Genomic DNA, 72,089 nt, shown 5'->3' on the forward strand with positions numbered 1-72,089 from the left:
TTCCGGAGTTTAGTGTTGGAAATCAAAGACAAGATTTGTTGTTTTAAAAATGGAAATGAAGAGAATGGGAAAATAATAATAATAATAATAATAATAATAATAATAATAATAATAAAGGAGAATAGGAAGGAAATAAAATAAAATATATTTTATTTTATTCCTTTTCTTTTTCTTTCATTTTTCATTTTTCCTCTTTTTCTTCCCCCCTTCCATCTTCTTCCTCACGCAAACCCAACATCTCCCGCCGCCGACCTCGACCAGCATCTCCTTGCCGCTGACCTTGACCGCCAGCCTAGATTCGAGCCGCGAGCAGCCCAGCTTCGACTTCGGCTTCTTCGCGCCTCAACCGTTCACACCGCCCAGATCTGATTCCGGTCTCCCATTGAAGCCGCTGCCCAGATCTGCTCCCGCCAACTGAAGCCGTGCCGTCAACGCCCAGCCACCCAGGTCCGGCCGCCTAGACATACGCACTCCCAACCAGCCGTGCCCTCCCCTCGCCATTAGCTCGACCTTGTCGTCGAACCAGCTTCCACTGCAAATCTTCTTCGCCACTTGGTTCTGATCGAATCTTGGTTAGAGTATGATTTTTTTGCGTAAGTTTTTGGGTGTTATTGTTGTTCTTGGTTGTTTTCTGGATCACTTGTTATGTCTTGGGTTTATAATAGTGTTCCTCCTTGCATTTAAAGGTTAATTGGGGGTTTTGGAGGAAAATTTGTGTGTTGTCCAACAGGTGTTAAAGTTCATTCTTCGTGGCGTTTTGGTAAGTTTCAAGGCTTGGTAACCCCCATTGTGGTTTGGTTTGAGGATTGTTAGATTAAATTTTATATGTTTGGTTTTGGGTTAAAATTGTTAATATCTCTTGGGTTTGGATTTTAGATTCAAGACTTGAAATGTTTAGGGTGTTGCTCATCAAAGTAAAGGCCAATTATCTTTTGAAGTTTGGTAAGTTTGGATTAAGTTATTGGGTGGTTATTTTGAATTAAGATTAATTGTGGAGAATTAAGTTATTAATTTTGAACTTTGTGTATGTTCAGTTAGCCAACAGAATTGGGTTTTGGAATTAAGTTTAGACCGAGCTATAGTTTAGGTAAAGTAAAATTGGAGCTCTTTGAATAATTTAGTTAATTGGAGTTAGACCCAAAATATTGATTTAAATATTGGATTTATCTTAGGTGTTGCTTGTCTTGAAAAGGATAAGCTTGCTTGGGATTCTTTATATTTAACTTGAGGTAAGTAATCTTACTACTGAAACTGTCCACGGGCCAGACATTAGATGTATGCTAGCATGATAAATAAATATTATGGCAGAATGACAGCATGATAGACTGATAGTATAATATGATCAAAGTATGTTCTGGTACGAGATCTGAATTATTTATTTATGTACTTGAATGCTAGTATGAGATGGTATGTGCTTCCATATGGTTGTATTTGATCTGATGATGTTGAGGTATACATGTATGTTGTAGAACCATGATGTTGAGGTATATGTGTATGTTGTATAGCCATGATGTTGAGGTTTATATATATGTCATAGATTTGTACAGTGATGATTATGATGTTGAGACTGTGCAAATGTACTTACTGATTAGTTAGATGCCCATTAGATTTTGTGTTTCCTTCGGGATTCACCAGTTTGTGTTTCCTTCAGGATTCACCAGTTTGTGTCTCCTTCGGGATTTGAGGTAGTGGGCATACTTAACTATAGTAGGATAGGACTCAGTCTCCTTCTTGTTTCATGTGTATATGTGTCCCATGAGTACTAGAGCAGTTTATATGTTTCACCAGAGGTGGGTATCTAGAGGACATAGATGCCTAGTCTGACCCCAGTAGTGAGGTTACTTACTGAGTATTTTATACTCATTCTTTCTTATGTTGTTTCGGTAAGGGTAGAGATGCACCAGCGATGGACAAATGGAATTCGTGATCGAGCCACTGGGACTAGTTTTTACGCTTCTGCTCGTGAGACTTAGAGTTCTTTTCATGTTTCTCTTAACTTTTAGTTTTGATATTTAAAACTTACTTTTAAGAATCGTTTTTTATGGGTACCCTACTATTGTTTTAGTATTTGAATTTAATGAAAGTCTTTTGAACTTAGCTTATTTAATTAGCATTTATTTTGCCATAACCAAGTATCGTTTTGAGTTCCATGCACGCATGTATTTAGTAACGGCCTAACTTAAGTCTTAGGGGGTCGGGTCGTTACACCTATAGATTATAAGCTCTAATAATACGAGATTAATTAATTAAACTCTTTAATTAAATTAATTAACATTCATTAACTACTAGTCACTCCACTAAAGACCGACGTTGCACTCTTTGCACTGTAGATATATTTCTTTATCCATGGACATAACCAATCAACATTAATTTAATCCTTCATAAATTGCTTGTAACTACAACTGAGTTAAATTATCGTTTTACCCAGTAGTTACATCTAACTTCTTAAGTACCATTGATTCCTCTAATGAATAGTTAGTTATAGTCCAACTATAAACTAAATCCCTCTCTGGCCAGTGTGAGGGTGAACGCCTCATTGTTCAAGACTTGGAATCAGTCCTTAAGGTCATCTACTTTACTCTCGAGAGGGGAAGGAGTGAATTTCATCTTGTGTAGTTGTGTCCTTAGCTACCTACTCAGATGTATCCCCAAAATAGTAGACATATCGAGTTGGTGAATTTGGTCATTCTCATTCATACAGATCAAAGGATCGCTTTCATAGACAGATGTTCACAACTCACTCAGAATTAAGGTCAAGTCACATATGGTCATCTTAGAGAAATGTAAGTCTCTACTAGTAATGGTGTTATAAAGAGAGACTAATTATTTCGGTGTCCGGTCTTATACAAACTCTTTTTATAGGATACTCTCATTCACATGCCTCCATATGAACGATCAGGATAAGATCGTTTGTAACATTTTACGACTATTGTAACAATTACAAAGTAGGTCGTATCTGTAGAGTCATAGGATAAAGTATCTAACCTTATCCATATACTCGGACTATTTAGGTTATTACTTAAATATGATCCACTTGTATGTCAACCACATACATGTTTAAGTTATATTAAATAACTTTGATCTTAGTTTATTTGATTGAGTTAATGCAAACTAAATGTCTAATAAAACAACACTTTATTTTGTTAAATAAATAATTCGTACCCAAGTAATTTACAAACTACAAAACCCACAAGATTTATGACATTAACTCCAACACACAAAAATTTGAAAACTTGGTTTAAGGTTATTATAAAAGTAAAGCATTTGATAAGGATAATTAATAAACTAATTAAGACTTTTATGATAGGGTAATTTTTTTAAAAATAATTGGCCTATTAAAAAATACACATCTTAGATGTTTCTACCATTATAAAAAATTTCATATAATTATTCATGGATAAACCAAAATACTGTAGATATTTGCAAATTTCAAAATTTTAATATATTTATATTAATAATAATGATGATTTTTAATATTATATTTTTATATGTACATTATATATCAATAATGTTTTATCGATTTTATAAGATATAGTGATTTATATTTAATGACAATATAGTTTCTTATTATAAAATAAAATAAAATAAAAATATATCAAGTGTAATAAAGTAGTTTAAACAAAAAGGTATATCATTATAAAGGCTAAACTATAATAAATACTCCAACTCATTGGTTTTTTACCCTTGAATTTTAAAAAAATTCAAAATTATTCTTGATCTTTCAAATTTGATTTAAAAGTACCCTTATTATTAATGGAGAAAATGGAATGATGAAGTAGATGTTGAAAATTGACATGTGGCACGTGAGACGATTGAAGTTTGAAATTATTTTAAAAATACCTCTACTAAAAGGTTTTGGTTTAAAAAATACCCTGCATATCAAAACCCACATTTCAACATTTGGGTTCGAGATAAAATCAAACTTCATCACTTTTTTTTTTCCTAAGGAAGAGCAATACTTTCAATGGCGTCTTTGAATCATGAGTCAATCTTATCCAATGTTGCTAAAGTCTTCTTTTTCGTTGTGTTGTGAAGAGTATCCCCAATTTGTAAACCCTAATGTTGTCTCTTTAAAAAAAAAAAGTAACAAAATTTGTTTTTATCTCTAACCCAAATGTTGAACGTGAGAGTATTTTTTAAACAACTTCAAATTCTAACCAGATTAACAATTAAATAGTATTATATTATAAGAACGTATAAAATGAATCCTAACTACCTTTAAAATAAATCTATTAAAAATGTTTTATCCAAACTATTAGAAAATATCTATTTAAAATTTTTAAAATTAAAACAATTTACACATAATAAAACATTAGTTTTCTTTAAAAGTCATTTAATTACTATGAGTTTGTTTGATTGTACAATATCAAAATTATTATAAAAATGTTAAATTAGGTGTAATATAGATATCCATTATTAGTATAAACTGGTCTATTAGGTTGATGTCTCAAAATTACACATTATTAGTGTCCATATAATCCACTGTAATTAGTGACATTTAGTGGATTTTGGAAGACTCATATTAGTCATCAATTCAAAAAGATTGGAAAAAGTGGAAAAATCCACTATTTGTTATTTTATTTATTTTTATATTATATTATATTTATTTTAATATTTACTTATTTTATTATATATAATTATTATATTATATTTTTCTATATCCTTGTTTTCATTGTGCACCGTTGTGCTCCTCAAATTCACAAAAAAAAAAATGATTTTATAAATCTAAATTGATCATAAAAGGATTCTAATGTGATATCCGGTCTAGAGAATCAATTTGGAAGTGATATTTCAAAGAAAATAGGATAATTACCCTTTTAGCCCCCAAAGTTCAAGAATATGTGCATTTGGTTACCGAATTTTAAAAGTGTACATTTTTAGTCCTCAAGTGTATAAAAAGAAATCTTTTGGGTCTTTGAGGTTTCAAAATATACATTTTTAATCCCAAGTTTATAAAAATATATTTAAAAAGTCCTCAAAGTATTTTTTTTGTTTGATTTTTTATTAAAAAAATTATATGATATTTAAAATTAAAAAAAAAAGTTTTAGAGAGGATGCGATTTTTAAAAGTTATTATTCTAATTTAACATGTAATATAATTATTCAAAATAATAGTATAAAGTTATTTGAGGGACTTTTTAAACCTACCTTTAAAAATTCATGGATTAAAAAGGTACATTTTAAAAACTCATACACCAAATAGATTTACTCTTATAAACTTGATGACTAAAAAGATAAATTTTTAAAACTCGAGGACCAAACATATATATTTTTCAAAACTTGAAGATCAAAAAGATAATTTTTCCAAGAAAATATTTAAACCAATTTAAAAGTAATTTTTATTTGTTATAAACCACTTCAATATCTTAAAAAAAAATAAAAAAGAAGATGAAGCAAAAAAAAACTTTCAAACTCACGTAAAATAACAAAACACCTGTTACTTTATTTGCTTTATAAGTTTTTTTCTTTTAAAAAAAAAATTCAAACATAATTCAATTGATTAAGATATATTTGATCGATCTAAAAATTCAATATTCAAATCTCTATTCTACATGTAGTTTGATTTAAGGAAAAAAAAGGTTCAAAATATTAAAATCGCTAAAAGAGAATATAATATCGACATCCAATTCTTATAATTCAGAAAACGAAATTGATGTGTCTCAAATCAATAGCCAAACCCCATAAAAAAAATTGAGAAAACTTCTTTCAAAATCACTTTTAGGAACTAAAAACCATTCAATAATCCTAAATTTGTGTACTCTGACAATTCCATACCATTTTTCATATAACTTAAAATTGGATTTATGGTTTAAATATTGAGTTATATTTCCAATAAATAACTTGAGAATAAAACCATTATTTTTTTTGGGGGGGGCATGACATGAAACAACAATTTGAGCTGTGTGACCACTGCATAATTGAGGTTGATTACCCTTTCTCTTTTTCCTTTACTCATTTCTTTTAAAGAATTGGATCCTCACAAAAGGAAGTCAAATTTGGCCCCATTGCTTAATTAATTGCCCATCCATCATTTTCACAAAAGCCCCTTAATTAAGTACATTTTTTTTTAATATTTCTAAACTCACCTACTATTAATAATAATAATAAAATACAATATGATTCTCTAATATCATTCATTCATTGCATTCATATATGTCATGTAAGTGACAACAAATTTTGATTATTTAATTTCATATCTCGATTACAAAGTTTTAGAATCTCTTTGTTTTAAATTGAATTATCGATCACATAATTACCCTACTAACATTTGTTGTACTAAAGAAAGAAAGAAAATGAATTATCACATTTCAGATGTATATTTTAGTTCAATCACACTTCATTTATATATTATAAATTATTCAATCAATGGAAAAGAAATAATAATATCTCAAAGTACGTAAAATATAAGGCGTTAATTTGTTTACTATCTTGCTTGTTTAAAATAAATTATGTACTTTTCATGTATACTTTGACTTTTTCAAGGGATAATCTATAATTTCATGATTGATATTAATATAAAAAATTACAATTTATTTAATATTAAAGATAATTGCAAGAGTGAAGAATCAAACTATTGATTTGAAGATAATAATTTATTTTTTATCCATCGAAACATGCTGTAAATCTCTTTTTTACTGTTCAATCATGTCAATATCTTTATATTCATTTAAAAAGAAAGAAAGAAACAAAGAAAGTGAACTTGTTTCTATGGTACAAAATAAAAGTAAAAAAAATGAGGTTTTTTTTCAATTATTTGATCATAAATTTGATTTATCTTTCGAAGAAAGTAGAGTTTAATTCCTATAATTTTGAAAATTAAAATTTAGTCAGGTGGCTCGATAAATCTCATAAATAATTCTTATATTTTGATAAAAAATTTACATAAATAGTTTCTTCCGACGACAAAGATCTTATAAATTATAGAAGCTAAATTCTAAAGTCCTTCAAAATTATAGGGACAAAATTTGTAAATTAAACCATTTTTCCCCTTCTAAATTTAATGCAACAAAACGGGAGAAATAAGAATTACTTTCCTTCTTTCTTGTTTTCGGTGCTTCTTTTTATAATTTAAAACAAAACCCAAATCATTAATTTTGGAAAAAAAGATAATTACATCCGACCAAACATGACTTCGTAGGACTAAAAAAAAATAAAAAATAAAAATCCAACCACGAACTTTAAATTCAATTACACAAGAAGGGTTGTCCGAAAATGATCCATAAATAACGGAAACAAGTTCTTGGCTAAAAAGTTGGTGAATGATTGATTTAAAGAAAGCTTTTGGATTAAATTTCTTTGAACAATAAAGGTTAACATTTTGATTTCAACTTTCAAATATTCAATTTTAGTCGATATATTTTTAATAAATCTTAAATTTAACTCATTAAAATATTTGATTCATCAATTTTATAAGTCGGTGTTACTATCGAAGTGCATATAGAAACTCATCTTTCTCAAAATATTCCATTTTATAACCTACACAACAAATATATACCCCTAACATATTAGATTTCATAACTCAATTCAATATCCTATACATCTTAAAGTTAACTTTTTTTAATCAAAATTAGTTAAATAATAATAATATAACAATTTTTGTCCAATAAAATATAATACGTGAATATGTTTTCAAAATTTATAATAAAAGTATTAATAAAAAAAATTGAAAAATCAACATTAAACAGGCACTAGGACTAGATTTAAGATTTCTCAAAAGTATAAAAATTAAGATTGAATATTTGAAAGTAATGGGACAAAAAAAATATTTTAAATAGAACAAATCTTATCTGTCACATACTGAAATCCCCCCAAAAAAAAAAAAATTAATTTGAATTAATTGATTATTAAATTTAACATTACAGTTCATTTCTGCTTTGTGTGGGTTCGTTCTTCTGTTGCAGTTAGTGATTAGCACGCCTTGCCCTTCATCATTCTCCCTTTCTTTCTTCTTCTCTCTTATTCAGATTCAGTACAAAATACATATACTTTTTTGGGTTTTCTTTCTCTCTCTAGATTTCTACTTGTTTTTTCCTTTCTTTTCTCTCTTCTTCAGCTCAAAAACTTTACTTTCTCTCTCCTCCTTCCCCTTTTTTCCTTCTCTCTCTCTCTTATGCGCTGTGAAAAGTGGAAAACAGTATTGTTTGCATGATTCTAATCCTGGGACTGGATCTGGGTGTTCTTCTGCTTCGATTTTCCGTTCCTGATTGTCTTAATCGGCCTCAGGTACTCGTAATTCAATCTCTGATTCTTTGGATTTTTGCTCTTTAATCGTTTTTCTTCTTTTGGTTTCAGGTTTGGGGTTTGAATTCTACTTGCTTAGCTAGTTTCTGGAACATGGTTGTTCTTTGTTTTCTGGGGATTTTTGTTTGGGGGTGGTGTTGTGAAGTTGCAGATTTCTGTGCTTTGTTTTGGTCGAATCGTTTTTTTTTTTGTTTGAGCGTTGAGTATTTGATCTAATCGAGTAATGGGTTTTCTGGGATTGGTTTTATTTATCGATTGGTGATGTTGAACATGTTCTATGGCTTGGTTTAGCTGAATTCTATAGAAACTTGATTTGATTTGATTCATTCTTAGGAGTATGGATTGCTGTAGTGAGTTAGAGAGCTGGCTGATTAGTTTAAGCTCCATTTTTTTTTTTCAAATAATTTTTATCGATTGGTGATGTTGAACATGTTCTGTGGCTTGGTTTAGCTGAATTCTATAGCTACTAGATTTGATTTAATTCATTCTGAGAAGTATGAATTATTTTAGGGAGTTAGAGAGTTTGTTAATTAGTTTAAGCTCCCTTTGATATTTGTTTTGTTTTTGGTTTTTGAAAATTAAATCTCGTTCGTCTCGTTTTCTTACTATGATTTGCATTTTTCTAGTACAAGAGTTGGGTTCTTAGCCAAATTCCAAAAACAAAAACAAGTTTTTAAAAATTATTTTTTTTAGTTTTCAAATTTTGGCATGGTTTTTTTTAATATTGGTAAAAAGTAGATAACAAATAAAACAATTAGGAGATGGAATGTGTGTTTATAGACTTAAACTAAAACAAAAAAACCAAATGGTTATCAAAGGGGACCTTAGTTTTTTGTTTTTGGTTTTGAAAAATTGTGCTTGTTTTATCATAATTTCTTGACAAAAATTTTTAAATTCATAAGTAAACATTTGAAGTATTAGTCAAATTCTTAAAAAAACAAGTTTTAAAAATTTACTTTTTAAAATACCCTTGAAACGTAGACAACAAAACAAAGAAACACACAACTGAAAGTAGAATTTATATGCTTTATTTTAGAAAATCAATAACCAAATGGTAATCAAATGGCCTTAGTGTGATACGTTTATTTTGGTGGAATTGTTTTAGTTACTATAGTTATTTGTTAATTTCTCTTATGAAATGGAGGCTTTAAGCTGTTGTACTGAAGATGCAACTTTGATTAAATCAAAGATTGGCATTGTTGAATTCTAGGAGAGTGCACAGGTTATATTATATATACTACATACATTTATGTTTGTATATTGGGGGTGAATCCAACTGCATTTCCTTCATCTCTAAGCCTTGTCTTCTGGTTGTTTAATTCACCAAGCGTTTCGCTAAACTTTGCTTGAAGACTATTCTGAGGTTCTTTAGTTAGTAAATGTTGCCTACCACATTCAGGTTTAGATTGAGTTTGAGAGTTCTCTTGGAGAAGTGTTTTTCTAATGCTATGACAGTAATTTTCAAATGTTGATAGTCAGGGGTGGATCCATGAATTTTAAAAGGAAGTGAATTTTGAGGAGGGACAAAATTTTAGGTTTTAATTTTTGTATAACCTTTCAGTTCTAAGAATTGCTTTTGGGACAAATTAGAGGTAACTTTTGAAATTTTATTACTATTATTTTTCTAATTTAAGATAAATTAGGTGGCAATTCTTCTTCGCTCCCTCCTGGACTGATAGAGGGTTCTTCCCATAACACTAGTTGGATGTTTTATATCTTTTGTAATATTTATTGTGTATTTTGTATTTGTTTATTATTTAGATTGATAATATATTTTTTTTATTGGTGGGTAGTCTTTCTCCTTTATAAGAAGACCTTGCAGTTGTTTTATATAAGTAAGAAGAAATACAATAATATTATTCTTCTTTCATAAATTTAAGTTAGCATAAGGGTGGGAGGTCTAGTAGGTTATGTGTCCAAACCCCTCCAATGTAATTTCATCTTCAATTAATATCGATTTGCACCGGTTGGATCTTCTACAAATTTTCAAACCCACAAGTGAATGAGGGTGTTAAAGTGTTGATATAATATTAAATTTACCTTCATCCATCAGCTTAAGCTTTTGGGTCAATGGGTGATTTAACACTCTAAGAGGCCAATTTCTCATCTACGTTATTTGTTGATTTGTTCCTATTTTTGGGTTACTTGTACCATGTCTTAATTTAAGCACTTAGAAAGTCATTCCAAACAGGCTCAAAATCAATTCGGCTCATTTCATAGTTATTTGTTTTGTTATTCAGGGTGGAATAGCTGTATTTCTGACAGAGTAGTGGGAAACAGTATAAAACTAGAGTTGCAAGAACAATATGGCCGTCTCCATGAGAGATTTGGACCCAGCGTTCCAGGGGGCAGGACAAAAGGCGTATCCTTTGTGTATGAGATTTTGAATTTTTCTGTGTTGGATATCCACTTTAGGTACTAAATTTTTATTCATTCCTCTATGACTTCACATTTTGTTCCTTGACATTTTAAAGTGGGCTTGAAATATGGCGCATTGAAAATTTTAATCCTGTTCCTGTTTCAAAGTCTTCTTATGGAAGGTTCTTTACTGGTGACTCCTATATCGTTCTTAAGGTAAAGGATGCATTCTAATTCCCTAAATTGAAACACAAACATACATATATTTCCATGATATGTGAAAGATTACTTCTAATGCATACTTTTTTGCCTAAGAAGGCATTATATGTATCTAGTCTCCAGTATGTGTTTGGGAATTAAGACAGATTATATTCAGCTTGTTGAATGCCATTAAACTCGTTATAAGTGTTAAATACCACATGTAGCTATATTTTGCTACAAAAGGATTAGACATGATAGGACAGATGGATTTGGGTTACGTGTGAAATGGGAAGCACTTTAAGGTGTCTGACTGTAATTTATTTATTACAGGAGTTGTGTTGTATTAGTTGAATTCCAATTTTGCACTACTAAAAATATCTAAGGCTGTAATGCTATAATTTTTTTAGGGTTGAAGGTTTAGGAGTGAGTTATTTAATTTATCGTTTAGTTAGATGCTTTAGGGTTTATTTATTTGTTGTTACTGTTTTTATTTATTTATTTTTTTTTGAGTTCAACAAGTGAAGGTGGGAAAATTTGAACCTCTAACCTCTTGATCAAGAGCATATGCCTTAGTTATGTTCAAGTTAGCTTTAAGGAATGTGTGACATAAGGTGAGAAACTGACCTTTACATTTGATGTATGGGATTTGCTTGTCCCAAGTGTTCAATTTGCTAATTCCATAGATTGAAATTGTTCGCTATATCTCATACTACATTCTAACATTTATGAATCTCAAATTTATAAAACAAAGCATTCGCTACACAAACTCATAGTCCACTTTTTCTAGAAAACAGATCATCAAACAAACTAAAAAATTGAGAGAAAACAACTTCAGGAACTTAGTAGACCAGACGTTTTCCCTGACTTCGAGTTCTCAGAAACTGAAAACGATTTTAGTCCCTGTATTTCTATTGTACTTTTTTGGCATGAAAGCGATATGAATGTTTTCATGTTTTAAACCTTTTTGTGCAGACAACCTCCTTAAAAAGTGGAACCTTGCGACATGACATTCATTACTGGCTTGGTAGGGATACCACTCAGGTAAATGCTTCCAACATCATTTAAGTTCTTCTCAACATCCAATTTTTGCACAACGTTTTGATTTGGCGACTTATTTGTACACAGGATGAAGCCGGTACTGCTGCCATCAAGACAATTGAACTAGATGCAGCTCTTGGTGGACGTGCTGTACAATATCGTGAGGTTCAAGGTCATGAGACTGAAAAATTCCTGTCCTGTTTTAAACCATGTATTATACCACAAGAAGGTGGATTTGCATCTGGGTTCAAACATGCTGAGGCTGAGGAACATAAAACTCGGTTGTTCGTGTGTAAAGGGAAACGTGTTGTCCATGTTAAAGAGGCAAGTTCTGGTTTTTGTATGGGTATCAGTTGATAACATTTGCCTTTTATGAATGCTGAGTTTTCTGGAATTGTGGTGATAGGTTCCTTTCAGTCGATCTTCACTCAATCACGATGACATTTTTATCCTAGATACCAAGTCCAAAATTTTCCAATTTAATGGTTCGAACTCGTCTATTCAAGAGAGAGCAAAAGCATTGGAAGTTGTTCAATATGTTAAAGATACATATCACAATGGAAAATGTGAGATTGCTGCCATTGGTAAGTTAACGATTGATCTGTGAGTTGGAAGTGAAAGATGAACGTTGAGGAATATCAGTTTGAGTTAACTTTTTGTAGAGGATGGAAAGTTGATGGCTGATCCTGAAACTGGAGAATTTTGGAGCTTTTTTGGTGGCTTTGCTCCACTTCCAAGGAAAACGACTAGTGATGAGGATAGGCCTGATGATTCTCATCCATCTAAGCTATTTCGGTAATATATTATCTCCTTTTTTAGGTTCTCCTTCTGTGATATTTCTGATAATGTATGCCTCAGCCAGATAAGGAAGTCGAGATGTTATGTAACCAAGTATCTTAATATACACGCATACACATACATTTCTCTGCTCTTTTTAAAACGTTTCAAGGTTATTGAATAGAATCATTGATTGTTCTATCATTAGCTAGAACTATCTTCAGCTAATAGTGTAATAACCAATGATCACCAACAAGTCCTAAAACTAAATACATTGGACTTCCATGATGAGATGGTTAATTGGTAACTGTTATTCTGTAGTTCTAAACTCTGTTCTGTGGTTCTCAAAGTTATATGTTTGCTTTTAAAGAATTGAGAAGGGGCAGCTGGAGCCTCTTGGTGATGGATCATTGACAAGGGATCTGCTAGAAACACAGAAATGCTATATTCTAGATTCTGGATTTGAAGTATTTGCATGGATGGGAAGGAATACCTCTCTTGATGACCGCAAAAAGGCGACTGCTGCTGCCGAGGTCAGCTCACCCTTTACCTGCAAATCTGTTTAACTTGTGTAACATGACATTGTATAATTTCTTATTACTTTGTGTTGTTAAGTGAACAGCAACTGGTGCATGGACCTGATAGACCAAAATCACAATTAACTTGTGTGATTGAAGGTTTTGAGACCGCTACATTCCGGTCTAAATTTGATTCATGGCCTCAAGTTACCAATGTAGTTGTGTCAGAGGATGGTAGAGGAAAGGTTGCAGGTTAGAAAATAAAAACTTTAGAATCTTTTTCCGTTGGTATTGTCCACATATCAATTTTATGATCTTAGCTATATTACTTCACTGATTTCATTTCTTGTGTGTTGATTTTTGGCGTTTCTTTTAGCTCTTTTGAAGCGTCAAGGAGTTAATGTCAAGGGTCTTCTAAAAGCTGATCCTGTAAAAGAAGAACCCCAACCATACATTGATTGCACTGGGAACTTGCAGGTGTGGCTTCTGTAGCTCTTGCAATTGTTTGTAGGAAATGAGTCCGTTTAAGGAATTTTCTTCTCTCTTTGCCTCTGAGGATTCAATCTTCTTCTTCTTTCTTTCTTTCTTTCTTTCTTCCTTTCTTTCTTTCTTTTTCTATTGTTTTTTATTTTTTTCCTCTAAATAGCTTTCAAGCCCATTTCTTATTTTCAAAACTGTAACTCAATACTATTATTTTTAATGACCTCTTCTTCTTGTTCTTTTAGTCCATCTATGAAAGCCAATTTCAGATAATTGACATGGACTATGTAGAGAAACCAGTTTTTGGTTGGCCCGTATTTAGGATGCCCAGAAGTAACAATTTTGATGAGAATTTAACATAGATTTGAAAAGATAAGGACCTGATGGAAATCTCTTTTGATAATATTTACTTCCTCTTTTGGTATAAGTGACTCAAATATCATTGAAGGGGATGGTTTACACATAGAGGACGAGTAGATATAATGCAGGCATCTATTTTGCTTTGAGACATATTATGGAATATCTGATATCTGTCAACTATATTAATCAGCAATTGCTAATGTACCTAAGATCAGTCATTTACCTTTTGGACATTCTGGATCTTCATTTCTTATGAGTTCTCATTTTTTGCTCTTCTATATAGAAGCAAAATGTAGTACTGAACCATCCAGCATCTGAGTTCATTTGTAAATTTAGCTGAGTGCTTTTCCTTCTGGTCAACGATTCCTGTTCCTTCATGACAGGTTTGGCGAGTCAGTGGCAATGAAAAGATTCTCATTCCTGCCTCTGATCAGTCAAAATTTTACAGTGGAGATTGCTATATCTTTCAGTATTCGTATCCTGGAGACGATAAAGATGAATATCTTATAGGAACATGGTTTGGGAAGCAAAGCGTTGAGGTAATAAATGCTCTGAAAGCTTCTGGGTTCCCTCAACCAGAAGCTTTCTGTAATGGGTGTGGAGTTGTTTTGTTCTTGGGATTGTTTTCTCTCTCTCTCTGTACGCCTTTGTATATCATGTCATCTTTCTCAATTAAAGTTTGGTTTCTTATTAATATATGTATAGTGAAATTTAATGTTCCTCATCATTCATTTAAGCATTCGATGCCTACACTTTAACATGTTGACCACGGGAGACGTTAGAGTGAGGAATTATTGTTATGTCAAAATATCTTTTGGAAACTATAATTTGGGAAGTAATGCTTTAAGTGTAATTTGTTGTGTTAGGATAAATCTATGCCAATGCCATCAATTTAAATATTCCTTTGTCCTTTTTGTTAGGTTTATAGATTACCTTGGTCAAGAGTTTGGGACATGGATTATCATTTATTAATTTGACTGTAGGACTTCCAACATGTTCTATTCTTCATTAATAGATCTTGCATCTTAAATTTCCATTATCCCTTGTATGCTTTTTTTTTTTTTGTGAGAGATCCAAATTTTGTTTAATTGGACGTTGATGAGCTTGTAGTTTTTAATACAATTGTGGCTAATCGTTTTGAAATTAGAATAGGAAATCAAAAGTAGAGCTTTTTCATGTGATGGGCACTCTGACGAAAACAAGATTTTGTCCCTTTTTTTTAATGTACAATTGAGGTCGGAGGATTTGAATCACAAATCTCGTGCATACTCTTATACCAATTGAGCTATGTTCGGTTTGACAATATGTGTACCTGATGTTTTGTCCACCATATTTTCTACTGTCTAATATACTTTAGGATATTATGACATTTTGTCATATACATACATAATGATTTTTGTACTACATGAATATATCCTGATCTGAGGCCTTTTTCTTTTTGGGCTTTTTTTTTTATCATCTTCTCCAGGAAGAAAGAGCTTCAGCATTATCAGTGGTAAACAAGATGGTCGAGTCATTAAAGTTTCTTCCAGTCCAGGTAGATTCATCACTTGGGTTGTGATTGTCCATTGATGCACATTCATTTCTTACGTATCTTCTTGTTTCTAATTCAAATTGTTGTACTTTAGGCACGAATTTATGAAGGGAATGAACCGATACAATTTTATTCAATTTTCCAGAGCTTTGTTGTCTTCAAGGTTTGTTAGATCTAATCTGCAGCTAAAGAAAGTTGTAGGAGAAATTTTCTTTTCCTTATTCTATATCTGCATTTTGATTGGCTATAAGATAATGTGATGAAATACACTTCAGGGAGGCCTAAGTAAGGGATACAAAAATTATATTGCTGAGAAGGAAATTCAAGATGAGACTTACCGAGAGGATGGGGTTGCATTATTTAGAGTCCAGGGCTCTGGACCCGAAAATATGCAAGCAATACAAGTAGACCCGGTATTCACTTTTCCTGAAGTGGTTTTACTTTCTGTGCTATAGCATTCTTTAATCATGCACACATATGACAAACATGTCTTTAGTGAAATGATTGCAAAAGGTAAAGTGAACAGATTAAAGTTAATTGAATATTTTCTACATATTATCTTCACTCTCCTCCACATGTGAGTTCAGATACTAATTTGATTTAAGAAACACAATGTGTGAACTAGATATCAATGACAGAGAAAATTCTCCTGATTTGTTATCATGTTAAGTCACAACTAAATGTAACTCAAAAGCTACACTCGTATTATGTTAATCACAACTGAAACTGAAAGGATGTTTGTCTTTATATATATATTCTTACCTTTCCCAATTCTTTTTTCTCCCTCGCCAGGTTGCATCGTCTTTGAATTCCTCCTACTGCTACATATTGAATAGTAGCTCCAATGTTTTTACATGGTCTGGAAGCCTTACAAACTCAGATAATCAAGAACTTGTTGAGCGGTTATTGGATTTGATAAAGGTTGTGTAATTCTCTCACCTTGGACACAGAGTTTGGCTTCTTAACAGAGCTTCTTGACAAATGTGTTCTGTATGAAATACCTAATTACATAAATTTGTTGCTTCTCTCACTTCACATCCACACACCATTCTTTGGTTAGCTTTAACAAATCTCTCACTTTGGCAAAGAAGTCATGCTTATGTGAGTTCGAGTTTTGATTAACCAGACGGGCGTAGGCCGGAATCCATTTTAAACTGGCTCTTTAACCAAATAGTTCACATTTTGCATATTGTTTTATATCGTTACATTTTCTAATTGATTTCTTACTTGTTTCCATTGTCAGCAGCCCAATGTACAATCTAGATCACAAAAAGAAGGTACAGAATCTGAACAATTTTGGAATTTGCTGGGAGGCAAATCTGAGTATCCTAGCCAAAAAATCAGTCGAGATGCTGAGAGTGATCCTCACCTATTTTCCTGTACCTTCTCAAGAGGTCTGTATAATTCTTGCTGCTGGTGAAAATTTTATGCTTTATCTTGTACTTCTTGCTATACTTATAATTCTACATCTGACCTCCTTTCCTGTGAACTTGTGATGGCCATGATGAACTTGCAGGAAATTTGAAGGTACATTCTTTCTCGTTCTGGCCCACAAATTGTATACAATTTGTTTCATTCTATATTTACTAAGTTTTGTTGGGAAAATAGATGTGTTTTTATGATTTCCTATTCTTAAATCACCAATTGGCCAAAAAACTTAAGTTGATAGGTGAAGGCAAATTTAATGTCATATCATTTAATATTCTCCCTCACTTGTGAGCTTGAAATATGAAGAAGACCTAACAAATAAAAATCAAATTAATTGGAAAGGAAATAACACTGCAGGAGTTTGAACAGAAGACCTCCTGAACTAACCTGCTCTAATATCATCTTAAATCACTGATTGACCTAAAAGATTAAGCTGATGGGTGAAGACAAATTTAATGTCATATCATCTAACATCTATTTTCACTTCAGTTTAATTCCCATTTTCTATAGCCAGAGTAAGCAATGAAAGCATCATGCCTGATTTTATGACCATGGCTCACTCTTAATAATAGCCAAAACCTTGGAGTACTTCAATATTTGAAGTCTTCTTGAAATTATCTTTTAAGTCTTACTTTGCTTAATTGAAGATGAGATTCCTTTAGTGGGATTGATAATCTTTTTTTTTTTTTCCCCCACTCAAGGGAAGTTTACTTTTCTCAAAAAATAATAGAAATGACTGTCTTTCCCGAGAAGGTTAGTTGATGTGAAGTTTTGCAGGTGGTGGAGGTATATAACTTTGATCAAGATGATCTGATGACTGAAGACATATACATTCTGGATAATCACTCAGAGATATATGTATGGGTTGGCCAACAAATCGACTCCAAGAGTAGATTGCATGCTTTAACTATTGGGGAGGTACGAAAGATGTATTTCCAGGATAGTTTTGTTAATCTTGTACACTCGAGGCAGCCAACTCCACATATTACTTTTCAATTCCTTGTCATATCATCAGTTATTTGATTGGGAAGGAATTTTATGGCATTCTGTCTGTCCCTTTCTTTTCCCCACCAATGTGATATCTAAGTTGATTATATATCAATGTCATCAGTTCTGTGTCCTTTGCATATCTCGGGAGTCTAATACTAAAAGTTTCCAGTTTGTTCATTCATCATTGCCTTTGAGAGTTTTTGGTCAAACTTTTTGACGAAGTGTTATTTTCATTATTGGTATTTTTTTTTTATTGCAACAGAAATTTCTAGAACATGATTTTCTACTGGAAAATCTATCTTCTAAAGCTCCAGTATACATTATCACGGAAGGAAGTGAACCCCCTTTCTTCACACGCTTCTTTAAATGGGACTCTGCAAAATCTTCGGTAAACATTCAACATTTATCTTAGAACACATGCCTATAAAATATCTGCAAGCGATTTATATTTTCAATCTTAAACAGATGCATGGAAACTCGTTCCAAAGGAAACTTACAATAGTCAAAAGTGGGGGCACTCCTACTGTGGATGTAAGGCTTCTTCTATAGTTTCACTTCTTAACCACCACCCACAACACACACAAACACGGTCCATTGATTTTCTTAATCTGCGTTATGTTCTTTTCAATTATCACTTCTTTGGAAGACTCTTAATGGCCGCCATTGTAGTTTGCTAAGCTATTGCTGCATATCGTGAAATTTAATCGAAGTCTAATATACTTCATGCATTCACATGATCATCAACTACCCTCTTCCGCTCTTCACACGCGTTTCCTAGTTTCTGGTGTTTCTTTTATGCCCCACTATGAAGTGACTTCACTATTACTCAGAAACCGAAGCGAAGAACACCAGTATCATATGGTGGGAGGTCTGCGGTGCCAGACAAATCACAGCGCTCTAGGAGCATGTCTTTCAGTCCTGAAAGGGTCCGTGTAAGGGGGAGGTCTCCTGCTTTCAATGCATTGGCTGCTAACTTCGAGAACCCCAATTCAAGAAACCTTTCTACTCCACCCCCAATTGTTAGAAAGATCTACCCGAAATCAATGAGCCCAGATTCAGCAAAATTAGTTGCTGCAAAATCTACATCAATAGCAGCCCTTAGTGCTAGTTTTGAACAGCCACCACCTGCTCGAGAAGCTATTATACCGCGTTCAATTAAAGGTAGGCTTCAATTTCTGGATCTATGGAGACTATTTTCATGGTATTCTTAACTGACATAGTTACCTTACATTGGGTGAAGTGACTCCAGAGCCTCCCAAGCCTAAACCAGAGACTAATAACAATGATAAACCAGAGACTAATAATAATGATAAGGAGGTAAAGGATAAGGAGAAGGAGAACACAAAGACGGTCAGAATTGAAACTCTCACCATACAAGAAGACATGAAAGAAGGCGAGACTGAAGATGATGAAGGCCTCACAATATATCCATATGAGCGCCTAAAAACTACATCAACTGACCCCGTTTCAGACATTGATGTGACAAAACGAGAGGTATATTAAAACAGTTGTTATGCTTCAACTAGAATCCGTAGATTCTTAATATGATTTTTTCTGAGATGTTTAAATTTGCAACCCTGCAGACGTACCTCTCATCAGAAGAGTTCAGGGAGAAGTTTGGAATGACTAAAGACGCATTTTATAAGTTGCCAAAATGGAAACAGAATAAGCATAAAATGGCCCTTCAACTGTTTTAATATGGTTTCCTTTGATCATATCATTCAGTTTCCTGCAGTTATATATTACCAGTGGAAGAAGCTTGTGTTTCAAATCTATATGTTGTTAGATCTAAGGAGCCTTCTGAAGTGGTCGGACGGAACTGGTAAGGAGTGGAAGGGACAGCTTCAGTGCATTTTTAGCTGCTTCTGTTTCCCAGAGACTTGTGTTCATGATTGATGGACAAGTCCGAGTTTTGTTTTTGCTTGGAGTCCATTGCAAACATCTTTAATTCTTTTTCTTTCTTCATTAAGCATTTGGTGTCCATTTTAATGTTGAAGCTATGTTGTGAGCTTGCATTTTTTCCCCTCTTTTGAACATATGTTTAGTTTTAAGTTTTATTTTTTCATTCAATTATTTTCAGGAGAGAAATTAGATGGTCTGCAATTTAGTTTTCTTTCTCTGATTTGCATTTCTTGAGGAAGTACAACCGTGTGTACAGCTGAGTGTAATATTTTAGACGACAATAAACTTTATAAAAAACAAAGTGTGATTTTTATTATCTCCTTCCCTCTACATCCTCCTGCACTCTGATCTTTCGTTTTCGAAAATTCCATTTGACACGTGATGGATATAAAGATGGATTTCACTCTTTTTTTTGTCACCTTCTGTATACATTGCTCATTTAGTGTAAATTCACCCCTTTCTTTTTTGATTATGATCTTACATCCCTTATTTCACAGTGAAATAGCATTTTGTAATCCATCTCGGTATTCTCGTCTTTTGTAATTTCATACTATCAATGAAATTACGAATGATGTTTCTAAAAAATACTTCTTATGGTGGATGTTTGATATTTCATGGTTGTCATCTTCAACAACAATGGATTAGAATGATTTTGCGTAAGGATCGAATCCAACACAAAACTTCCAAAATTTTATTGCTAAAACTATATTATAACCTAATTTAACCAGAACACTAAACGGGTGTATTTTCTTCAAATGATTTTAAATTCAGATTCGTTCATACGAAGAACTCGTCAGAAAAAGAAGATTCAAATTTATAAAACTCAAACCGTTGTTTTACAGCCGTAATTGAAGTCGATTCCAGATTTAGAACAAGACATTCAACAAAATTCTAAAGTGAACATAGAACATTCCAGTGGGCGCTATGGAAATACGACTTAACTGAAGGAGCAGCGGTGGGGAAGACGTTGCTTTAGCGTCGAAATGAAGACATGGTTGAAATTCCTCGTGATCGTGAAGGAAGATTCCTGCAAATGGATGTTGATCCTACAGAGAAAAAGGAAGAATTTAAAGATGAGAAGAAATCTCCGCCATGAATTCTGAGGTTATCGGAAGCGTGAGATCATATTAATCATTTCTGATCTGGATGGAATTTGAATTGAAGACAGATTCCACGCCTTTATTTATTTATTTATTATTTTTATTTGAAACGTATTTATTATTTATTTTGACAGCGAAAGAAAATGGAAGCTTCTGGACCCTAATTTCGTCTTCTTCTGTTGTAATATGGAAGCGATCCTAAAATAGATGTGACGAATCGAATATTAACTAATTAACCAAAAGGAAAAAATACCAAGATTTTTTTTTTTTTTTTTTAAAAAAAGGGAAGAAAATATCTTTTAATCTATATATTTTGGGTCTAATTTTTATTTTATCCATAAATTTTAAAAATATTACACATCTAGTCGCTAAAGGCCATTTGGCCTAACTTTTTAAGTTTGGTATAAATAAATCGACTTTAATTATAAACATTATAGAAGTTTGTACATTTATGGAGTACATTCATCTTCGACTATTTTTCTATTTTTCCACATTTATAGAAGAACTTCATCTTTCAATTTTTTTCCCCATTTTTCACATCATAGAGGAATTTCATATTCTCCTTCATTTTTGCTTTTCACATTGAGTAACTTCACCTTCTCATTTTTCTTTACTTTTCGTATTTATCGAGGAACTCTATTTTACAATTCTACAACATAAATATACTAACTTCAACATATTAACTCCATTCAGTGGGCCAGATGACTAATAAGTTTTGAGTTTGGTTTTATTTTAGGATTTAAGTTTTAAAATGTTATAATTTTACTCTTGAGATTTGAGTTTTATTTCAATTTGATTATTAAGTTTCAAGAATTACAACTTTAATATCAAATTTTCACTAAATTCCCACTTTCCATCTTTAGTGTTAATGCAAACCATTTTGTTTTTTGTTTTTGGTTTTTTAAAATTAAGTTTATTTCCCTCTCAATTCCTACAATGATTTGCATCTTTACAATGGTTGAATTCTTACCCAAATTTCAAATTAAAAAACAAGCCACTTTTTTTAATTTTCATAATTTGAAACTAGATAACAAAGGAAGAAATTTGAGGGTAGACGTAGTATTTATAGGCTTAATTTTCAAAAATAAAAAACAAAAAACAAAAAAGCCAAACGTTTACAAAAATGGGACCCAAATATGTAATATTTTGAAATTTAAGGACCAAATAGAAACTAATCCCAAAACATAGGGACCCAAAAGATATTTTTCTCTAAAAAAGTACTTTTAGTGGATTGAATTAAAATTGGTCACAAATGATAATTAATGTATTTTCTACCTCAAGCTAACAATCGAATTGATAATATATAGAATTACATGTTTCACGTTTTTTTTCCCTATTAATTTCTACTTTGAATTTGTTTAATATCTTAAATTTATGAAAGCATTACAATTAGCTCATACATAACTAAGTGGGTATAATTCATCCACGATGGGTATTTGCTCCATTATATGAAGTTGAAGGTTTAAAATCTCATACATCGCTGGTTGAACTATAATAATAATAATAATAATAATAATAATAATAATAATAATAATAATAATAATTTTTTAATATATTAATATAGTCAAAATAAACATAGCTTAGTGATAACCCAATTCTTACATATTTCAACATATCTATATATTTTAGTGTATGATAATGGGCCAAGTTGATGATAACTTAATCGGTTAAAATATTCGACTATCGGTAAAAGATCATATGTTTGATACTTTAATGTTTATGAATTTAATAAAGCAACTCTTAATTCTTATCTTACTATAAATATAATATAAAAAGGGGACTAAAAGAGGATTCCTTACAAATCCGATTTACATTTGACTTTTTTTAATATATCCTTATTTGACATACAACTTTAATAATTTGTTATTAATAGTTCAATTTATATTATAATTCATGTGCAAATTATCCTATATCAATCGAGCTATACTTATGTCAACATCTCTTTTAACCTATAAAATTAGTACAATTACCTTTTGATCATTAACGTATACAATATGATAGCAAATTTATGCTCGTCTTTACAACTTGAATATAGTTAAGTCAGAGAAGACACTATACCTCATCCAAAGGATCACATGTTTGGATTTCTATCCCGGAACTGAGAAGGAAAAGAAAACTAAACTTTTTAATATTTCTTGGGGGTAAATATAAATATTCTTCAACCATATCAATGCTATTTTAACCATTTTTATTTTCTTAAATTAAGATGGAAAATTTGAAAACCAAAATTTTCTTAATAATTAATAAGATAAAAAATTCGAAAACCCAAATTTTTTTTGTGTGGGTTGAAGACCATTCTTTATGTTAGATTATGCTATTCGTCTATTTTTATTGGATTTGAGTTTCTGTTTCTATTCGATTCTTATACTATAAAAAACATTATATCTTTAAAATTTTATAGGGAAGAAAAAAAGATTTCAAGCCTTAGGCCTCAAGCACGGATCTAGTCGGGCTTGGATTAGCCCAACCTCTTAAACATCCATAACTTAATCCATGGACCTTACTCGATGTACCAAAATTGGATTGGGGTAACAAGAAAACTAGCATAATTTAACTTTCCATTTGAAAAATTAGCAAACATACTTTCCATTTGTAAAAATAGGTAGTCGGAATAAAAAATAAATAAATCAAGATATTAAAAGTCGAAACTATCCCTACCACATAGTTACAATGCTTAATAAGAAAAAAGACTAGATACAATATAATTATTCTCACCCAAAAGTACCATTATGCTTTTAAAATCACTGCAAATTTATCTTCTAAAAATCTAACCCTACACTGTTTAAATCATCATTTTCTCTTCCCACGTAACTTTTCCTCTTCCCCATTCTAACATTTCCTCTTCCCAACCCTTCCATCTTCGAACTTCTGCTCCATAGGAGGTCGACGACCGTTCTTCAAGCAATCAAAACCGTGCTGCCGTCCACGCTCCACCCGTCGATAGGAGGTGCTCCGGCCGGATACTCTTTATTCTTGAAATCTTCCATACTAAAACAAAGGTTCACATACATGCTCTTCTGTACCCATGCGAGATTTTTATATTCAAAATATCTAATATTTGTTTTTTTTTTTTTTTAGAAAACTAAGATTCATACCAATTTTTAAGGGATCACCAACCGAAAATATGTACCCATTTTAAGAACAATATCTTGTTTTTTTTTATTATTAAAAGGGATAGTAAAAGAGAAGATAAGTAGTGACCGATTGCGTGCTGTCGGGATAATTGGAAGAAAGCCAAAGAAAATTGGATCAGTCCACTCTTTAAGTAGTGACGAGGAGGTACATTTGTATTTTCAATAAGAAGGTTGTTTTATGAATATTGCATGCGATAGATTATAGAAGCAATTTTATATAATCAAAGTGTAATTATTTAGTTGTAAGTTGTATAAATAGAACTATTAATTGATTGTTTGCATTGATACAGATACCAAATAACACAATGGAAAGTCTTCCAGTTGAAAGAAATAGTCAGAAACGACAATCTAAGAAAAGAGAATAGAGTGGAACGATCCTTGATGTAAGTGAAACACCTAAAAGGACAAAAATAAATTTAAAGGTAACTGACGTTTCATACTTCTTCATATAACAATTATTAAATAGATGCCTTGAAATCATGTGTTTGTTGTTTTTTTACAGAATGTAAAAGTGCCAATAAAGGGTAAAAGAAAGACAAGATTAAGTGACATCGACAAACATGAAGAAGATATTGAAGAGAAAAAGGTATGAAATAATAGAATTAGGCCGAATTATGTTCAAATTGAATCATTCTAATATGAAACTAACACTGGATGAGACAATGGAGGAAACAGAAAATCAAAAACACACATAAGAATACGTTGAAAATGATAGCAATGAGGAGGTTAAAGGACCACCAAATAGCAACGAAGAAGTAACATCACAGCCAGAAGACTCCACCATTGAAGAAAACAAATAAAAAAAGGTAATGTTTCTCAAGTTAATCCATAAAATAGTTTGATGTATATAAAATTCTAATGTTAATCCTTAAAGGCAATCATTAAGAAGGGGAATGAAAAAGGAAATAAGAAAAAATAGGAAGCTCGAAAAGTTATTATAGATGAAGAAAGTAGTGAGGTTTGTACTATATACAATATTTTTTTATTATAACTAACATAGTACCGTTGTATGTTTTATGATGAAAACAATATAATTATACCTTAATGATGTAATGTGACTGGCTAGATGAATATAAATTTAAGTCGTGTTTTGATACGTTAGTTATGATAAAATATAAGGAAGGATAATATAATACTGTTGTATGTTTTATGATGAAAACAATATAATTACACCTCAATTAATCTATCAGATTAGCACATTCCTGTAATAAAACCAATGTTCTGTTGAATGATATATTTATCAAACCTCTAATATAATATAATAACGTTATAATTTTATAACAAGTGTTTATTACGGGTTTTTTTAGGATGCATTGTATTAAATGCCAAAATCAAAGTGGGATGAACCCGTATAGAGAAACCTACTAGAAAAATTAGAGGTAATTGAGGTACTCAAGGAGAGACTTGTAGGACCTACCCCTTCTAGAAAAGTTTAAGGAAACTCCATTTGGTCACTTCCTTGACTTCTCTATAACAAACCAGTCTTCCCAAATGTTGGTGTACTTGATTAAGAGACAATGCAAGCCTAGATCTTCCTCACAATTAAACTTCTTCATAGGAGGTAGGGTGTTAAAATTTGACCTTAGAGAATTTGCTCTAATTACAGGCCTAAATTGTGGACCTTTGCCTAACATAGATAGGGAGAAGATTAAAGGGGATGGTCATATTAGAGATTTATATTTTGAGGGAGAAAAGACAGTTGTGAGAAGGTTTGTCAATCTAAGCTTTAAGGTTAGCAAGGGTGGTTCTGATAGTGACCAACTAAAAATGGCCTAGTTATATATCTTAAAGAGTTTCCTTCTGCCGAAATAGGATATTGTATATGTAGACACCAAACATATCTTGATGGTGGTCTTCTTCCAAGAAGATAGCATTCGTTGACACAAACATCTTATTCTCACTCGGATCATAGAAGTATCCACCCCTCGTTTCCTTGGGGTAGCCTACAAAGAGACAAACTTTCAAACGTGGTTCCAACTTTTTAGGGTTAGCCACTAGCATGTGGGCCATATATCTCCAAATCCTGAAGTGACGTAAACTACCTTTATGGCCTCTCCATAGCTCAAAAGGTGTTTCAGAAATACTCTTTGAAGGAATGTTATTCAAAATATAACATGCAGCCTCCACTGCAAGTCCCCAAAACGAGTCTGAAAGATGAGTATAACTCATCATAGACCGAACCATGTCCAACAAGGTTTTGTTTCTCCTTTCTGATACACCATTCTGTTGAGGTGTACCTGGGGCCGAGAGTTAGGACCTAATTCCATGTTCTATCATATAGTTCTAGAATTCGAGGTCCATATACTCTCCACCACGATCAGATCATAGTGTTTTTATCTTCTTATCTAACAAGATTTTAACTTCCCTTATACTTCTTGAACTTTTCAAGGGCGTCAGACTTATATTGCATTAGGTATAGATACCCATATCTTGAATAATCATCTATGAAATAGATGAAATATTCATACCCATCTCGAGCTTTTACACTCATCAGACCACAAAGGTCTGAATGTATAAGCTCTAATGTTTCCTTGGCTCTATAACCTTTTCCAGTAAGAGGTCGTTTGGTTATTTTACCTTCAAGGCATGATTCACATACCGGTAATGAGTTTTCTTCTAAACCTTTTAGAAGTCCACATTTCACCAACTTCTCAATTCTATTGAGGTTGATGTGACCTAACCTTAGATGCCAAAGATGGACCTTTTTTTTAGGAGAAACCTTTGGTCTTTTTACAGTTGTTGCTATTCTGAACATTTCAGTATTAAGCAAGACTTTTATGACTAACGGCCTTAGTACATATAAGTTATTTTCCATTGAACAAAAACTAATGTCCATACCATTCATGAAGATAAATACTTTATTCTCAGAAAAGGAGACAGTATAAACTTGTTCAATCAGACAAGAAATCGAGATTAAATTCCTCTTGATATGAGGAAGTACATAAACATTATCCAGTAATAGATAACGTTTCTTGTCCAACTTCAGCCTACCTACAGCAATAGCTGAAACAACCTCATCAGTACTGACTCGAAGAGTCAACTCTCCATCTTCCAACGGTTTCTAGGAACTAAATCCTTGGTAGGAAAAACTTACATGATTAGTAGCAAATAAATCAAGTATCCTGGCAGAATCATCATTCTCTACCAAACACGTCTCCAAGACAAATAAATCACATTTACTGTCTTTAGACTTCTTTCTCTTCTGGAGAGTAGTGGGATCATTACCAGAACCTAAATAAACTCCAAGTTCCATTTCAGAGAACACTTCTCGTCGATGAACTTTTATAGAGTTAGCAACAATTGCTTTCTTTTTTAGTCTTTTGACATTCAAGAAAGACTGAAGATTATCTTGAGAATTGACACTACTGGTTTCTTTGTCATCCATCCCTTTTTGCTCAAAAAGTGAGAACTAACGTTCAAACAATTCTTGCAATGAGTCCATGATCTTACGTGCAATGACCATGTTCTCAACCCTTTTGGCCAAGCATCAGGTATGCTAGCCAAAATGTGAAGTCAGGCCAACGAATTAGCCTTCATCCACACTTCATATGCATTATGAACATTTCACGGTGCATCAAGGGTCGAGACTCGAGGACACTCCTCAACCATGACAAACTTGAGGTCGTTTACCACAAAATATGTTTTAAGAGACTCTTTCAAATGTATGTAATCGGTCAAATTAAAAGAGACAATTAACGAAAAATCATACATGTTGCTGAAAAACAAACACATTGATCTACATTAGACTTTAGCAAATACTCTTGAAAACAAAATCCAATTTGGTTTAGCAAAAACTAAATGAATCCCGTATGACATCTAGTTTGCAATGACGTTTCAATGGTTTAGGACAAAGCCACCGAAGGGTAGTCAATTTATCCCTCCTCTGTATTAAGACACTCTCAACCAGTCATTAATACCAAAACAACTTTTGTTCCTATAACAACTAACCATCATTGATTTGATCAAGAAATCATTAACTTGCTTAATAATTTCCCGTAAGTGTGACCTTTTATTTTAGATCCTAGAGTTCTGCCCCAAGCAGCCAACCCGAAGAGAAAAAATCCGATTGGGGCAAAAACTAAATCGACCATATCCATTTCTGGATTTCATCTTGATATTGACCAACTGCACAAACCATCCAAAGGAGGACGCTTCCAGGGCACCATGAGGTCGTGCAAGAAGATCTCACAGTGCAAACCAATGAAGGAGACCGTAGGACATGTTGACACACATCCTTCACCCACTTACTATAAATACTCTATTCGTCCACCTTGATATTGACTCATACAAATACCATCCAAAGAGGGATGCTCCCAAGGCACCACGAGACCAAACATGAATCTCACGGTGTGAACATTAAGGGAGAAACGTGAGTGGAATTGACATATCATATATATCTTTTCCTCCCACTGAGTATTTTATAACCTAGGGTTTAGTTTACTTAGAAAAAACACGGCTAAGGATTTTAACTAAGTGACTTTTTAGGTTTGCCTAAAAGTAATGCTTACTTTGAAAAGTTTAACAACTTTTGATCATCATTTATTAAACTCTTTAATGAAGTCTTTGATCAACTGTTGCATGCTTACAGTAAATCTATCTAATTCACCTTTCCAGGTAGGTTTTCAGGTAGGGGTGTTCCATTTCCATCAACTTAAATACCCTAGCCTTGACAGAACCAGCCTTAGACAAAAGGTCTCTTTTAGATAGATTTAGTACAAATTTAATCTTTTATGGAAATCAATTTAATCCTATTAAACTGATTTAAAAGATTAAACTTAGGTATCTAATCTCATTAAAATCATGAACTTAGGTCTATCTCAATCAAATTTTAAAACCCTTTTAAAACATGAGTTCATCTAAGTTCACATGCAACTCTTTCTTATTGATTTTAGTTCTAATTTCTATTATAACACTTATAACAGGAAACAACTAAAACCATCCACAATACAAAGCAACACATACAAGGCATTCATAACTCTTATAAATAAACCTAAGTGTCATGCTCCATGCATTGCTCATTCATTACTACTGATATATAACACTTATATAACAAAGCAATGAACCAAGCATACATGCTCTCATACACCCTTATACTATAACTCTTATAATATGCTTAATGATGCATGAATATGCTTAATGAATGCATAAATATAACTCTTATATTTCATGATGCACGAGCATGCTTTCTTGTAATTTCATCATGCCAATTACTATATTATAACACTTATAGTATATAATGCATGAATAAAATGCATAACCTAAGGTGGGTTTTAAAAACTATATGTCATACACTATGACATATGAACAAACATACATCTCATTTATATTAAGTAAAAGTTGATGAACCGGGATAATTAGCCTAAAATTCTTAAGAATAAAGCTAACTATTACAAATAGCAACGAGTCTATCAGTTCAAATAGGGGAACTGGGTCTTGAACCGTTCGCGTGAAGATCGTGTCTCCTTGATTGTGTAACAAATCCTTGTGATCGTCTAGCGTCACTGTATGAGCATAAACAATCGTTTAGCAACGATCGTGTACCTTTGACTATGCAATGAAGTATAAAGATCACGCGATCGTGCAACGCGCATCATGCAACGCAAGCCTTAAATGATCAAGTAGACAACAGCTGCAGTGAAGCATAATCGTCTAAACGATCGCTGAGCAAGCGTCAGGTATCGTATACTGGGTGATCGTGTAGCCAGTGACTATGCGATAAAGCATGCTGAGCTACACAATCGTTTAGTGTGCGTGCCTATTAAACGACGAGCATCAAATACTCTACGCGATCGTTTACCTCAAGCGTCCATGCGAACGAGCAACCAATGCTACACGATAGAGTAAACTCTTTACCCCATCGTTTAATATTAGTTATACGATCGTTTAGTAAATACTACACGATCGGGCAGAACTTTTCTACACAATCGTTTAGCCTGGGCTACACGATACGACCAACCTTTGGTCTTCTTCCTCGATGAGAACTGCATCTCCATGCTTCGAAACTTCATCACGAATGACTCAAACAACTTCAAACACTTTGAATACAGACTCGATTGCTTGTTAATTATGCCCAAAAACATAGGAGCCCTTACAATTTAACACTTTGTAAACTTAAAGAAAGCTTTAAATAGAGGCAATCATCCTGTAAACATCCATCAATACATCCATAAACACATTTAACTCTTAAACCCATTGCAGAACAAACTTAAAACCCACCACAACTGTAAAAGAAGTTCAAAACAGAAATGGAATTTTGAATATGAGAACAACCTGTCTCTGATACCAATTGAAGGAAATTACAAAACAGAGATCTCCATGAGTAGCGGAAGTGGATCGTTCTAAATTCCAATTTGAATGAACACAATGATTATAATCTTAAATGGAAACAAATAGATTATGCATAATCAGAAATTACACATGCTATAAGATGATACAAGGGATAAAGGATGCATACCTTTGAAGAACCATTCTTCAAGTATCCCTCAATCAATCTCCAATGCGTCTAACAATGCACTCAAACGCAACAATTGGAATAGCCAACAACACGAACACAAACACAGCCTCCACGAACGTCTGAATGCTCCTCAAACCCAATTGACTCCAACTCGATTCACGAACGGATGTAGAACACTATTGAGGAAGACAGGAGGTATGCGATCGAGTAAGTGAGAGATAAGAACACTGTCTATCGTATAGATGAAGTACTTGATCGTTTAGTAAATGAAGCCTATCGCATAGACTTTGCTACTCGATCGTGTAGCAACGATTGTATAGTCAACTCTAAACGATCGTTTATGCTCTCAATGGCTATCGCTTAGTAAAAACTATTTTTACTTAATAGCTTTTTGACGTGAGAATTTTTCGAATGAAACAACTATTAAATTTTGGAAAATAATTTTCCTTTTATCTCACGGTTACCATAAAACTTTCAATAACCTCCCACTCAAATCGGTTATTAGAGAAAAAGAATTAATTATCATATAATTAATTTATTATAAATAAATATGATAACCAATTTTTCATGTTATATTTATAACCTATAGTTTTAATATTTCATAAACCATAGTTCTTTTTCTATTTTATGGTACTTAATATCAATTATATTTATATTAATTCCTCCAATTAATGTATCTCATACATTAAATCAATTATATCACATATAATTGAACTATTTAATTATATCACATATAATTAAACTTCCTCTTGTTAATTTGTACACTTCAAACTAACCCAAAATCTTATTCTCAACTTGAACCCATTGAGCTACCAAGTGGACCTCATGACCTGTAGCTTGAAGCTCCAACGGTACGTGAATAACTTACTAAACTCTTTAGTCACGAGATCCACCATTCGTTAACTGCCGGACACTCCACTAAAGACCGACAATTACACTCTTCGCACTACAGATATATTTTTGTGTCCATATAACCAATCAACAGCGCGATGACCCTTCACAAATCACTCGTAAGTACAGTTGGGCCAATTTACCATTTTGTCTCTGTAGTTACATCTAACTCTTTAAGTACCAGTGATTCCTTTAATGAACAATAAGTCATAGTCCTACTATGGCTGAGTCCTCTCTTCCAAAGAGAGGGTGTGACCACTATGTTCAAGACCCGAAATCAACCTTTAAGGGAGTAATTTATCTACTTACCCCTACTTCAGGGAAGGAGTGAATTCCATCTTGTGTAACTAAGTTCCTAGCTCCCCAATCAGTCGAATCCCCAAAAAGGTAAGCTTGTTGAGTTAGCAATCTGGCCACTCTCACCCATACTAATCAAAGGACCGCCCTCATAGGCAGGAGTTTCCAATTCACTCAAGATTAAAGTCATGTCACCTATGGTCATTTTAGTAAAATTTAAATCCCAATTATCAACGACGTTATATAAAGAGACTAATCATCTCGTGGTTCGGTCTTATACAAACTCTTTGTATAGGACACCCCCACTCGTATGTCTCCACATGAATGGTCAGGATCAGACCATTTGTAGCACTTTACAACACTTGTAAATATCTACAAAGCGGGTCGTATTCGTAGTGCAGTGTCACCAGAATAAGGTATCCCTCCTTTATTCTTATACTATAGACCATTTAGGTTATTACTTAAGGCATGATCCACTTGTATGTCTCACATACATGCTTAAGTTTACATTAAATAACCACAGATCTTAGTTTATTGGATATGAGTAAATGCAAATATAATAACATTTATTTTATTAATAACAATGTGTACAAAATGTTTACAAACTATGAGATCACCAGGAGAATTAGGACACCAATCCCAACAGAGGAACTTTTTAGAAATTATCCTTGGGGTAAGTTGGTCTTTGACCTTCTGGTTGATGTGATGCATAATGCCATATCTGCTAAGTGTGCTACAAGATTGACAATAGGAGGATTTGTATTCCCAATCCTAGCATAGGCATACAAAGTCATACCTACCCTTAGTACTGGACAAAACTGCTTTGCAAGGAGAGTTAATATGAATATGCCAAGAATAATAAATTGGGCTGCTGATAGCCAACCAAAATAAAAGGACTTGAAGAAGAAGGTTTTCGATTCACTCGAGGTAACATTGAATTACATATATATTGCATAACAATCTAAGTAATAAAATGTTTACTAACAATTTTTGTCTCTTCATTATGTTTTGTAGCTTGAAATTTGTCCACTCTTAGCCACTCCAAAAGAAATGAAAAACGTCATGGTCTGAGCCATTCCTTGAAGAAGAGAAAAAAGTAGTTCAAGAAGTTTAGTTGGAACTTCAAAAGCAAAAACCAAAAACGCATGTAGTGGACCTTACAATTAATAAAAGCCTACACAAATCAATGAACACCAAACATATTACAGAGCAACTAGAAAGGATGGAGAAACATCAAGAGATGACGAATCAAACAATCAATGAAAATCAATAGGTCCTAATGAAGAACCAAGACTCCCTGAGGCAACAAATGATTGAATTGATGGATAAAATGAACCTGATATTGGAACAAACGAAAAGAATGGAGGAGCATGCATATACTCAAAATACCGGTGAAGTCTTTATGGTACGTTCTATAATTACAATGTAGTTATTTAATCCATACAAAAAGTTGAATAATTCTTACATACAAACAGGCGGCATTTGAATTCACAAAGACACTAAATACTATGGAAGATGATAAAGGAGACAATCAAGACAATCCAAATCTTAATATGGCTTGTGGCGTTGAAAAATTAAAGTCAAAGAGAGATGATGAGCATGAAGGAGGTGGAAGAACAGGGAATAGAGAACGGAAAAACATATTGTCTAATATGGTAACCCAACAACCACAGGAATCTAAAGTGAAAGAACCAGAAGAGTAAAAAATAGAACGGAGAGTAAACACATGCTACAAGGTAATAAAATGTCAATGAACTGAATTTTATAGTTTAAATCCTAACAATACATGATATCTTGTGTACTGCTTATGACATGTAATAGCCTGCTGAAGATCCAGACGATATAATCGACAATGTCATAGATGAGTAGGAGGTATATGAAAGGTTGTCGAAACACCAGAAGGGAAACTCTGTTATGAGGGTATAAAAAGATTTTATTTTTAAACTGTATGGTTAAACTTGTTACAAAACGTAAAATTAATAAAAAAAAAATTAATTTACCTATTGATTGGACAATTGTTAGTCCATCAACATATGCAACAAGTAGATTTTGTTCGTCGATTGGAGTGTAAGCCTCGATAGACCCCAAGAATAAACAGGTTAAGTATAATAGAGCACGGTATTAAACTTATAGACTATGTACCCTATTAACATATAATTTCTATTTGTTGAAAATCAAAGGTCAAAAGAAGGTTGGATATGATTGACCCAAACTTGAAGTCAACACAAATCATCTTACGACATATAAGTTTTTATAATTAAAGTGTAATTGTATATAAATACTACTCTTGAAATAAATAACAATATTATACTTACTAAATTAATTATTTATTGTTGATAGTTGGGGACGACTATAGAAGAATTAGAGAAGCAAAGAGAGGAAATGGATCGACGTAGAGCTGCAAAATCAACCCCATTGAAGGATGCTACTAATGCATAAATTACTGGTATATGGATTGATGCAGTGAAGGGCAATATGCCAAAAAAAAATCTAAAGAATATGTTGACGAGAATGACCCATCCTTTGACCTTTACTTGAGTCAGGCGTAAAAGAATGTGATCACTGATGAATATACCATTTTGGATTAAAGTTTCCTAGAATTTGAACTTCTAAACTTATTTTTTTGTTTAGACCAACCTCTTAATTTATGTTTGAAATGACTTTTTAATTACAATTAATGCATTTTATGGTCCTGTTATTTTGCTTCCTTTTAATTATCCTACAAATGAAGCGAACTGAAGTCTATAATTTTATTTACATATCTAGTCATTCCTAAATATTGATAAAAAGTTAATTTGAATTTGATAAATAACAGTCAGTCAAAACTGATAATTAAATTAAACAATCTAATTTGACAAATAACTATAGATAGTTTAGAATGGTGGCCAATATTTTATAACATTGTACGTCGTTCAAAATTATGTACAAATACATTCGACAAATGCATATCATGATTGAATGAATGAGCAAAAACATAAATCATTGAGGAAAAGAAAATCTCTATTCATAGATTCCTCGAGTGGAAACCAAAAACAAGAAAAGTGTTATGATTTAAGCATTCCCTAAGGTAGGAACACAAAGATCATGACAGGACTGAAAGATCTTAAAGTAGTGATAATTATAGTGTCATACACATTTAAAAAGTAACGTTTTATACACTGTTATATATGATTATGTTGTAACAAAGAGATGTGAAAACGTTAAATAGTGATAATTACAGTCTAACTAAATATTGCAAAAGTATGAGGAACAACATATAAAACATAGTAATAATAGATGAAAAAATTAACATCGATTAAGAAAATAACAAATTTTTTAAGTACTTTAAACAAACAAAACTATTCATAAATGTTCAGAACGAAAATATGAGGTAAAAGAAAGAAAACAACTAAAAACTCAAACTCAACAAGGTATTGGATTTTTACATGACCTACGATTATGACTTATACTACCACAATGAGTACAACGTACTGTTTTTCTATTCTCTAAGCATGATGGGATTCTCTTTTTCCCAGGTCTTCCAGCCGGGCGTTTGACTCGAGGAGAACGAATGGGGTCATCATTCAAATTGCAAAGACTTGAAAATTGTTGCACATTACCAATCGATCATGTTTTCTTGCTATATAATGAAATTAACTTTGAAGCATGATAGAAGTCATGAGTGTATGACCCCAATCCAAGGTTTCTACGAGACAAAGCAATGCAAGCATAGGGGACATTGTATAAGGTATAGATCCCAACAACGACACGAACAATTGCAGTTGAAGATGTTCACGTGGAATTGTTTGGTTTTGTCATGGACTTTAAACTCATTTTGGTTAATAAGATATATCTATAATAGAAAATATTAAACTAATTAAAATAAGTGACATATACATATGATATTTTAATTAACAATCATTTAAAATGGAAATGAGTTACATCCATCGATCTACTATCGCTTAATGATGTTCGAAGCATGTCTTCTGCATATGAAGTTAGTTCTGAATGCTGAAAACTAAAATTACTGCAATGTTCATAGAACCATCACTGAATCAAACTCCGAATAAATTCAAGAAGGCCAAGAATAGGTAATTCACATGCTTCCTTAAGGTATAAATTCATACTTTCAGATATATTTGTGGTCATCAAGGTATAATGATAACTTGTAGAAATACAAGTTATTTATATCATCTTACTTAGAATATGCGGCAATAGGAAGGAAAAGTTGCGTCAAACATATTAAAATTGGCTTAGAAACAAAAAAATTATAAAAGCATCGGAAACACACCCGCTGACCGCATTGCAATGGCAAAAAGAATGTCCAAATATTTGTTTTACAGGTAACAGGTATCACCGCATGCGACGATTGCTCGTGGACAAAAAAAGCAACGCATTCTCGGGGATTTATGAAATCGTACAACTTTTCTGATGTACGACCTGACAAATTGAATGTGAAGCAGAGCAGACATTCCCACCAAGCTTCGACAGGAAAAAGTAACTTTTCAGAGCGAGACCACTGACGCAAGATATGCTAAAAGTCTATAAATAGCAACATCAACACTTAGCACTGGTGAGGGAGAAACACACTGAAAAAGAGACGGAAAGAAGTTCTACGCAAGGGACATTCTTCCCTTGAGAACTCTCCTGAGAAGGAAGTTCTCCACCTCATTCCTCCATCACGTGGGCAAACAAATAGCTCCAATCGGGATCCGTGCCAAGACATTGACACGCTGCTCTCAATTGTTCTTACTTTCCGTTCATCGATTGTTTTCATTTCCTGTCTTTCATTCATATCTCTGTAACAAACGCTTTATCTTTACCAGTTAATATCATTATCATGTACATCTTCATCTCTCTGTTCACCATATCGCATTCATCTTCTATTTCTCTCACCATGAGTAACTAAACCTCCAGGGTGTGGGGGAAGAATTGAGCAAGTAAGTCAATCCATGTTAAGAATTCAGTTAAGTTTATTTAACGCATGCTCAATGGCATCTTCACCTGCGAGAGCAGAAGTGAAGAAGCTAATCTGCTTCTTGAAAGAAGGTTGATAGAATGCGTTAACTAAAGTAAGAAGTATTTCTAGAGATGGAAACAACCTTGCGTTCGGAAACGTTTGTCTCTGATTATCATAGAGATGTGGTGATGCAGGCGATCACCGAGAGGTGTAAGTCAAGGGAAGATGGAACCTTAGTTGCGTCCTCAATAGGATATACAAACTTGCGATATTCGTTTTCCCAAACCCATTCTCACTCTGATTCTATCCACAAGACTTGCCATCGCATTTTCTTACACCTACTTTGCACAACTTCATATTTATTTACCTGTTTATTCATTTATCATCACATTTTACTCTTTAGAACCTCATAATCTTAATTTGATTATGGTCGCATATATCACATCATTGTCGCATTAGCATCGTAAATCCCATGTTCGACCTCGGATCATTTTGAGAAACTTGCGGTGGAATTATACTTGATTTCATCACAAGAAAACTTGTGACACGCATAAACTACATGAACGCATTGCTTGGTATTCCACAGTGAATTTTGTAGCATCACATATATTATCTGGTAGCGTGATTAAGACATCGCATATCATCTTACAGTTGTATTCCACCGCACAACATATATCTTTTTCTTACACAAAATGCCCTGCATCATTTATGTTTGCCTAGATCTTCTAATTCAAGCCTAATTGAAGGGGATATTTCATCCAACTACCTCATGTAATATTCATAGTCAAGAGTTGTATAGGCCCTAACACACATATGGAATGGTTATTCAATTGGAGCTGATTGGTAAGTTTTTTTAAGATACCCAAATAGGTTAAAAGCACACAGTCCATGTTTGGCTGAATTGTACACAACACCTATACCCTTTGGTATGCTCTTATGACCATCAGACATAATCACAAGATCATTACGTTCACCAAAAACATCTTTTAAATTTCGAAAAAACCAACACCATGATTCATCATTCTCTGAATCAACAATAGAAAATGCAAGGGGGACGATTTGTGAGTTACCATCCAATGTACACGCAGATAGTAGAGTACAAACAATTTGTTCTTCAAAGTCACACTATCAACTAATATGATCGGAAAGCAATACTCCCATGCATGGATTGAAGCAACAAGAGCCATAAAATAGTACTTGAATACATCATCATCATTTACTTCTTGTGTTGTATAAGTTCCTAGTAAAAAGAATTATTGACAAGAGTAAGCGTAGGTCATAACTGCATTTTACATTATATAAGTAAATGTATGATTAAATTTAATTACACTGTAACTGTTATTCAAACCCACCTGGATTCTTTTGAATCAAAGCATTAGAGATGACTCCAGAGTACCTCGAATTGAATATAACGCAAGCTCACAGCCTCTCCATACTTTATCATAACTTACATTAACCCCATGTTGCCTTTTCATGAAACTTATGACATCATACGGATGCCATGGAATTCATGGAATTCATATTTAAACAAGGTTTCATACACTCAAATACTATCCACGAAGTCGGCCGACTATGAGCATCCTTAACAATGTCAATATGAACATCGCAAACTTACGAACAATCCATAATCCTCTTTTTTTATAAACATACGAACTAGATACCAACTACAAGAAGGGTCTTTGCAACAAAGTTCAAGAGACATTTGATTCAAGCAAGCAATCCTAAGTTCAAAACTATGTTTAATAGCAAGCAAGTATATAGCTTTCTTTAATGCATCATTGCTGTTAAAAATAGAACCTTCCTTAATGGTGGTGTCTACAACACACGAATCCAAATTTATTAGGTCAATGATATGAGATGAGTTATCGGAGGTTTTGCACAAGGAATCTCTTTCATTATTGTTGGACCCAGTATAGAATGTAATTGCAGAATCTGATTGACAAGATGAAACATGTTCAACTACAACACAAACATCATTGTAGGAGGAATCTGAAACAAAAGATAACAACCATAACATATCTTTGTCTTCCATGATTCTAATCATAGTAGGATTTCTGCAGTTATCCCGATACATTGTTAATTGAGAAATAATACATTCAGAAGTTGGAAAAATTTTAGATTGGATTAGATCGACAAGATGTTTAAAAGATGTATTTGAAGCAATAGGAACTTCAATAAATCGGAAGTCATGATAGAAGTTATTTTCATCCCACTTATCATTGAATAAAATTCTTAATCGTTTAACAACCATAAGAAGGAAACGTGAAGAGGATGAAGAAAGCTAGGGCTATGTTTTGTATTCTAATATTTTATGTTTGAAAAAAAGGATAATAGATATAATATTCAAACGTATTTTAAAACTGTGAATCTTGATTAAGTTTAGTAGAAAGTATAATAAAAACAATAATTTTAGTTGGGATAATTAATATATATGATCATTTAAATTTCAAATCAAGATTTTAAAATTAGTTGTTGTAGAAGATTTGAAAATTCAAAATAAGTATTAAATTTGATACATAAATTCATCACAAATGTTAAAATAACAAGATTGAAGGAGGACAACCCGCTTGAAATAATCAAGTTAGTTGGCATTAAAAGTCTGGCGGAATATATAGTTGAGGAATTAATTACAGTATCATTAATATATATGTCGAAATAATTACGTTATCATTAATACATATGTCAAATTAATTACACTGCAACTAAAAGAGACGATAAGGGCATTTTAGGATTTCCAAAAGTTTGACTCACGTGATCTTCAGGCATTTTGCTATAATTCAAAGCTACTCCGTCTTCTGCTATTTTTCCAGATGATAGTGTAATTATTGCTAGTTACCTGATTATTCCAATTGAATGGGATTGGATTTGGATTAGCTTTTTGGATCCGATTCAAATTGGCCATTCAAATAAATTATTAATTTTTATTTTAAATTTAAAAATAACCTTAAGGACTTATTTATAAAGTAGACAACCCCATCTTTCAAATTTTTCTATGTGGGACAAGAACATGGTGATTCTTTAATGATTTTCACTTTCCAACCTGTTGCACCATTGCATTTATTTCTTCTCTCATTTATTTTTGTAATCCACATGCATCTATAGATGAAAATTAGTTGGTTGTTGAATTTATTTTTTTATTTGTAGAATTATTACTATTTATTAGCTAGTATTAATAATTATATATAATATATATATTGTTATATTGGATTAATTGGATTAGTCAGACAGGCCGATCCACATATAACTCAAATGGGCTGGCGCATGGGTTAACCTAATTAAAAAAGATAGATTTATTTCTAATCTAATTTATGAAAAGGCTAGATAAGGTTAGGCTGGTGAACTGTTGACCTCTAGTTGGACATGGATCAGGCTTGAGTTGAACTTGGATTGGCCTTTGAATTTTGGAGGCGGAACCAATTTAAACCTTAAAATAATAATTGTATCAGTTTAAACCTTAAACTTTAGGGATTGTATCAATTTAAATGCCAAACTAATATTTGTACCAATTTAAAGATCATTTGGATTGACTTGAGAAAAAAGTATTTTTCAAAAAACTCACTTTTAATTAAACACTTTTAATAAAAACTTATTAAAATACACTTGAAAAGCTATTTCGAGTGGTTGCCAAATACTCTAATTTCATTCAAAATGACTTATTTTTTAAATTAAATACTTGAAAATGTATTCCAAACACACCCTTAAACCTTGAACTTCCATAAGTTTATCAATTTACACATTCATTCATATTTAATTTGAAAAATATAATGCAAAACATTTAATTTTTTCAATCAAACTTATAAATGTTTTAAGTGAATTGATTTAGAATCTCTGTTAGGATTATATTAGAAAATTATATATATAAATGCTTATACATGTGTAAACTAAAGGAACTCGTTTTACAGAGAACCTATGAACGGAAGCGGATCATCAAAATCCTATTTCGATTGAATGCATACATTTACAGTAAAATAAACAGATTATGCATAAAACATAAATTACAACATGCCTTTGAATAATTAACAACAGTTTAGAGATTATACCTTTGAAGAACTCTTCTTCAAGTAAATCCCTCAAACTAACTCATTCATGAACGCGTCGAACAAGTCATGAACACTCCAAATGAACAACAGCAAACAACAATGCAACTCGAACCAAAAGGTAGAGGACACTATCACTTAGTTACCTTGGTATTCTCAGTGTGAGAACTCGTGAGTGGTGTGAAAGAACTCTTATTCAAGAGTACCTACGAGCGGAAGCAGATCTTTCCAATTCATTGTGACAGAATTACCACATATACATTCAAACATACTTTCATAATGCTAAAGGGATCAAGAAATCATATCAGATGAAGATTTCTTCTTCACAGCGAGTCTGAAGCCCAACCATCTACCTCGAACAGTCACCACTTGGATAGGAGGAAATGGAGAAGACAACACCACTTAGAGCCCTCAGTATTCTTGGAGTGAGAATCCAAAGTGTGGGCTTTGTTTAGATTTTGTAGAGGGAAGAAGGAAGAGAGACCGTACACTATGATCAAACAAGTGGGAGATGTGGTCGTCTATCGCATAGACAATATGCTTGATCGTTTAGGTGAAGTATACGATCGTGTAGTAAAAGTAAACGATCGTCTATACGATCGTGTAGGAAAAGGTAAATGATCGTCTAAACGATTGTGTAGGAAAAAAGGTGAGTGATCGTCCAAATGATCACGTAGGAAAAACTAAGCGATTGTCTATACTATCGTTTAGTAAATATCGGGAGCTAAATGATCGCTTAGGAAATAGGTAAACGATCGTTTAGATAATAGTGCGTAACGGTGTAATTGGTATGCGATCGCTTAACAATATCGTATATGTAAGAGATCGTGCAGTCACTATCGTATAGACACTGATTTTCTAAACGATGACACTATCTTTTTCACAATATCTGCGCACACCGAGATCAACACACCGTCTGCTATTTAAATGCACTCATCCGTTATTTAGAATGAAGAGGTGCCTTCCCATTTCCTTTATAACATCCAATGAATGTGATCTTATCACATTCATAACTTATAAATTAATATCAAATATTAATTATAATATTTTTTTCTCTACTAGATAGAAATTATATTTATATCCAATTTCCTCCAAATTAATGTATCTCATACATAAAGTTAACTATATCATATTTAATTAACTCGTTCAATTATATCATATATAATCAAACTCCCTCTTGTCAATTTGAACATTTCAAATTGACCCAAAAACTGACTCTCATCTTGTATCCAAGCTACCAAGGGGACCTTATGGACCTATGGCTCGAAGCTCCAAGGGTACGTGAATAGCTGACTAAATTCTTTAGTCACGATATCTACCATTCGTTAACTGTCAGGCATTCCACTAAAGACCGAAAGTTGAACTCTTCTTGCTATAGATATATGTCTATGTACATTGGATATAACCAATCATCAGTACGATGGCCCTTCACAGATGCTCGTAATTACAGTAGGCCAATTTACCGTTTTGCCCCTATAATTACATTTTCCTCCTTAAGTACCACTGATCCCTCTAATGAACAATACAACATAGTCCAACTATGTGTGAACATCTTTCGGGCCAAGAGAAGGTGTGTGACGCCACATCGTTCAATCCCCGGAATCAGCCCTTAAGGGAGCTATCTATCTACTTACCTCTACCTCGGGGAAGGAGTGAATTCCATCTTGTGTAGCTGAGTTCCCAGCTCCTAAATAAGAAAAATCCCCAAAATGGTAGGTTTGAGTCGGCGTTCTGGCCACTCGCACCCATGTAAATCAAATGACCATCATATTCAGCACGTGTTCAAGAATAGAGGTGTCTTCCTCCATTTTGGAGCTAAAGATGTGTTTCAGAGCCTCATGCTTGAGTTGTCCAGACGATTGTCACGAGCTGAGACCTTGGACTAGTGTTTCTTGGCCAAGACGTCACTAAGACTAGCCAGAATATAGGCTCGGGCCTTATCATTTGCCCATGTTCAACGCTCGTATGTTGTCCGAACATTTCGAGTAGCGTTCTGAGGTGGAATAGGAGGACATTCCTCCATAAGGACAAACTTCAGATCCTCGATGATGAGTATCGTCATGAGCATATGTTTCCAACTTGAATAATTTTGGCCATTCAGTTTTTCGGTGCTAAGCAAATTGATAGTGGCTGATGCCATTAAAAAAAATCGTTGCTGGAAAAAAATGAATAACCTTTTATAAAACTTTGCAAAAACCACATTTTAATTAACCAATTAATTTTTAGCAAAACAGATTTCAAGTACCTTAAGTGAAAAGATTTCTATTTTGCAATGATGCCCCAATGAGGCAGGAAAAACGTCACCAGTGGGGTGATCGGATGGCTCTTCACTGGGATGAGACATTCTCAACCATTAGGTAGAACCAATTCTTGGAACTAAACCTAATAGCCACCATTTGTTCAGTCCAGAATAATTAATCCTTAACAATCCCGTGTAAGTGTAACCCATCGTTTTCGGCCCCAGAGTCCAGCCCTAATGCACTAATCGTAGGGAAAAGAAATATTAGGACAAGAGACTAAGTAACCTTATCCTCTTACAGGAGATCAAATAAAGAAGCCTGCAAAATAGCCATCCTATAGGGGGACACACCCAGGGTGCCACGAGGCAAAGCGCAAAAATTTTATTCAATCCAACGAGGGAGACCGAGGGATATGTTGTCGCACTTCTTGCTCCCACTTACTATGAACACTCTCTCCATCCACCTTGATATGGACCTACCCAAACACCATCTGTTGGGGGGACACGCCAAAGGTGCCTTGAGGTCGAGGGTAGATCTCACGGTGTGGACTATGAGGGAGAAATGCGAAAGGTGAAAATGCAGCATCAAATGCCCTAAGAACCTCCCACTGAATGTTCTACCTAGGGGTTTATTAACCTAGACAATCTGGCTATTGATTATGATCAAAGTCATTTATAAAGTTTGTTCAAAAACAACTTTTGTCTTTGAATAAAAAAAAAAAAAAAAAACCCCAAGTAGTCATATTAAACTCTTTAATGGACTGGTCTTAGTTTGCATGCATAAAATCTATCTTACCTTTCCAGGTAGGTTCCCAAATAGGGGTGTTCCGTTGCCGTCATCTTAATACCCTAGCTTAGACAGAACCCGCCATCGACAAAAGGTCTACTATAGATAGACTTGCTACATATTAATCTTTTACTAATTATTTTGGTTCTAATTTCATTTTATAACCATTTATAAAATAAATAACTAAAACACTCATCCAACATAATGAATTATTTATAACGCTTATAAATATAACGTTAAAAAAAATAAATAAAGCATACATAAATATAACCCTTATATTATATGATGTATGAGCATGCATTTATGTAAATTAAAACATGCTTCCCTAAATTATAACACTTATAATAAAGAGAATATGTATGACCTAAGGTGGGATTTATCTATATGTGCATACCATATAACATATTGAAAACATACATCGCATGTAATAAATAAAGGATTAATGGACCGGGATGAGCCTTTACAAAATCGGAATGAAATAACCCTATCTATTACATTTTTCATCGAGCAAACCAGTTCACAATCGAACCGGGTCTTGAATCGCCAGGAGGACTCCATCGTGTAGTAAATGCCGTAGGTAGACGATCGTCCAGCGCGAACTAGACGATAAGAGCAAAATTAAACAATCGAGTAGAAGACAACAAGGCAATGAAGCCTCATCGTCTATGCAATCGCTCAATGCGGTGACAAGTAAATGATTTACCTTGCGTTACTAAGCGATTGTTTAGTCAGTTACTATGCAATGAAGCTTGCTGACCAAAACGATCATCTATGCGATCACTTAACGCGGTGTCAGATAAACGATTTACCTTGCGTTACTAAGCGATTGTTTAGTCAGTTACTAAGCGATGAAACTTGCTGACCAAAACAATCGTCTATGCGATCACTTAACATGGCAAGTAAATGATTTACCTTGCGTTACTAAGCGATCGTTTAGTCAGTTACTCAATGAAGCTTGCTGACCAAAACGATCGTCCAGTGCGCACGCGCGTTAAGCGATACGCGAGCATCACATCGTCTACAGACCCGATACTCAGTGATCGGGTAACCGATCTTCGACATAATGCGATCAACCCTTGATCACTTACCCGATTGTCTACACAATGCGATCATCAGCGATCGCGTACCCCATCGGTTGCACGATGCGATCAACATTTGATTGCATACCCCATCGTTTAACCGATGCGATCAACAACGATCGCGGACCTCATCGTCTGCATGATGCGATCAACACTTGATCGTATACCCCATCGTTTAACTGACGCGATCAACAGCGATCGCGTACTCCATCGTCTGCACGATGCGATCAACCCTTGATTGTCTCCTTTCTTGAAGAACCGCAACGCTTGCTCCGATCTTCTTCATGAACGACTCAAAACTCAAACAGACTTTGAATACATACTCGATGACGATTATTAATGCCCAAAAAACGTAGGGGCCTTTACAAACAACTGCAAATGTAAAAGTATTAAATCAAACCGAGGCTAACATCCACGAAAACATCCATAAATTTGTACATCCACAACAATTTAACGATTAAATAGTGTAGAAATGCACCAACCAAGAACGTATTTGCAATTCTTTTGCAGCAATGAATTAGAATATCAAAAAATCAGGTGCCCTAATACCAATTGAAGGAACTCTTATTCAAGAGTACCTACAAGCGGAAGCGGATCTTTCTAATTCATTGTGACAGAATTACCGCATATACATTCAAACATACGTTCATAATGCTAAAGGGATCAAGAAATCATACCAGATGAAGATTTCTTTTTCATAGCGAGTCTGAAGCCCAACTATCTACCTCGAACAGTCACCGCTCGGACAGAAGGAAACAGAGAAGACAACACCACTTAGAGCTCTTAGTATTCTTGGAGTAAGAATCCAAAGTGTGGGCTTTGTTCGAATTTAGTAGAGGGAAGGAGGAAGAGAGACTGTACACAACGATCAAGCAAGTGGGAAATGCGGTCGTTTATCGCATAGACAATATGCTTGATCGTTTAGGTGAAGTATGTGATCATGTAGTAAAAGTAAACGATCGTGTAGGAAAAGGTAAACGATCGTGTAGGAAAAAGGGGAGTGATCATCCAAACGATCGTGTAGGAAAAACTAAGCGATCGTCTGTATGATCGTTTAGTAAATATCAGGAGCTAAACGATCGCTTAGGAAAAAGGTAAACAATCATTTAGATAATAGCGCGCGACAGTGTAATCGGTATGCGATCTGTTAACAATATCGTATATGTAAGTGATTGTGTAGTCACTATCGTATAGGCACTGATTTTCTAAACGATGACACTATCTTTTTCACAATATCTGTGCACATCGAGATCAACACACCGTCTGCTATTTAAATGCACTCATCCGTTATTTAGAACGAAGAAGCGCCTTCCCATTTCCTTTATAACCATCCAATGAATGTGATCTTATCACATTCATAACTTATAAATTAATATCAAATATTAATTATAATATTTTTTTCTCTACTAGATGGAAGTCATATTTATATCCAATTTCCTCCAAATTAATGTATCTCATACATAAAGTTAACTATATCATATTTAATTAACTCGTTCAATTTTATCATATATAATCAAACTCCCTCTTGTCAATTTAAACATTTCAAATTGACCCAAAAATTGACTCTCAACTTGTATCCAAGCTACCAAGGGGACCTTATGGACCTATGGCTCGAAGCTCCAAGGGTACGTGAATAGCTGACTAAATTCTTTAGTCACGATATCTACCATCCGTTAACTGTCAGGCATTCCACTAAAGACCGAAAGTTGAACTCTTCTTGCCATAGATATATGTCTATGTCCATTTGATATAACCAATCATCAGTACGATGGCCCTTCACAGATGCTCGTAATTACAGTAGGCCAATTTACCGTTTTGCCCCTATAATTACATTTTCCTCCTTAAGTACCACTGATCCCTCTAATGAACAATACAACATAGTCCAACTATGTATGAACACCTCTCGGGCCAAGAGAAGATGTGTGGCGACACATCGTTCAATCCCCGGAATCAGCCTTTAAGGGAGCTATCTATCTACTTACCCCTACCTCGGGGAAGGAGTGAATTCCATCTTGTGTAGCTGAGTTCCCAGCTCCTAAATCAGAAAAATCTCTAAAATGGTAGGTTTGAGTCGGCATTCTGGCCACTCGCACCCATGCAAATCAAATGATCGCCCTCAATGGCAGAAGTTCCCAACTCACTCAGGATTGGGGTCATGTTACCTATGGTCATCTTAGTGAAGTGAAGTCTCAGTTATGAATGGTGTTATATAACGAGACGTTAACACTTTGTGGTCAGGTCTTATACAAACTCTTTGTATAGGATGCCCACACTTGCATGTCCCCTACACGAATGATCAAGATCAGACCATCTGTGACAAGTCACAACATTTGTGACCATTCCACAAAGCGAGCCGTATCCATAGCGTTACAAGGATAAGATTTCCCTCCTATATCCATATACTACAGACCATTTTGGTTATCACTTAAGACATGATCCAGTTATATGTCACCACATACATGCTTAAGTTATATACAGATAACCAGGGATATTAAGTTTATTGGTTTGTGGTAAAATCTAAATGTGCAAAATCAAGTAGTGAAGTAAAAATCATTTATATTATACATCACATGTGTTCGTACAAAGTTGTTTACAAACTACTGGACATGAGACTTCAGGGCACAAATACCAACATGGTGGGCTCTGGCTATTTTGGTTAGGAAGGTGTTTTGGAGTTGGAGGAGGAAGACGATTGAGGAAGACAACTCTATCGCATAGACAAGTTCTTGATCATTTAGTCTAAGTGTCTATCGCATAGACTCTCAAGCAAATTGTGTAGTCTCTAAAAAACGTTAATGCTTATCTACTGGAATCATAAAATCATATTTTTATTTTATTCCAAAAAGCACAAAAACTAATTAACTTCCTACTAAAGGTGGTTAGAGAGAAAACGGGAATTAATTATCAAATAATTAATAATTATAAATAAATATGATAACCAACTTATCATATCATATTTATAACATATAGTTTTAATATTGCATCATATACAATATATAAACCATATACAATATGATGCTAACCTGGCTGCCCTCATCGATGCGTGACCCATTCATTTTCGCCATATTGAAGTGGACCATCATATTCAACACATGTTCATGAACAGAGGTGCCTTCCTCCATTTTGGAGCTAAAGATGCATTTCAGAGCTTCATGCTTGAGCTATCCAGATGGTTGTTCGAACATTCTCCGTAGGGACTCCATGATCTCACGCGTTGAGACCATAGGCTCATGCTTCTTGGCCAAAATGTCGTTAAGACTGGTCAAGATGTAAGCTCGAACCTTCTCGTTCGCCCGTGTCCAATGCTCATAAGCCTCCTGAACATTTCAAGTGGCATTCTGAGGTGGAATAGGAGGACACTCCTCGTAAGGACGAACCGTAAATTATCGATGATCAAAATTATTGTGATTGTGTGTTTCCAACTAGGGTAGTTCTCGCCAGTCAATTTGTCGGCACTTAAAAGAGTTAATGTTGTTGTAGCCATATTTACGTTGCTGAAAAATGAACAAACTTAATGAGTCTATGCAATACCACTTTTAACACCAATTTTAGTTTTAGTAAAATAGTTTCCATGTACCCTAAGTGAAAAGACATCTATTTCGCAATGATGCCCCAGCGAGGTAGGACAAACATCACTGGTGGGGTGATCAGATGCACCTTCACTGGGATGAGACACTCTCAACCATTAGGTAGAAACCACTCTTGTAACTGACCGTAACATTCACCATTTTCGGTCCATAATTGTTAACCTTTAACAATTCCGCGTAAGTGTAACCCCTCATTTTCGGCCTTAGAGTCCTGTTCTAATGCACCCACCATAGGAAAAAAGTAAATTAGGACAAGAAACTAAAGTGACCTTATCCTATATAGGAGATCAGATAAAGAGTCGTGCAAAACTGCCATCCTATAAAGGGACACTCCCACGGTGCCTCGAAGCGATGCGCAAAAACATTATCTAACCTAATGAGAGAGACCGTGGGATATGCTGTCGCATGTTCCCGCTCCCACTTACTATGAACATTCTCTCCATTCACCTTGGTATTGACCTACCCAAACACCATCCTTTAGGGAGACACTCTCAAGGTGCCACGAGGCTGAGGATAGATCTTATGGTGTGAACATAAAGGAAGAAACACGAAGTGGTTTAAATAAATTATCATATACCCCAAGTACCTCCCACTGAATGTTCTACCTAGGGGTTCATTAACTTAGACCACCCGACTACTGATTTTATCTAAGTCAGTTTAATTTGCTAAAAAACAACTCTTGTCTTTGAAATTAAACAAGTGTTCAAGTAGTCCCATTAAACTCTTTAATGGACTATCCTCAAATTTTCATTCATGCATCAAATCTATCTAATTCACCTTTCCAGGTAGGTTTCCAGGTAGGGGTGTTCTATTTTTGTCAGCTTAAATACCCCAGCCTAGATAGAACCCGCTTTAGACAAAAGGTTCCTTATAGATAGATTTGCTACATATTTAATGTTTTATTAGTCAATTTAATCCTATTAAACTGATTAAAAAATTAAATCTTAGGTTGCTAATCTCATTAGAACCGTGATCTTAGGTCCATCTCTACCAAATTTTAGAACTCTTTTAAAACCATGATTCAAGCCTAAGTTCGCATGCATGTCTTTCTTATTGATTTTAGTTCTAATTTCCCTTATAACACTTATAAAAGAAACAACCAAAACCTATTCACATTGGCATGCACAACTAGGTATTTATAACTTTTATAGATTTAACCTATGTGTCATGCTTCATGCAATGTCCATTCATTACTATATATAACACTTATATACTTGGTAATGAACTAAGCAAACATGCTTATATACACCCTTATACTATAACACTTATAACATAAAGATGATGCATATCTATGCTTAATGCATGCATAAATATAACTCTTATATTATATGATGCATGAGCATGCTCTTATGTAATTTAAGTCATACAAACTATTATATCATAACACTTACAATATAGAGATGATGCATGATCAATGCATAACCTAAGGTGGGATTTCAACTATATGGCATACCATATAATATATAATCAAACATACATCCCATGTATATTCACCAAAGACTAATGGACCGAGATGATTAGCCTAAAAAACGAAAATGAAAATTCTATCTATTACATAACACCATCGAGCAAACTGGTTCACAAGCGAACCAGGTCTTGAATCGCCCGGGCGAAGCCTCCTTGATCGTTTAGTAAACTGGTCGAGTATCCACGATCGCTTAGCTATGATCGAGTACCATTTACAATGAAACGAAGCATGAGGCACTCAATCGTTTAGCGCATTAACATTAAACACGCAAGTCTAAACGATCGTTTAGACGACTATGTTGCTGTGAAGCACGATCGTCTAGACGATCATAAAGCAGACGCATAAGTAACTTTTACTAAACGATTATGTAGTCAGTGACTAAGAGATGAAACTTGCTGAGCTACACGATTGTTTAGTGCGCACGCATTCACCTTGCTGCCGAGTATCCCATACTCAACAATCACGAGCGACTCACATTGACTCAAACTATTTGAATTACAAACTTGATAGCAAGTTAATATGCCCAAAAAAACATAGGGGCCCTTACAATTAACTTTTAATGTAAAAGAACTCAATAACCAGAGGCAACCATTCCAGAAAACTCCATTAATCCACATCCACAAAACTATTTAACACTTAAACAGAATGCAGACATGCTTCACCTACCAAGAATGTAAATGCTATTCTATACATCAATGGATTTGGAATATCATAACTTGGCTCTGATACTAATTGAAGGAACTCTTATCAAAGAGAACCTATAAGCGGAAGCAAGATCGTTCCAAATTTATTGTGACAGAATTACAAGCATTCACACACATACAAACGAGTTATGCAATTCAGAAGAAATTATGGCATGCTTTCAAAATTAAACACAAATGGAACGAGAGACATACCTTTGAAAAACTTTTCTTTTGCCTTTCTCTCGCTCTTATGAAACCTTAGATCAGCACCTCTCGCTGTCGCTTAGCAAGCCAACCCGATCGTCTACCCAAATCTTTCGCTGTCGCTTCCCACATGAACAATCTTCTCCATGAACCAACAACAACTTGGACACCACCACTCAGTAACCTTGGTATTCTCGGAGTGAGAATCCAGGAGGTGTGGGCTCTGTTGGATTTGGTAGTGGGAAGGAGGAAACAACGATCGCTCTCAATGACCAAGAAAGTGGGAGAGGTTTGTGTCTATCGTATAGACTTGTGCTTGATCATTTAGAAAAAGGTACATGATCGTTTAGGTAATCAGGTTGATCGTTTACACGATCGTTTAGTAAATCTCGCTCAGGCGCATGATCGCTTAGTAAAACAACACGGTCGTTTAGACAGATGTGCGTGTACACGATCGTTTAGACAAACACTTTGAGTTGTCGTGTAGTCTCTCGTGAGCTAAATGATAGACAGTGTACTCTTATGAAGCGATTATGCGATTCTTTTTCTAAAATGAAACATTTTTCATTTTATCCTTCAGTTATGAAAACTGAATAAAACCTCCCACTTTCACACACGGTTAAGGAGAAAACCACCAACAATTATCTCATAATTTTTTAATTATAAATAAATATAATAACTAACTTATCATATTATATTTATAACCTATAGTTTTAATATCACGTCATATACGACATTTAAACCATAGTCCCTTTCTCCTTTACTTGATATAAATCATATTTATATTCATTTTCTCCAATTAATGTATCTCATACATCATGTCAACTATATCATATATAATTGAACCAGTTTAATCATATCATAAATAATCAAACTCCCTCTTGTCAATTTGAACACTTCAAACTGACCTAAAAACTGATTCTCAACTTGAATCCATTGGGCTACCAAGGGGACCTTATGGACCTGTAGCTTGAAGCTCAAACGGTACGTGAATAGCTGACTAAACTCTTTAGTCATGAAATCCACCATTCGTTAACTGCTGGGCACTCCATTAAAGACCGACAACTGCACTCTTCTCACCACAAATATATTTCTGTGTCCATCAGATATAACCAGTCAACAGTACGATAACTCTTCACAGTTGCTTGTAAAAACAATTGGGCCAATTTATCGTTTTGCCTCTGTAGTTACATCTAACTTCTTAAGTACCACTGATCCCCCTAATGAATAATATCTCATAGTCCTACTATGAGTGGACACCTCTCGGTCCATGAGAAGGTATGTGGTGCCACATCGTTCAAGCCCCGGAATCAGCCCTTAAGAGAGCAATCTATCTACTTACCCCTACTTCGGGGAAGGAGTGAATTCCATCTTGTGTAGCTGAGTTCCCAGCTCCCCAATCAGACGAATCCCCAAAATGGTAGGTTTGAATCGGAAACCTGGCCATTCGCACCCATACAAATCAAAGGACCGCCTTCAATGGCAAGAGTTCCCAACTCACTTAGGATTAAGTTCATGTTACCTATGGTCATCCTAGTGAAGTGAAGTCTCTGTCATGACGGCATTATATAACGAGACTATACACTTTGTGGTCCGGTCTTATACAAACTCCTTTGTATAGGACACCCCCACTTGTATGTCTCCACTTGAATGATCAGGATTAGACCATCTGTTGCACGTCACAACACTTGTAACTATTTACAAATCGGGTCGCCTTTGTAGTGTCACCAGGATAAGGTTTCCCTTCTATATCCATATACTACAGACCATTTTGGTTATCACTTAAGGCATGATCCACCTGTATGTCTTCACATACATGCTTAAGTTACAATGACAACCAGGGATCTTAGTTTATTGGTTTGTGGTAAAGCAAATAAAACATCTCATGTTTCATAGACAAAAGTGAAGAAAATATCTTATATTATTACATCACAAGCGTTTGTTCAATACAGGTGTTTACAAACTATAGGACCCAACGAGAGTTTAGGGCATCAACCTCAACAATAACCCTAATCGAGTCTTAAAGATTTGTACCTTACTGTTTTAGTCTCATTTCCACTTATAGATCCATTTACAACCGATAGGTTTTACCCCATCGGGTCAATCTACAAGTTTCTAGACCGAATTGAAGTACATAAGCTAAATTTCGAGGTCCACGATTTTGATCCACTGGTCTCTGTCTGCATCATTCATTTCCTGTTCATAGGTCAATGGATCATCGATGCCATCATGGAGTATGAAAACTTGAGTTTCTATTAAACTCATGTAACGGTCGGGCTAATGGATAACCCTCCTTTTATGTTGAGGCATTCTCAACTCTTGAGAAGGATGTGAGTGACTAGAATTACTAGCTTCAATAATAAATCTTGTTGAAAGACCGACTTGATCAATAAATCTTGTTGATTTATTGGTAGCTTCTTTGGAAATTTCACTCAATACTAGTTTACTGCAAGGTTGATGTTCTCTCATGTGGTCTTCCTCTAAGAATGTAGCGTTTGTCGATACAAATACTTTGTTATCTTGAGGATCATAAAACAAACCACCTTTAGTTTCTTTGGGGTATCCTATGAATAGGCATACTTTTGAACGACGTTCTAATTTCGTTGGGTTTTGCACCAACACGTGTGCAAGGCATCCCCAAATTTAGAAGTGACGTAAACTACTTTTATGCCCTTTCCACAACTCATATGATGTTTTAGAAACACTTTTTAAAGAAACCATGTTCAAAATATATACAACAATCTCTACTGCATATCCCCAAAACGAATTAGGCAATTGAGTATAGGTCATCATAGAACGAACCATATCTAATAGGGTTCTATTTCTTCTTTCCGATACACCATTCTACTGAAGTGTATCGGGTGATGAAAGTTGAGACTGGATTCCATGTTCTATCTAATAGTCCTAAAATCTCAAGTTCATATACTCTCTAGCTCGATCTGATCGAAGTGTTGTATTGTTTTACCTAACAGATGAAGGATCTCATACTGAGAGTTCCATGAGCGGGTTTAGATCGCTCTGATTTCACAGTGACCGAAACACAAAACACATACATTCCACACAAATAGTTATGCATATAAACCTAATTATCGGTATACTCAAAATACAATAAATAACAAGGTAATGGTTCATACCAGATGGGGACTCTCTTCAAATGTCTGAACCCTAAGTAGCGGAAACCTCCCACAGATCTACTAGCACCCGACGAGTATGTCGACTGCAACAGCATGATCAGAATGTACACAAACACTACAGCGAGGACGACACCACCATAAGAGAAACTCGGGTATCCTCGACGTCAAAAACCCAAAGAGTGGGCTTCGGTGAGTTTGGTAGAGGACAGAGGAGAACGCGTCGTGTAGACGATAAGCAAGTGGGAGATGAAACTCTGCTATCGCATAACGGAAATGTTTATCGTATAGTAGAGCTACACGATCGTGTATGAAAGGCTGAACGATCGTTTAGGAAAAATGTATACGACTGTTTAGAGAAAACGTGAGGCAGACAATCGTTTAGATGGACGAGTTTCTATCGTATAGGCTCTCGCGATCGCTTTCACGGATTCTTTTGGGCGCGGATGATAATACGAATGCACGATTGTCAAAAATGAAAAACGATTTTCATTGTTTTAATCCGCCGGTTACCATAACCATCGTAGCTCACTTCTCACGTCCGAACGTGGATAAATTCGTTAATTATCAAATAATTAATCAATTAATTTAATTAATAAATATAATCATGTTATATTTATATCCTATAGTTTGATATCATATATCTACTATAGTATTTTCTCCTCTACTGGATATAAATCATATTTATATCTAATTTCGACCAAAATAATGCATCTCATACATTTAGCCAATTATATCATATATAATTAACCAATCCAATTATATCATATATAATTGAACTTCCTCTTATCAATTTGAACATTTCAAATTAACCCAAACACTGGTTCTCAACTTTATCCAAGCTACCCAGGTGACCTAATGGACCTGTGGCTCGAAGCTCCAATGGTACGTGAATAGCTGACTAAACTCTTTAGTCACAAGATCCACCATCTTAATGTCAGTGATTCCACTAAAGACCAACAGCTGAACTCATCTTACCACAAATATATTTTTGTGTCCATCAGATATAACCAATCATGAGTACGATGACCCTTCACAGATGCTCGTAAGTACAGTTGGGCCAATTTACCATTTTGCCCCTGTAGTGACATCTAACTTCTTAAGTACCATTGATTCCTCTTATGAACAATACAACATAGTCCAACTATGTGTGAACACCTCTCGGGCCAAGAAAAGGTGTGTGGCGCCACATCGTTCAATTCCTGGAATCAGCCCTTAAGGGAGCCATCTATCTACTTACCCTTGCCTCGGGGAAGAAGTGAATTCCATCTTGTATAGCTGAGTTCCCAGCTCCTAAATCAGACGAATCCCCAAAATGGTAGGTTTGAATCGGAAACCTGGCCATTTGCACCCATACAAATCAAAGGACTGCCTTCAATGGCAAGAGTTCCCAACTCACTTAGGATTAAGATCATGTTACCTATGGTCATCCTAGTGAAGTGAAGTCTCTGTCATGAACAGTGTTATATAACGAGACATTAACACTTCGTGGTCAAGTCTTATACAAACTCTTTGTATAGGACACCCTCACTCGCATGTCCCCAACATAAATGATCAGGATTAGACCATCTATGACAAGTCACAACACTTGTGACGATTCCACAAAGCGGGCCGCGTTCGTAGCGTTACCAGGATAAATTTTTGTAAAACCCGAACCCTAATTACTTTAAGTAAGAGTAGGTATTATGGTGTCTTCTAATGAGTTAAATGAAGCCATCTTTTAGGAGGGATAGAGGATGGAAGCAAGAAGAAATAAACTCTTGTGTAGCTAATTGTAAACCCCGAATTCTAAGTTTCCTAAACAAGCATGTTTAGCCAAATGAATGATATATTAAATATCTAATAAGTGAAAATCCATGTTATTTATAGGTATTATTGAGAAAGAAAAATAAAAACATGTTAAATAAGGAAACTCACTTATTGGTTTGGCACGTGGCGGTTAATCCTTGAATTCGGGAGGTGGCAGGAAGATTAAAAGGGAAAAGGGAAATTCGAAAGCTCGGTTTCAGCAATCTACATGAGCAAATTTAGTGAAATCGGTGCTATTTGAAAGTTGGGAGAATCTAGTTTTCGAGGTTATTTTTCCAGAGAAAGATTATAGAAGAAGAAGAACAAAAAGTGAGGAATTCACAGAAGAGGCAGAATCACGGAGTAATCAGGGCCCGAGGTGAAAATTGGAAGCTCTAGGCCAAACTATAAGGAATTTTTGGCTAAAATTTGAAGGTAAGAAATTTAACTCTTCTTCAAAAGAGGGCTGAATTTTGAGTTATGAATTTTTGAAATTGTAACAGAGAAGCTGTGCATAAGCAGACAGCTGCTTGGGAAGAACAAGCAAACAACTCATATGGAGAATAAGGATCTCGCTAATGAAGGAAATCTCGCTAATTTTGTGCTGAGGATCTCGCTCTAGAGGGAAATCTTGCTAGAAATTGGGCTGAGTATCGTTGGTAAGGTTAGTATCACTAGGATGAAAGTTTGCCAGAAAAAGCTTGATCTCGCTTATGAGGATCTCGCTGATCTCACTCATGAGGAGGATCTCGCTCATAAGGATCTCGTTAGTAAAGCTGTCTTTGATGATGAAAGTTTCATTAGTAAATGAACTATTTGAGGTATTTTGCTAAGAATTCTAAGTAGTTAACCGAGAATTATGTCCTTTTAGGCCAAGAGGAGCTAGGAGAGGCGTATAACCCATTAAGAGGCCAACGAGCTGTGAGTGACTATGTGATGAATTAGTGTTTTAATGATTTAAAAACCACGATTTCTTTGAAGTTATTTCTCATGCTAAGTGTTTATATGAAGTGCCAAGCAACTCGTGTTATAACTATTTCTCATGCTAAGTAAAGCATTTTTTCCATGGAAATTGACACGATTTAAATATGTTATCTTGTCCATATACTTTTAACATGTTTTAGTAACTCCATTTTCATGATGAACTAGTATGATAAGTTGAGCACTAAGCCTTAATGTTCAACTAAATGTTTGTGACTAGTAATATGACGGATACTGAAAGACAATGAGAAAGTATCCTAGCTAAGTAACTAAGGTACGACGGTACTGATGTATTATGCTTTAAATACCTAAGGTTGTCAAAGTACATATGTTGGTATTTCTAAACATAATGAAAAGGGATACTGAAGGTAGGGAAGGTATTCTAAAGAGTTTCTATGCTATATTTGAAAACTATTCTTTTAATGCTCTTCGAGAACTTGATAGCTTAAGTAAGCTGGATATTGAAGGTAAGGAAGGTATCTGAATAAATGTACCTAAGATGTTGATGGTACATAGAAAACACCACGTGCACGTTGGTAATACGACGTCGAAGGATTGAACAAAAGGGTTCTCCTCGACTAAGGTTGAAGTTGAGGGATTGAGCAAAAGGGTTCTCCTCGACTAAGGTTGACGTTGAGGGTTAGATCTAGTAGTTCATTCTCAACTAAGGATAAAGGGAGGTCGAAGTATGGATCTCCTAGGCTATATACCAGCAAAGGGAGGCCGAAGTATGGGTCTTTAGGCTGGTAACAGACGTTGGGAGCTAGAGTGGTGTATGCTCATTCTCAACTAAGGAATAATGACGTTTAATGGTGGTTTTAAATGTTTTGTGTACACATTTGCTTGGTGTATTTTAGTTTCAGAATTATGTTTTCGAGCTTTCAGTTTAAGCATGAGATTTATGTTTCTTATTAAGTCACTTACTGGGCTTCTGGCTCACGTTTTCAAATGTTTTCCTTTTCAAGTAGCGGTCAGATTCCTCAAGGTTGATCCTACTACTGCTTGCCATTGAAAAGCCCGTCTTATTAAGAAGAACTTAGGTTGATGGCTTGTTTATGCACACATGTTTTGAAGGGACTAGGGCTTTGCTAGGAATGTTTGGGCCATTTGTGAATACTTTGTTCATAGAGGTTATGTCATGGTTGTATACATGTGTTTATGAATCTTCGTAGAACCTTAAGGGAGGCTTATTGTATGCGTACTACTAATGTGTTAAACAGGTTGGTATTTAAGATTAGAAGTTTTAGTGGTGGGTACTAACAGTAGGGTTAGTAACTACCACGGTCATATCCTCATCCAGATTAAAAGGGTAATCTGGGAGGGGATGTGACAAGTTGGTATCAGAGCATAAGATTTTGGGAATGAGAGGGGAAGTTCATGCATAGGTCTAAGTCCTTAAGTGTGAGTCCCTAACATGTGTACATTATAATAGGCGAAATGTCGAGACAAAGTGGCAGACAGAGTAAGCAGACAGGTGGCAGGAATACTGACCCTACCAATAGAGGCCTGAGGTTAGAAAGAATGCACCGGGTGGGAAAAAGAAGGTGAATGACCTAGTGGGCAGGAAACGATGTTTGAGGGAGAGTTTAGTACTCCCCAGGCAAGGGGTAGTGAGGTAGTGGTAGGGCCTAGAGACAGGGGATCCCGACCTCCAGTTGCAACTCAGACTAGTGGAAGCCATTTCAGGGGTACAAGTTGGCAGGGATCCAGGAAAAGAAAAGTGAGACAAAACAAGAAACCGACGTGCCCTAGTTGTGGCAAGAGGCATCTTGGGGTATGCTATAGTGGCAGAGGTGTATGTTTCCAATGTGAACAAGCAAGGCATTTCAAGAGGCACTGTCCCCAGGTGAACAGGGATGCCCTAACAGCACAACAGACAACCTCCCAGACAGTTAACCAACCAAAGGGTGCTAGAAATCGAGGTGAAGGGTAAGGTGGTGCCAAGCAAAAGAATGTTATAGGTCGACCCCAGCAGCAGGGGCAAGTGTATGCCATGACACACCAGGAGGCAGCAGAGTCTCTAGATGTTGTGACCAGTAATGTCATATTATGTGGACAGTCTGCATATGTTTTATTTGACCATGGTGCCACACATTCATTTATATCTAGCATGTTTGCATCTAGTATAGATAGGTTGGTTGAGCCTATGCCTGAAGAGTTACTTATCTCTACCCCTTTGGGAGATGTGATAATAGTAGATAGATGTTACAATCACTGTGAGGTACTGTTCAATGGTCAGAACTTCTGTGCTAATTTACTTCCCTTAGAGCTGTTGGAGTTTGATGCTATCTTGGGGATGTATTTTCTAAGTAAATATCGTGCTTCAGTGGATTGTTACAAGAAGGAGGTAGTGCTCAGAAAATCCAATGGCTAGGATGCAATGCTGACAGGAATCAAAAGATTGACCATGGGGAATCTGATATCGGCAGTGAAAGCTCGGCAGCTGTTGAGCAAGGGATGTAAAGCCTATCTAGCTCACGGAGTGGTTGCTCAAGGAAAAAAGCTGAACCCAGAAGATGTCCCCGTGGTAAATGAGTTCGGATGTATTTCCTGAAGAACTATCGGGATTACCTCCGAACAGAGAGGTAGAGTTTACTATTAACTTAATTCCAGGAACAACTTCTATATCGCAGTCACCGTGTAGAATGGCGTCAACTGAGTTGAAAGAATTAAAGGTTCAGCTGCAAGAGTTAATTGGCAAGGGATACATTCGACCTAGTGTATCGCCTTGGGGAGCTCCAGTATTATTTGTGAGAAAGAAAGATGGTATACTTAGATTGTGTACCGACTATAGACAGCTGAATAAGGTAACGATTAATAAATAAGGGTTACATTAGATCCAGTGTGTTACCTTGTGAGGCACCGGTCTTCTATCAAGATAAAAGGTGGTACTCTTAGTTTTGTATAGATTATAGGCGGTTGGACAAGGTGACGGTCAGGAACAAGTATCCATTGCCTGGTATAGGTGATCTCTTTGATTAGTTAAAGGGAGCCACGATTTTCTCTAAATAGATTTGAGATCAGGTTACCACTAGTTGAAGGTAGAGGCGGATGTTCCAACAACTGCATTCAGGACGAGGTATGGATATTACGAGTTCCTAATAATGCCATTTGGACTTATAAATACCTCTGCAGTTGAAGGGAGCCACGATTTTCTCTAAATTACCACTAGTTGAAGGTAGAGGCGGATTTTCTCTAAGTAATGCCACTAGTTGAAGGGAGCCACGATTTTCTCTAAATACTAGTTGAAGGGAGCCACGATTTTCTCTAAATTACCACTAGTTGAAGGTAGAGGTGGATTCAAGTAGTAGGGAAGATCATGGGAACCATTTAAGGATAGTTTTGCCGACACTGTGAGAGAATCAGTTGTATTCCACATTCAGAAAAGGTGATTTCTGGTTAGACCAGGTTATATTTCATGGTCATATGGTTCCAGCAGTAGGAGTGAGTGACTCTAGATACTTTAAATGTATTAAGTAAATTGCTAAAGCTTATGAATGTTTAGCAATGCATGATTACTGAAAGCTATTAATGACAACTATTCTAAAATAGTTACCAAACAATGCACCTCACATTAATGTTGTATTTATGCCATGCTTTTCAATGTATTTAAGCTAATAAACACTTCATTAACTTCAACAGATATGTTGTACATTTTTTCTAACAAACAAGAGATAGATATTAGATTCATTCTCATATTAGGAACTAAAAGTACATTTTCTAGTAAAATGAATCTATCTCCAAAAAACAACTTTAAGTCTCCCATTGCTTGAACTAAGATGACCTTTCCTATTCCAATTTTAGGAGTTGTCTCGCCTTCTTTAAGTTGCCGCCAGGAACTAATTTCTTGAAAATAAATACAAACATGGTTAGTGGCCCCTAAATCTAGTATCTAGGTGGAGTTATCATTTTCCACTAAACATGTTTCAACAATGAGTAAACATATTTAGCTTGTTTTGTTTTCTCATCTTTCTTCTTAACAAGGTATTTTGGGCAGTTTTGTTTCCTATGCCCATCTTCGTTGCAGTTGCAGTGGAAATGTTTCTTAGCTAGAACATTAGATATTCTTTCTAAGATATAGACTCAGGCCTTACATTTTCTCTAATCCATTTGTTAGAGGATTCCCGAACATTTCGGTTTATTGACGAGCCAAGATTTGGAGGACATTCCTCTATTAAGACGAACCTAAGATCATCGATCACTAGTATCGTGTTTAAATTTTATTTCCATGTGGCATAATTGTCACCATTTAATTTTTCAGAAGTAGTTGAACTAATGAGCTAGTCATGCTAAAAATATATAAACAAGTTCTATTAGTGAATTGCTATTATATCCAATCAAGTTTTAGCAAAGGTAATAATGTACCCATATAACTCATTATTAATTTGCAACGATACTTCAGTGAGTCAGAATAACCACTACTGAGGGGCAGTCAATTACTCCTTCACTGAACCAAAATATTCTTGTACTAATATAAGAATAACTCTTATTCCTATAACATTTAGTTATCGCTTGTTTGGTCAAGAAATTACTAAAAATTAGTCATTCTTGTAAGTGTAACCCTCCATTTTCAGATCCCGGAGATCGATCCCAATAAGTTATCGAATGGAAGACAATGTTGAGAATGGGTTTAAGAGACCCTATTCATTTACGAAGTTTGCGGTGTTTCGACTCACATGTCATGGCCCTCTGAATGGATAGTCGCTCTAGGATGACACGCAATCAGAGCATGAGAATCTCACGGTACAACCTAATGGAGGAAATTGTAGGATGTGTTGAGACACTCCCTTCTCCCATTTACTATGAACAACATCCCTTATTCATTTTGTTATTGACCCATGCAAACACTTTCTGAATGGAGGCCACGCTCAGAGCAACACGAAGTCGAGCATGGATCTCACGGTGTAAACTCTTAAGGACGTGAGAGCTAAAAATAATATATATCATTTTTCTCCCACTGAAGTGTTCTAGATGGTTTGGGTATATTTTTACTTAGGTATATTCTGGCTAATTAAATACAACCTAAATATAAGTGTGTGTCTGAGTATAACTTTTATACTAGGTTTAAGCTACGATGTTTGTGTGATAAAATCCTTTTAACACCTCACATCGCTCACGCATGCTCATTAAATCAAGTTTAACATAACTTAGATACCGACTCGATCCCCAGGTAGTAGGTGTTCCATAAACCGTCAACTTAAATACCTCTAACCTTGGACAGGATCTTGTCAAGTGAGTTATCTTGTAACCTTAGCTTTACAAGTTATCGACCTATTTTAACTATTAAAACAAGTCATGGTTGTTAACCCTATATGAGCATGCAATTTATCTTTGTTATAGATTTTAAAAGTCTAATTCATTTTATAACACTTATAACTTAGACAAAATCCATAACATACATCAAACATTTTAGAAATTAATATAACAACTTACATTAATTCTCATTAAATCCTACACATGCACACTATACATTATAAGACTTATATCATACTTTCAATGCATGAAACATGTTTATCATATGGTGAGTTTTAAAATCAATATGACATGCTTTATGCACAAATAAATTTAATTTAATTAAAACATACATTCATAATGCATAATTAATTAAATACAATAAAGTGGATTGGTTTTAACATCCTAAGCTATCAAACAACTAAATTAATACAATAATAATTTAAAGACAGACTTGAACCACTCTTGAACACTTTGAACCAACATGAACCAGTTGAAAACAACTTGAACCAAACCTCTAAGGCTTCAAATAGGGCAAAATCAACTGGATTGTGGGCAAACTAGATCGAACCGATCCAACTAGACCATTTTTCCTTTGCGCATGCATTTCTAGAAAAAAAATATGAACAATGTTACAATGCTGTGATAGAGCATTGCAATGTTGCACCTCGAGTCCCAACTCCCTGTTTCAGTTCCTGCTGTGTTTTGCTATAGATTTCTTCAAAATACAACCTAATTTCAACTCTAATGACTCTAGCAAATTTATAGACTCTTCCTCACACGTTAAAGTCGATAAACAAGTGGGCAATTACAATAATTACAACAGATTGAAGCTTAATTTGATGTCAAAACCGTAATATATCCAACTTTAGCGACCAATATCATTCATCTCATGAAATTTCACCCATCAAGCCTAAATTAATGTAAATTGAGTGCTTAAAACATGCTCTGATACCAGTTGATGTACCAGTTGATGGAATTAGAAATATGCAAGTGGAAGTAATTAGGATCTTAAGCACTATAATTTCATTTATTTAAGGATTAAGCATGCAAGTCCAAAGCTGTAAAAACAGAGTTTGATGCGTAAACCTTGATGTACCTCAAAATTAAAGCTGTCATTTCCTTGTTTTTTTTTATCATGAACACTTCATGGACCACTACTAGAGTCTTTTCCGCTATTCTCCAGCCTTAGAACGGATTGTGAGATCCAAATTTATGATGAATTGTTAAGAGAAAAATGAGTTTGAGAGAGTTTGAGTGTTATGACTTTTTTAGAAGAATTTCAGCTTCATAAGCCTCCAAGAAGAACCAATATTAGTATTTCCTCTTCTATTCAAAGAAGAGAGTCATGCAAAATTGAATTCATCTCAATGTGTCACTAATTAAGCACTAATATAATGGGATTTGAGGTGTTAAAGAACTCAAATGTGGGAAAAATCCACCAAGTAAAATTCAATTAATTTTGAATTTAAGAAATTCAAAATTAAAAATGAATTTTTATAAAATGGATTTCAAATAATTAATAAAATAATTTAATATCAAATATTAAATTAATTAATAACACCAATCTCGATCATAAATTCCTATTCATGCGTTCAATATTTAAATCACATTTAAATATTTTTCAACGGTTCAAATCGTTTAATTCATAATTGAATAATAACATATTAAGTATATTGAATATAAATAAAGGTTATTTCTTAACCCGAATTTGAACAATTCAAATTCTCTTATCACACTGTTCTAAGGTTTAGTCCGATATGAGCTGGCATGAGGACCTAATGGACTTACAGATCATGAGCTCCAACGATTTGAGATTAACCAACTAAGCTCTTTAACCTAGTTAATCATCATTCATTAACTACCGAGACATTCCATTATAGCCCAGCAGTTGCAGTCTTCCCACTGTAGATACATTTCTGTCCACTCAATATAACCATGATTAGTAAGTTGATCCTTCACAGGTTGTTCGTAATTAGTTGGGTCAAAATTATCGTTTTATCTTTGTAATCACATCTTGTTTCTTAAGTCTCATTGATCCTCCAATGAACAATTGGTTTGTGGTCCAACCACCAAACCAAGTCCCTCTCGAGCCAATGAGAGGGTGGGGCCCCTTATTCAAGACTCAAAGTCAGCACTTAAGATAACAACCTATCTACTAATCCTAGAGTCGGGTAAGAGTGAATTCCATCTTACAGGACTATGTCCTCAGCTATCTACTTAGTCTTATCCCTAAAATGGAGGGCTTATTGAGTTGGCAAACTCGGGTCACTCTTACCCATGTAGATTAAATGATAATCCAAATAAACAGGAGTCATAGTTAGCTCAAGATTGAGATTGAGTTACCTAGGTCATCGTATTGAAATAGTCAGTCTTAACAGTAAACGACGTTATAAAGTAAAAGTGACTATTTCGCGGTTCGGTATTATGCAAACTCATTGCATAGGATGCCCCACTCGCATGTCTCCACATGAATGATTCAGAATCACATCGCTTGTATCAAATACAAAGTGAGCCGCATCCATAGTGTCCCTAGGATAAGGTCCACCCTAATCCTTATACTATAGATCGTTTTGGTTGTTTACTCGAACTTGATCCACTTTTATGTCTCTGCATATAGTTCAAGTATTCATGCAATAGCCAAATGTTCTTAGTTTATTAGATTTAGGGCTTTTAAATGTAATTCACATATTCAATAATATCTTTATTGAATAAACCTCAATAACAACTTTATTGTAAAATAGAATATATTTATTGTTTACAAATTATGAGTTTTAGGACATAAAATCCAATAACATTCTAAATTAAAAATAATGATTTTTTCTCTCTCCCTCCCTTCTCTCTTTTTCCCTCTCATTCTTAAGTATTATTTTCAAATTAAAATTTCATGATAACATTTAGAAAACTAATAAAAAAAATTAGCATGTAAATTTTTAAGTTTATTTCTTAAAAATCTAGAGACTAAAAAAATTATGGTTTAAAACCTTGAAAATCAAATACATTTATTGTTAAAAACTCATGGATTAAAAAGGTAAATCTTTTCGAACTTATAACCTTTTTTATTGATAACATATATCTTAAACCAATTAAAGTGAATTCAAAATGAAATAGAATCAAATGAGTTGTTGGGTAAAATTATTCAAATACATAAAATAAAGAGAATATATATTAATGGATATGAAAAGAAATTTAGAAAAGAAAAAGAAAAAATGTTACAGCTGTCGGGTCGGATAAAATAAAAATAAAAATAAAACAAACACAATTTAAGTAGCGTAGCGTAGCAGCGAGGCAAGTAAAAGCAGCAATGTCAAAAGACCAAAACAACAAAATAAAAATATCATATAAAAATTAAAATAATTGGTGATTAGTTTCGATCCTATTTTGATTTTTTTTCTCAGATTTTTATATTTTCAGTTTTAATCTATCAACTTTATTCTAAGACAATTTAATTTCTAAATACTAGTATGTAATAATTCAGTACATGTAGTAAAAAATTTATAACAATCTAATCTCTATTACAAAAAATATTGTAGATTCATAAAATTTCTTATATATCAAATATATTTATTAAATATAAAATCTAAATTATTATATATTAATCTTTTTTCTGAATAAAATAAAATAATCTAAAAAGATGTAGACTATGTTGATTTGAACTTCCATTATCAATGGAAAGAATCTATATCAATTATACTGTAGTATGCTCATGTTGACTAACCTAAACTAAATATTATCTAATATTATTAGGAAATAAGTTTGTATATAAAACGGACAAAAATTGAATTAAAACCTCAATTATATTCAGGTTAAGATATCATTTTTGTTCTCGTACTTTGTATTCTATTCATTATAGTTCATATACTTTATATATTTTTAATAAATCTTAAATGTTCTCATTCAAAATTAATTTTAAATTGAAATGGGTTAAATAGTACCATCATTTTTTATGGAAAAAAAACTATATTTTCAAGATTTATAAAAGGAACGGGAGATTTTCAAAAATAGAAAAATAAGGAAAACAATTGACACAAAATAACAAAAATTTAATTTTCTTTGATAGAGGTTGATAGAGGTCCATCAATGTCTATAAGTGATAGAAACATATAGAAGTCTATCACTAATATATGCTTACAAAAGTCTATCAATGTCTATTATTATGTTTTTTGCTATTTCTGTAAATAGTTTGATATTTTTTCTATCCGTGAAAATTTCCCAAAGGATAATAACAACAATAAACTCGAAGCATTGGCTATTTTAAAGATTTATTGAAAGTATAAAAACTAAAATAAAATAAAACAAAAAAATATTGATAAAAAATGTATATTCTAGCCAATAATTAAAATATAGATGTTGAGATTGATATTGATATTTTTATTTTACAAATTTAGAAAATTTCTAAATATTTTTATTTCTTAATTACGTTATAAATCTTATTATTAATATTCATAACAATATTAATATATGATAATTTTTTATGTTAAATTTGTATTAAGACTACTTTTAAATAAAAGAAAACAAGTCAACAAATTTATAAATATAACAAAAAAAAAAAAATCACTACTTATCATCATGTTAATAGATAGTAATATTAGATAGTAATATTTTTTTTTTATATTTAAAAATATTTATAGCAATTAAAACCATTATCTTTATAAATAAAAATATCGATTAATTTTTCCTACAGGTTTTATGGGATGTTTCAATCCCAGTATTTAATATTGGTATTATTTTTAAAACTTACAAAATTGAATGTAAAGACAAAAAAACAAAAGGCAATCCATAGAAAGGAGTTTCACGAGATTCCGAGATTTGCAGTGACTTGATGATGAATGTTCTGTTATCGATTTTCTGATCAAAATGCCAACAACAATATAAACCAAATAATTTCAAGCTCAAGGCTATGGATTAACAACGCTCAGATTCCCGATCTGAATCAAGAACAACAACAACCAACACTACTACACCACCGACGCCCAACAATCCCACTAACAAAATCAAACAAAAGGGCTTCTAAATGAGCGGCGAAAAGGTTGCGGTATCCTCCGGAGCTTCTTCGGGTTCTGTGGATGTCGTTAAGGGCATCAATGGTCTCGATAAAGTCGTTCTTCGCGACCCACGTGGTAGTTCTGCTGAGGTATTGCTGTAGGATTTGAGTAATTGAGAATTTAGATCATTTGCTGGAATTTCTTTCATAGTCTCTGTTATCTTGTGAATTTGTTTTTGTGGGGTCTTTTGAAATGTGGAATTGATCTGATTTTAAACTGTGGGTGTTCCTTTTCTTTCGATTTTAATCGAGGGTGTGGAGTTAGTTGGGATCTTAATTTCTTTGTTGCTTTGATTCGTTTATTGGATTCCGGGATTGAATTGTTTGTATGTTCTTTCGGTTTAGAACTTGTTGATCTGTTATTGTATTTATGTTTGTGCCTGTCGTTAGGTTTTTGGACTCGGCCATTTTCCAGCTATGTGCGCGTGTTTGGAATATATGTACAATTGAATTCTACATCGGATTCTCGTTTTACGTGCATGACATTTCTAAATCTCGTTTTTCATGTGCATCGAAGATTTTAGTTACTGTAATGAATTCTAGGAACGAGTTATAGCTTGACAAAATTTCCTCCTTCAGGGGGGGATGAAGGGAAAACAATCATGTGACATTGAAAGACCATTAACTCTAAATCCTGGATTATTTATTACTCAATGACTTATTGCTTATCATTCTACTCAATTCCTGGATTTCATTTTTCCATATTGTTGTTCAGATTCGAGCAGACTACTTTTGTTTCTTTATGTGGTTCCTGATTAATGTTTGTTCTCCTCAGGTCTATTTATATGGGGCCCATGTGACATCTTGGAAGAATGATCATGGGGAAGAGATGCTTTTCGTTAGTAACAAGGTGCTATGAGCTTTCTTTGATAAGCTCCCTTCCTTGTATTTGAATTTCTCGCTATATATGGAATGAAAGATATTTGGTTGTCGGATGCAGTAAATGATACATAATAGAAGAATTAATGGTTAGAATAATAGAAAGAACGAACAAACTATATATCCAACATTCCTGGAGATCCCTTCACAGTAAATTCTTTTTTAATTGAACTTTCATGGGTAGCTCATTGGGTTGATGGCAATGTTTCCTCCCTTCTGATCAGGATTCAATTCCCGTTTTCCCCTGCCCCTGTTTGTGGTGCAATGTAATTTTCGAAAAGGACTAAAACTTTGGTAATCACTACATTCTTTTGATTAACCTTGATTGGAGGTGTTACTTGGTGGTGGTCTCTCTAATCAGTTTGTGACTTGTTTGGGTTGTCCTTGAAATTGTTTTGGTTTTTATAAAAAAATGTTGAAGAGTTAAGAGAATGTTCAAATTATCGATATATTTTTCCTGTTCCAACATTCTTAAGATCATTGGCCTACACTATTACCTTTTTAAATATTTGCAGGTCATATTTTGTTCGATTGGAGGCCCTCTCTCTAGGGTGCTCCCTTTTTGCGGGCCTTGCTTTTTTATTTTTGTTTTTATTTTTTTATGCCCTTGTACTCTTTTAATTTATTTTAGGAATATATACCCATTTCCGTGTTTTTGTACTTATTGGTTATGATGTACAATTTATTCTTCTAAATTCATAAAATTCTGTTAAGAATGAACTTGAATTTTTCCGTTAATTTGAAACCTGATTATTTTCTTTGACATTCATACTGCTGCAAGAGCTTAAGGTCGTTGCTGTCCTTAATTTATCCTTGGCCCTTAAGTTTCTTGTAATTCCATGTTGCTTTGTCAAAATGATTAATAAATTTTGTTGTTGCTGTGCAGGCCATCTTCAAGCCTCCAAAACCAATTCGTGGAGGGATTCCAATATGTTTTCCTCAAGTATGTGCTTCTTTGCAAGTTTAATGCATGGAATGAATCTTATGTTGATTTCATTCTGTTGCATGATAATTATGCATTCATTGCAGTTTTCAAATCTTGGTCCACTTGAGGCACATGGATTTGCTAGAATCAGATTTTGGAGCATTGATAATAATCCACATCCTCTTCAAACGAATACCTCCAGCCAGACTTTTGTTGATCTAATACTAAAGCCCTCTGAAGAGGATGCAAGGGTTTGGCCACATAGGTAAAATGAAACATGTTTACTCGCATTTGTTTTCTGAAAATTCCATAAAGGGTTCATGTGGAGTTGCCATTTCTATTACTAAAAGATTTCCATGCCAGTCAATACTATTGTTCTTTTACTAATTTGTAGTTATGAGTACCGTCTGAGGGTAGCTCTAGGACCTGCTGGAGAGCTATCATTGACATCGCGTGTTAGGAATACCAATGCAGATGGAAAGCCTTTCTCATTCACATTTGCTTATCACACTTACTTCTCAGTATCAGATATAAGGTACTAGCAACTTGACCTAATACGTGTCTGTGTTTTCCAAATATTTATAAATTGTTCATGAGGTACTTAGCTTTTATCTAAAACAGTCAAAAGGAGTTATGCTATAAGACTTACAAGACAGAGCTCATAACTTCGATTTCAGTCATCAGGATTTTGAAAATGTTTACTCTCACCTCATTTTTCAAGCAAGTTGATGCTTAATTCTCTTCCCCAGCCATTGATGTGGTTGTTATCATCAAAATTATGCAATTTTTGGTTTACTATAGTTTGATTGCTGTCGAAAATGAAACAGGGGAGACATGTTCATGGATTGTCATTTTGTTTTCCTTCATGCACAAATCATATTTAGTGTGCATTTTTCTGGTAAAAAGATTTTTTTTGGGAATTCTTGGTTTGGTGGTTTTGTCCATGAGCTATATTTGGTTTGAGAGAAATTAAGCGATATTTGGTTAGAGAGAAATTAGAGACCATTTTGAGGATTCTTTTGCTGTTGAACAAGTTTTTTTATATAGCAATGTTTTGGATGTGTAGATTGTGAAATCCAATGTTGGGAACGAGAAGTTTAGTCAAGTAGGATCACTGGCTATGTGACAGGCCTTTGTGTATCCATTTGTCTCATTGTATCTTCTTTCTCGATAGGTTAGATTTAGTGTCATCTATCTTGCCTTCCATGGTTGTAGTTGTCTTTCCTTGCCTTCTCTTGGTTTTGTGCATCCTTTCTCAGTTTGATGCAGTGAATCTCAAGGTGGGGGATTTTTTTTAAGTTAGTCCAAGGAAGAGGGGTTTTTGCTTTTTGGATCCTTGTTCTTCTGAAGGGTTCTCTTGTAATTCTGTTTTCAATGTTGTGTGCAACCTTGCTTCCCCTACGTTTCATCTTTATTCCTTGCTTTGGAAAGTAAAACTTCTCCCAACTTTCTCTTCTCCTACTTCCTTATTCTTTGTCTTCAATTCTTCTTCCCGAGTAAAGATGAGTGCCTCAAAATACCAGAACACATGTTCATGGCGACTAAGTGTCTGAGAGCTTGTCATATGAGTGTACTCACGTGTTAAACAATAAAAGTAATAATAAAATAATGGACGTGAAAAATAGCGTGTCTGAAGCATGTTCGAGCATGTTGGTGTCCAACACTTAACCATTTTGCACATGTCGGTGCTTTATAGAGTAAAAGTTTCGAAGAAGGTCAAAACTTTTATTTGGCAGGTTTTACAGATTCAGAGGCATTTGTCCTTTTTGTTGGGGGCTTGCATTCTGTACAAATGCACAACTGAGAATCTCGATCACGTCCTCTAGAGATGTAATTTTGCCTCTTCAATTTGAGAGCCTATTTTGGAGCAGTTCTGGGGTGAAAGGGGTTCTTTAGCCCACGATAGAGATTGTTGGATTATGATTGATGAGATTCTTTTGTATCTGCCCACTGCCCTTCTGGGACAAGGTTGGTTCCTTTGGAGGGCTGATTTTTTTGCAATATTACAGGGTGTTTGGATTGAGATGAATAATAGAACTGTTGGGGAAATTGAGAGATTTAGCAGTGATGTTTGATCCTAGCTAGATTTATTGTTTCTCTTTGGACTTTGAATATCAAAGAGATGTGATTATTTGCTAAGTCTTATACTTTTAGGCTAGAGCCCGTTTCCATATAGTTAGTTGTTGTGGCTCCAACGTTGGACTGTTTTTTTCTATTTGGTATTCTCCTTATCTTTTCGCCTCTCATAAAATATTAGCATTGATATTGATGTTCTTGTTTTATGTCTTTGGTTGAAAAACTTTGCATGTGAAAGTAAGATTTCTTTTTTGTGCGTCTTCCTCTACTGTTAATATATTCCAGAGGAGGGTTCTAGGTAAAAGATTAGCTAATTTGGAAAATTTAAAAATTTTCAAATAAATTAAATCCTGACCAACTTATACAAATATTCTACAGAAAGATTTTTCCCCCTCTGTTTCTTATTGTTAAGAGTAATTCAAAGGTCGTTTATCTTGTATCTAAAAGAGATAGTTGCCTATGGCCAGTGAAGTTCGGGTGGAAGGTTTGGAGACCTTGGACTATCTTGACAACTTGCAGGGTAGAGCACGTTTTACTGAACAGGGGGATGCTTTAACTTTTGAATCAGAAGTGAGTTCAAGTACTTTGTTTCTTTACGTTCTGTTAGTCATTACATTGTATTCATGACATTCTCCTTTGTGTTTGGGTTGAATAGGTGGACAAGATATATCTTAGCACTCCATCTAAGATAGCAATTCTGGATCATGAGAAGAAGAGGACTTTTGTGGTTCGAAAAGAAGGACTTCCAGATGCTGGTAAGGAATTCCCAAGTCTGTTTCGTTTTTCTTTTTGTTTTCCTGTGTAATTTCTGCAAACAATGCCCCTTGATTCTTCAATTTCTTTTAGTTTTAGTTCCCCCATTCAAGATCTTTACTCGTTCTAGATCTAAATCTTTGTTTTTTTTTTCTTTTTTTATAAATAATTTGGGAGGATAAATATTTCAGAAAAGTAAAATTTTCTATCTGGGAGCTTGCTTTTAGAAAGGCATCATTCACTTCAGAGATGATTCTAGGAACCCTTCAATTCATAACCCTCTCTCTCTGAGCAGATGTATCATCTGTATAAGTATATCATCATTCACTTCAGATAAGATCCTAGGAGCTTATTTTTAGGAAGCCATCCCAGTCCCTACCTCGCTATGTGGACATCTCTACAACTGCACACAAAAGTTCATTTTCAGAACTGGTGAAGGGTGTCATACCATTTTGATCCTTTTAGCAATCACTTTTCACTACACTCTTGCTCCAGTGACAAGATGAAAAATACCTCTCACCTTTGAGCTATGCTCTTTTCAAAAACAATAACGA

General features: G+C 34.2%; 2 protein-coding genes and 2 long non-coding RNA genes across 7 annotated transcripts in view; all 4 read left to right on the plus strand.

The window, feature by feature from the left end:
• Positions 1–144: 144 nt before the first annotated feature.
• Positions 145–2,102, plus strand: LOC120079993 (uncharacterized). Of its 2 annotated transcripts, none has more exons than XR_005482391.2 (6): positions 145–593; positions 687–760; positions 877–942; positions 1,035–1,087; positions 1,173–1,229; positions 1,889–2,102. It is a non-coding gene; the product is annotated as an uncharacterized LOC120079993 (long non-coding RNA). The 2 variants fall into 2 exon arrangements; XR_005482392.2 differs by having other exon boundaries at positions 177–593; positions 1,894–2,102.
• Positions 2,103–7,830: 5,728 nt separating this feature from the next.
• On the plus strand, positions 7,831–20,143 carry LOC120079217 (villin-4-like). Of its 3 annotated transcripts, none has more exons than XM_090314690.1 (23): positions 7,831–8,223; positions 10,482–10,603; positions 10,716–10,815; positions 11,773–11,841; positions 11,926–12,162; positions 12,245–12,422; positions 12,501–12,633; positions 12,986–13,148; positions 13,238–13,385; positions 13,510–13,610; positions 14,357–14,512; positions 15,442–15,510; positions 15,602–15,670; positions 15,783–15,920; positions 16,300–16,428; positions 16,754–16,901; positions 17,024–17,034; positions 17,713–17,853; positions 18,188–18,313; positions 18,391–18,456; positions 18,756–19,086; positions 19,166–19,419; positions 19,509–20,143. In XM_090314690.1, exons 2-23 carry the CDS (start codon positions 10,548–10,550, stop codon positions 19,620–19,622), a joined length of 2,937 nt encoding a protein of 978 aa, XP_090170816.1. In that variant the 5' UTR covers positions 7,831–8,223; positions 10,482–10,547; the 3' UTR covers positions 19,623–20,143. The 3 variants fall into 3 exon arrangements, with proteins under 3 accessions (XP_090170816.1, XP_090170815.1, XP_090170817.1); XM_090314689.1 differs by having other exon boundaries at positions 7,833–8,223; positions 16,751–16,901; XM_090314691.1 differs by having other exon boundaries at positions 7,833–8,223; positions 16,751–16,901; positions 19,175–19,419.
• Positions 20,144–23,665: 3,522 nt separating this feature from the next.
• On the plus strand, positions 23,666–24,203 carry LOC120079672 (uncharacterized). The gene is made up of 2 exons (XR_005482310.2): positions 23,666–23,926; positions 24,100–24,203. It is a non-coding gene; the product is annotated as an uncharacterized LOC120079672 (long non-coding RNA).
• A 42,308-nt stretch (positions 24,204–66,511) lies between these two features.
• The window catches only part of LOC120080219 (putative glucose-6-phosphate 1-epimerase), a 7,697-nt gene continuing 2,119 nt past the window's right edge, over positions 66,512–72,089 (plus strand). Inside the window, exons 1-7 of the mRNA XM_039034799.2 lie at positions 66,512–66,992; positions 67,678–67,752; positions 68,668–68,724; positions 68,811–68,971; positions 69,101–69,241; positions 71,250–71,352; positions 71,438–71,537. Of these exons, the coding sequence (XP_038890727.2) occupies positions 66,873–66,992; positions 67,678–67,752; positions 68,668–68,724; positions 68,811–68,971; positions 69,101–69,241; positions 71,250–71,352; positions 71,438–71,537 (757 nt within the window). The 5' untranslated portion in view covers positions 66,512–66,872. The remainder of the gene's footprint in view (positions 66,993–67,677; positions 67,753–68,667; positions 68,725–68,810; positions 68,972–69,100; positions 69,242–71,249; positions 71,353–71,437; positions 71,538–72,089) is intronic.

Source organism: Benincasa hispida, chromosome 6 (genome assembly GCF_027475165.1).
Source record: "Benincasa hispida cultivar pf3 chromosome 6, pf3_genome.v1.1, whole genome shotgun sequence".
In the NCBI taxonomy this organism is placed as follows: Eukaryota; Viridiplantae; Streptophyta; class Magnoliopsida; order Cucurbitales; family Cucurbitaceae; genus Benincasa; species Benincasa hispida.

Bases quoted from the DNA above. Each gene is read 5' to 3' on its own strand.
- LOC120079217 (XM_090314689.1), top strand. From the start codon at position 10,548: ATGGCCGTCTCCATGAGAGATTTGGACCCAGCGTTCCAGGGGGCAGGA. The intron at 14,513-15,441 runs GTAATAAATGCT...CATCTTCTCCAG, and splicing joins TTGGGAAGCAAAGCGTTGAG to GAAGAAAGAGCTTCAGCATT. The intron at 19,087-19,165 runs GTAGGCTTCAAT...CATTGGGTGAAG, and splicing joins TATACCGCGTTCAATTAAAG to TGACTCCAGAGCCTCCCAAG.